General features: G+C 36.9%; 2 protein-coding genes across 2 annotated transcripts; both read left to right on the top strand.

Moving 5' to 3' along the window:
• Positions 1 to 7,558: 7,558 nt before the first annotated feature.
• Positions 7,559 to 10,803, top strand: LOC128644391 (zona pellucida sperm-binding protein 3-like). Its single transcript, XM_053697019.1, has 8 exons — positions 7,559 to 7,741; positions 7,828 to 7,946; positions 9,223 to 9,326; positions 9,394 to 9,571; positions 9,642 to 9,762; positions 9,846 to 9,937; positions 10,337 to 10,470; positions 10,577 to 10,803. Exons 1-8 carry the CDS (start codon positions 7,583 to 7,585, stop codon positions 10,801 to 10,803), a joined length of 1,134 nt encoding a protein of 377 aa, XP_053552994.1. The 5' UTR covers positions 7,559 to 7,582.
• A 33,731-nt stretch (positions 10,804 to 44,534) lies between these two features.
• Positions 44,535 to 48,184, top strand: LOC128644390 (zona pellucida sperm-binding protein 3-like). The gene is made up of 8 exons (XM_053697017.1): positions 44,535 to 44,711; positions 45,230 to 45,348; positions 45,472 to 45,575; positions 45,645 to 45,822; positions 45,894 to 46,014; positions 46,956 to 47,043; positions 47,239 to 47,376; positions 47,880 to 48,184. Exons 1-8 carry the CDS (start codon positions 44,556 to 44,558, stop codon positions 48,182 to 48,184), a joined length of 1,209 nt encoding a protein of 402 aa, XP_053552992.1. The 5' UTR covers positions 44,535 to 44,555.
• The last annotated feature ends 12,764 nt before the right edge of the window (positions 48,185 to 60,948 follow it).

The raw sequence follows: 60,948 nt of genomic DNA, 5'->3' as shown, positions 1-60,948 counted from the left end.
CCCAGGAGTGCATTGCGGCAAATTGTTAAGTAGTTTAAAATTGTATGTTCTATATGAATCTTGAAAACTAAAAAGTTTGTGTTTCATGTCTCTTTAAAAAGCAAATGTGTACTGAAGCATAGGAGAAAAGAAAGCTGGGGGTGTACTGCTTGTGTGTACAATTACACAAGTCCATCACTGTATGTTGCCAGGCAAAGTGTTGCACTTGAAAGAACTAAAGCAATGGTTTACTTCTAGATTATATAAATATATGTTTTTTGTAATTATACTTTTTTACTCCGGTTTGGCCCTTTATGTATAATGTTAAAGGGATAGTAAACACAAATTTGTTCTTTAATAATTCAGATAGAGCATGCAATTTTAAGCAACTTTCTAATTTACACCTATTATCATTTTATCTTCATTCTCTTGCTATATTTATTTTAAAGCAGGAATGTAACGCTTAGGAGCCGGACCATTTTCGGGTTCAGAACCTGGGTTACGCTTTCTTATTGGTGGCTAAATGTAGCCACCAATAAACAAGCTCTATCCAGGATGCTGAACCTAAAATGGGCCGGCTCCTAAGCTTTACATTCCTGCTTTAAAATAAATATAGCAAGAGAATGAAGATAAAATGATAATAGGAGTAAATTAGAAAGTTGCTTAAAATTGCATGCTCTATCTGAATCATTAAAGAACAAATTTGGGTTTAGTGTCCCTTTAAGGGATGTACCAAACATCACTGGTGTTACTAGCGGATCTACAAGGAACTGTTGTCCCTTGCTGTTACCAATTAATCCCAAATAATGCATTAAATTGACATAAAAATAACTTTGATATTGTAATAATATCATTTAATGATGCACAGTAAAGCCATTCTCCTCTTCTAAGAATTAAGAAACCTTATCCTGCCACATATCTGTCCTTGACTGGCCTTAATTGTATACCCCAGTAACAAGTCTGGATTGGCTCCTCCAAATAAGGCAAGTGTTGAGGAGAAATTGTCTACTAAAAAAATAAATTGCAGAAAGCAAGGTGTTAATACATTCAAACTTCACTCATCTAGTATGTTAATTGATCGCAAGCCTGAGGAAAAATCTTGTTATTACTGTGTTTACTATTCTTTTAAGACAGTTACATTTCCAAAGGCCTCATAAATGTCCCCCTCCCTCCCAGAGGGACCTTTGTAGTTAGTTTCAAATTGAATACTTTAAAGGACCACTTAATGCAGTAGAATTACATAATTCCAATTACATAATAAAAATACAATACTATAGCACTTACTCTGAATAAGATTATTTTTTTTGACAATTTTATTTTTTCTCCCATATTTCAGAACCCTGTATCATATGACAGACATCAACCAATCAGAGTCTAGCATACATATACTCTGTGAGCTTGTGCACATGCTCAGAAGGATCTTGTTTCCTAAAAAGTGTAAATATAAAAAAAAAATGATAATGGAAGTCAATTGGAAAGTGTCTTAAAACTGCTTGCTCTTTCTGAATTATAAATGTTTATTTTGACTTGAGTGTCTATTTAATACCATGTGCAAGTGACATGTGGCATTCATTTATTCCCTTATCCTTTTATACTCAAATCATTTTTTTAATAATTGATATGTTGCAAACAAGAGTGTAGTCATTGATCTTCCAACAATCTGGTATGTTACTATACCATTAGCAATCACTAATAGGCAGAATGTTTTCTACAGGCCTACTCATATTTATAGGTTAAAGGGATAGTCTAGTCAAAATTAAACTTTCATGATTCAGGTAGAGCATGCAATTTTAAGCAACTTTCTAATTTACTCTTATCATCAATGTTTCTTTGTTCTCTTGGTATCTTTATTTGAAAAAACAAGAATGTAAGCTGAGGAGCCAGCCCATTTTTGGTTCAGCACCTGGGTAGCGATTGCTGATTGATGGCTACATCCAGTAGTGCAATGCTGATCATTCCGCAAAGGATAACAAGGGAATAAAGCAAATTTGACAATAGAAGAAAATTAGAAAGTTGTTTAAAATTGTATGTTCTATGCAAAACATGTAATAAAGTTTTGGGGTCTCCTGTCCCTTTAAACATTAATGTTTTATTAACACATCAATCAAAAAACAAATTTGTCACACTGTGTACAAGCATGGGCATTCTTACCTTCTGTTGCTTTTGGTCAGTACCACAATTTTTTTATTTATGTTTTAGCAATTTCACTGTCTTGTCATTTTAAAGGAACATTTTTTTTTCTGTTCTTATGCTGCATCTAAAAGAGGCATTAAACACTTTGAGATAGTACTATGACATGATAAATCACACACACACATATATATATATATATATATATATATATATATATATATATATATATATATATATATATATATATATATATATATATATATATATAAACTCTGGTATACTTTTATTATTTATTTTGTCACCTTTTCCTGTAATTCTATTCTGAAATTGTGAGATTTTTAGTTGATGTTATAAGAGGAAGTTCGGAACACTGTTACATTCTACAAAGCCATTGGCTGAACACTTTAGAGAACTATATATAACTGTCCCTAATTGGCCATAGCAGAGAAGGTAACCTAAGTTTTATAGACACTAAAACCTTACACTTCTTTGTCCCTATTTAAACATCTAGGGGTCGATCCGATAAAAATCGTCGCCCGCAAAAGCCGGCGACGCCAATATTTGCGCGGGTTTGGTATCCTATATACGGCGTGACCTAGAAGATACGTGCGTATATTTCTGCCGTCGCCCGTAGTTTTTTGGGCTATAGGCAGGTATACCAAACCCGCGCAGTTTGGTATCCAATATGCAGCGTAAGGACTTACGTGGCGAAAATGGAGAAAACTTACTCCATTTTCACCTCGCCACTAAAAGCAGCCGTAAGAAGCCTTACGCTGACTATTGGAGCCCCGTAACTCCCTAAAACACCTTTAGCTCGCATTCCGATCAGCCAATAGAATGCGAGCTCAATCTGATTGGCTGATTGGATCAGCCAATCGGATTGAACTTGAATCTGATTGGCTGATTCAATCAGCCAATCAGATTTTTTTAACTTAATTCCGATTGGCTGATAGAATCCTATCAGCCAATCGGAATTCGGCGGACGCCATCTTGGATGACGTCATTTAAAGGTACCTCATTCCAAGTTCAGTAGTCGGCCGGGATGGATGCTCCGCAGCGGCGGAGCGAAGAAAGAAGATTGAAGATGCCGCCGGAAGAATGAAGACTTTGCTGCCGCTTGGAGGAAGACATCGCCGGAGGAAGAATTCTTCTTTGCCGCTTGGAGGAAGACATCGCCGGAGGAAGAATTCTTCTCTGCCGCTTGGAGGAAGACATCGCCCGGATCGGATCAGGAGTTCGGCCCGGTGTGGTGAAGACAAGGTAGGGAGATCTTCAGGGGGGTAGTGTTAGGCTTTTTTAAGGGGGGTTTGGGTGGTTTTAGAATAGGGGTATGTGGGTGGTGGGTTGTAATGGGGGGGGGTATTGTATTTGTATGCAAAAGAGCTGAATTCTTTGGGGCATGCCCCACAAAATGCCCTTTTAAGGGCTGGTAAGGTAAAGAGCTTTGAAATTTGTTTAATTTAGAATAGGGCAGGGAATTTTTTTTATTTTGGGGGTTTATTATTTTATTAGGGGGCTTAGAATAGGTGTAATTAGCTTAAAAATCTTGTAATCTTTTTTTATTTTTTGTAATTTAGTGTTTGTTTTTTTTTGTAATTTAGTTTAGTTAATTTAATTGTATTTTTAGATAGATGTTTGTAGTTTATTTAATTTATTGATAGTGTAGGTGTATTTGTAACTTAGGTTAGGATTTATTTTACAGGTAATTGGGTAATTATTTTAACTAGGTAGATATTAAATAGTTAATAACTATTTAATAGCTATTATACCTAGTTAAAATAATTAACAATTTACCTGTAAAATAAATATTAACCCTAACATAGCTACAATGTAATTATTAATTATATTGTAGCTATCTTAGGGTTTATTTTATAGGTAAGTATTTAGATTTAAATAGGAATATTTTAGTTTATAAATGAATTAGATTAATTTAATATAAATTTAGTTAGGGGTGTTAGGGTTAGATAGAGTTAATATAGTTAATATAAATACTATAGTAACTATATTAACTATATTAACCCTAATATAATTAGGGTTAATATAGTTAATATATATAATGTAATACCTATATTAACTATAATATACTTAGGGTTAACATAGATAATATAGCTGGCGGCGGGGTAGGTAGATTAAATTAGGGGTTAATAATTTTAATAGAGATGGCGGCGGTGTAAGGGGCTTACATTGGGGGTTAATAATTTTAATATAGATGGCGGCGGTGTTAGGGGCTCACTTTAGGGGGTTATAGATATAATATAGCTGGCGGCGGGGTACGGGAGCGGCGGTTTAGGGGTTAATAACTTTATTAGGTTGCGGCGGGGAACGGGAGCGGTGGTTTAGGGGTTAATAACTTTATTAGGTTGCGGCGGGGTACGGGAGCGGTGGTTTAGGGGTTAATAGCTTTTTTATTGTTAGGATAGTGAGGGGGGATAGCGGATAGAGGGTTAGACGTGTCGGGCTTTGTTAGGGAGGCGTGTTAGACTTGTCGGGCTATGTTAGGGAGGCGTGTTAGACAGTGCGGGTGTTTTAGACTTTAGTCAGGTTTTATAGGCGCCGGCAGTTTCTAACGTGCCGCAAGTCACTGGCGACGCCAGAAATTTGTACTTACGCAGATTTCTGGACGTCGCTGGTTTGTCAGACTTACGGCACGTTAGCATCTGACGGCGACTTATATGGGATAGCTCGAGTTGCGAGCTGAAACTGCGGGCGACGCCGGTTCCCTCGCTTGCGCCGCAAACTGCGATCTATATCGGATCGCGCCCTTAATTAAACTTTTAAAAGTACATCTTCATGTTATTCTCAGACTAATCTTTTCGTTGAATGCCTCATTCTATCTAGTGTTTACTTATTCTATCTAGTGTTTACTTAGTCTTAGCTTAAAGGGACACTGAACCCCAATTTTTTTTCTTTTGTGATTCAGATAGAGCATGCTATTTTAAGCAACTTTCTAATTTACTCCTATTATCAAATTGTTTTCATTCTCTTGGTATCTTTATTTCAAATGCAAGAATGTAAGTTTAGATGCCGGTCCATTTTTAGTGAGCAACCTAGGTTGTTCTTGCTGATTGGTGGATAAATTCACCCACCAATAAACAAGTGCTGTCCAGTATCTTCTGAGCCAAAAAAATAGCTTAGATGCCTTCTTTTTCAACTAAAAATCGCAAGAGAATGAAGAAAAATTGAAAATACGAGTATATTAGAAGTTGCTTAAGATTGCATTCTCTATCTTAATCACGAAAGAAAAAAATTGGTTTCAGTGTCTCTTTAAAGTATAAGGCAGGGTTTTTTGTGTGTGCTTTTATCACATAGATGTTCCTTGTGAGGTATATCACTCTCGGCCAATAGAGCTGTAGGAACCCAGCTTATCAGATAGTAAGCTTCTATCTCAGGCACAAGTATTGTACATACATGTACTTTCTGTTAGTTTGATAAGCAAAAATGAACAACACTTTTTTCATGTAAAATAATAATACATTTTATATATATATATATATATATATATATATATATTTATATATATATATATATATATATACAGGTAGCCCTCAGTTTACGCCGGGGTTAGGTTCCAGAAGGAATGGTTGTAAATCGAAACCGTTGTAAATTGAAATCCAGTTTATAATGTAAGTCAATGGGAAGTGAGGGAGTTAGGTTCCAGGCCCCTCTCAAAATTGTCATAAGTAACACCTAATACATTATTTTTAAAGCTTTGAAATGAAGACTTTAAATGCTAAACAACATTATAAACCTAATAAAATAATCACACAACACAGAAAATATAATTAAACTAAGTTAAATGAACAAAAACATTTGTTAAACAGCATTATAAACCTAATAAAATAATCACACAACACAGACTTCACTTTTTCGGCAAACAGTTCTTTCTATGCATTCCAATCTGGACTGGTTTATAGACAGGAAGATCTTGTTCCTTTGAAATCTGCTCGATAGCTCAGGTCTGGTTAAACTGATTAATTTCAGCTTGCTTGGCTTTGCTGCAACACAAGCGGACAGCTCCACCTACTGGCTATTTTAATAAATGCACTGCTTCTCAATGCTTTTCAATAGCAGTCAGATGACTGGAAAAAAAGGTTGTTATTCTGAAACGGTGTAAATTGAACCGTTGTAAAACGAGGGCCACCTGTATATATATATATATATATATATATATATACACAGTATATATATATATATATATATATATATATATATATATCCTCCGTGTGTGTCTGCACTCCCAATGCTGTGTAGTCATCAACCAGGGTGCAAAGTCAAACAAGTATACAGTCTATATCCAATAAAGGACTGCACTCACTGGATTTAGTTTCAGAAACCTTCAAATCTTTATTGTGGTAACGTTTCGGGGTTCGCAGACCCCTTCCTCAGACCAGACAAAGGGGTCTGAGGAAGGGGTCTGCGAACCCCGAAACGTTACCACAATAAAGATTTGAAGGTTTCTGAAACTAAATCCAGTGAGTGCAGTCCTTTATTGGATATAGACTATATATATATATATATATATATATATATATATATATATATATATATATATATATATATATATAAATATAGCCTTGCATTTGCATTTTTTAACATGTAATGTTTTCATGATGTGATATAGTAGTTTATAAACAATAAATACAAACCATAATAATATGATATGGTGAGGTTACCATTCCAAAGCATGCAACATAGAATACATATAAGCAATACATCATTCAAGACAATCCTGGACACATCATAAGTGTTTTTCTTTTTTTTTGTTTCATTCATTAACCTTTTAAAGCCGTTATGCCGTTCCATTCCGTCATAATTAGACTGGGCTTTAAAGCCGTTATGACGGAATGGAACGTCATAACTAACGGCTGTCCTGAAGCCTTCTGTGCTTCAGGGATTTAATCGCGGTCTGGAGGGCGTTCCTAGGATTGTAGGGACGCCCCCCAGATGCGATCCAATAATTGAAATCTCGCGATCGTATGCACGATCGCGTAGTTTCAATTTGTCTACATCGGAACAGTTGTTCCGATGTAGGCACTTTAACCCTGTCACGAAAGGGTTAACATTGCAAGTTTTATGTGTTAAATACAAGTTTAGATTGACTATAATGCAAAATCATTATATCATGTGAGAGATATGTGCAGGTGTGTGTGATTATCTGCTCCAGCTGAAATGTATCTACAGGTGGTGGGATGGTATAAATGTCTATTTGTCTGCAGTTTCTGATAGTGCTTTCTCTGCAGTGGTCAGAATGTTTTTTTTGGGGAAACTGAGCTGGCTGTGCCTGTTGTTTTTGGTAGCTGGTGTAACTTGCCAGAGGCCTGTTCCTGCAAACAATTGGTGGCGCAACTATCCTTCTCAGCCTGTTATTGGAGTTTCTCATGGATTTAACAGGCGGTATGAAGTGTTAGGTCAATCCAGGCAGCTCTCTGAACAGCTTTCACCTATCAGTGTGCAATGTCAAGAAGACAACATGGTGGTCACTGTACAAAGAGATCTGTATGGAAAAGGAAAGCTAGTGAAGGCCTCAGACCTAACTCTAGGAACCCAGCGTTGCCAACCAAGCCCCCAGAGTACAAATACTCTTGTGATTTTCCAGAATAGGCTTCAAGAATGTGGTAGTGAATTACAGGTAAGTAACAAAATGTTGGCTAAGAATGTATAACCACTGTAATCCCCATTCTACACCAAAGACTTAATTTTATTTTTCTCCCCTAGATGACCCCAGAATTCCTGATCTATAGAACCAGTTTGACCTACAACCCAACTCATGTTAATAATGCTCCAATTATCAGGACCAACAGTGCTGTGGTGCAAATAGAGTGTTATTATCCAAGGTGAGTACCCAGCAAGACCTAGATTCATGCAATCTCAGTAGCATGAACAGTCCAATGTTGAACACTCTAAAATTAAAGGATCATTAGATCCTAATATTCCCTTAAATGCTAGCTGAAAATTGAGGCTGTAGTGCCAAACCATACACCTTACACACATTCTGTGCTCACTTATGTATGTCTCTAATTAGCACACAAAGGTGATAAGTCTTTTTAAAGGGCTCTTGAGTATTGTGGTACACTTTTTCTGAATAAGTAAAGTTTGCTAGCAAAACACTTAATTATGATACATAATTGCAATCCATATTTAAGTTGATTATCTTTCAGAGAGAAATAAACCTTTAAATGTAATCTGGTTTTAAAGGGCCATACAACTCCAAGTTTGTCTTTTTAAATCTAATTTGGTCTTTTCTCATGGTATCCTTTTGTTAAAATGCATAATCGGGTATGTTCAGGAGCAGCAATGCACTACTGGAAGCTAGCGATTGGTGGCTGCAGTTATGCCTCTTGTCCCTGGCTCCCATGTGTTCAGCTAACTCACAGAAGTGCATTGCTGCGCCTTCAACAAAGGATTCTAAAAGAATGAAGCAAATTTAATGGCAATAATTGGACATTTATTTAAAATTGCATTCTCCCTCTGAATCATGAAAGCAATGTAGGTATTATGTCCTATAAACAGCTTCTCTGCTTCCTTTATAAATACTCTTTAGCTCTTTATTTAGCAGTGGACTTGTTAAAGCCCCAGCCTGGCATTTTGAGGTCAGCTACATACTCATGCCACTCCAGATCTGCTTTGTCTAACCAGTGGTTTACTTTATTTGCCCACAACCAGGAGAAACATAATAGCATAATATATAGCGTTACAAAATAAGGGTGTTAAAACGGTCACTGATTTGAATGTCTTTTGAGTCCTGTATTTAAAGGGACACAAGTGCTGTAACAAATATTTCCTAGTTGCAATATTGCTTGCACAGAACTGGTTAAACTCCATTAAAGGGACATAGTGGGGAAAGTCATACTGTAATTTTAAAACTATCCCCGGCAAAGGATTAAACACCTAGCATTGAGTTGCTAAAGGGCCACTTGAGTGCTGCAGAGCATTGAAGGGTTGCTAGTGGTAAAATGCATGACTTTCCCCAATAGGTTCCTTTAATATCCGGTATGCACATGCCTCTTGTCATGGTCTGACTTAATTTCCAATAATGAGAACTGTTTATAGAATTTAATTCTGCTCTACAGAAAAGACAAAGATCTTAAACATTTTCTGAACGTCTTCTAGACATGACAATGTGAGCAGCAATGCCATCAGACCAACATGGAACCCCTTTAGCTCAACAGTGTCTGTACAAGAGAAGCTGGACTTTTCCTTGCAGCTCATGAATGGTAAGTATGCTTGCATTTCTGGGAGCCTGGTATCTGGCATTCTCAATCTGACTTGTTGTTCTTGCAGATGACTGGAGTGCTCCAAGAGTCTCTACAGTTTTCCAATTGGGTGACGTTTTCAACATACAAGCCTCTTGTGCCACTGATAACCATGTGCCCATGATGTTGTTTGTTGACAGCTGTGTAGCTACATCATCTCCAGATCTCAGCTCCACTCCTCGCTATGATATAATTGCTCTGAATGGGTAAATTACACTTTAATGGTAACTAATTTAATGAAAACAAAAACTTGGTTAACTATTTATTGACTTGTAGATGCTTGATGGATGGGAGGCAGGAGGATTCCTCTTCAGCATTCAGGTCCCCAAGGCCCAGATCTGATATCCTTCAGTTTACAGTTGATGCTTTCAGATTTTCTGTGGTGGCTACATCTACAGTAAGTGTTTATATCCTTATTGAACAGCTCTCAAGTCTGTGGCATTCAAACTTTGAATCCTGACCAATATCTTTATCTTCTAGATCTACATTACCTGCAATTTAAGGGCTGCTGCAGCAAGCCAGACACCTAATCCAGAGAATAAGGCTTGCTCTTTTAACAAAGCTAGTAACATGTGAGTCCATTGTCTGATATGGATAGCACTAGAACGTGGTTTGTTTTATATACCTAGGTAGTATTAAACAGACTTAACCTATTAAACATTGGTTTAGCTCTATGACAGCAGTGTTTGCAGTTGTTGTACATGGTGCTCAACACAAGTACACACTCCTTAGGCTTACCTGTATGATAGAAAAAAAATCTTGGCATATCTAGTTATGATTAAATATAATTATATATTTTCCCCTTATCAGTTCTAATGTTCAACTACACTATGAACTGTAGCCATATTCCGTACCTGGTTGAAGGTTGTCACTTCTACTTTTTTAAACCTAAATTTACTTTCCCCATGATGTTTTTACACACCCTTTCCTGTTCAATATGCAAAATTTGTGTTGTATGTTCCCTTCTACAGCTGGTCTCCTGTTGAAGGTACAAGGGATATCTGTAGGTGTTGTGATTCTGGAAATTGTGTGTCTCCTCAAAGCAGGAGACTTGGCCGAATCTATCCAGGACCCAGAAATATTGGAAAGCGAGAAACTAGAATAGGTGAGTGTCTAGTTATATAGGGCACTAAATGTTGATTTTAACTTACTGTATTTGACAGTATGGTTACATACTCCCTAAATGACTGATTTGTAAATTTAATATACAGGTGCCAAATCAGAGGAAGAACATGGCTTGGCCACTCTGGGACCTCTGATGGTAACTGGCGCAGACCATGGCAAAGCACTGGCAGTGACCCAGGATTCTAATTCCAAGCCTCTGGATCTCTGGTTGTTCATAACAATAGGTTCTCTAAGTTTTTCTGTTGTGGCTGCTGTTGCTTTAATTGGTGTATGTCTAATTAAGAAACCAGTCTTGCAGCCTGGAAGAAAATAAAGAATAAAAATAAACATTGAGTACTGTCTAATAGCTTTAAAAAAAAAAAAATATATATATATTTTTTAAAACCTTTATTGTGCTCTGGACATTGAGTATGTCAAAGATGCTGCTCTGCAAATTCAGGGCAATTGGCACCTTAAAGTAAGTCACATAGCCATGCCACTTCCAGTTAAGGATATGGCTGATCTGAAACAGATATTATCAGGTATTTGTAGAGCGCCAACAGATTCCGCAGCGCTGTAAACATAGTCGGTGTACAGGATAGCTTTTGTAGGGGTCAAGTGGGTAGAGGGCCCTGCCGAGAGTTTCACTGTTGTAGTCGGCTCTTCAGAAGCGATCTGTAAGCAGCTGGGCCCATAGGCTTACATTCTAAAGGGTTCAAGGGGAAAGCAATGGAGTTAGGAAGGTTAGTGTTGGTTGTATGCATCCCTGAATAGTAGAGTTTTTTTTTTTTTGTTTTGTTTTTTTAGGGAGTGTTTGAAGCTGTTAAAACTAGTGGAGAGTCTTATGGAGCGAGGCATGGAATTCCACAAGATGGGAGCCAGTCTGGAGAAGTCCTGTAAATGGGAATGTGAGGAAGTAACAAGAGAGGAGGAGATCCTGAGCTGATCGAAGGGGACCGGAGAGTATCTAGGGACAAGTTCTGAGATGTAGGGGGGAGCAGTGCAGTTGAGAGCTTTATGTCAGGGTGAGGATTTTATGTTTAATCCTAGAGGCAAGAGGAAGCCAGTGAAGGGATTGGCAGAGAGGTGCAGCAGATGAAAATCGACGAGTAAGGAAGATGAGCCTGGCAGAGGCATTCATAATGGATTGTAAATTAGCTATGCGGCAGCTAGGTAGACCAGAGAGGACGGAGTTGCAGTAGGCGAGGTGGGAAAGGATGAGAGAGTGGATTAAAATCTTGGTTGTATCTTGTGTAAGGAAATGTCTAATTTTAGCAATGTTTTTAAGTTGGAAGCGGCAGGCTTTAGCCAAGGACTGAATGTGAGGAGTGAAGGAAAGATCTGAGTCAAGTGTGACCCCCAAGACATCGGGCGTGCGGGGTAGGGGTAATGATGGAATTATCAACAGTTATAGAAATTTTGGGGGGTGGAAACAATGGAAGAAGGGGAAAAAAAAAATAAGGAGTACATTTTTGGAGACATTTAACTTATGGTAGTGAGAGGACATCCAAGATGAGATGTGAGAGACAGTTAGTGACACGGGTTAGGAAGGAGGTAGGTCTGGTGCAGAGAGGTAGATTTGGGTGTCATTAGCATACAAATGGTATTGAAACCCATGGGACTTTATTAAGGAACCTAGTGACGACGTGTAGATTGAAAAGAGAAGGGGACCAAGGACAGAGCCTTGAGGTACCCCAACAGAAAGTGGTAACAGGGTAGAGGATGCTCCGGAGAAGGCTACACTAAATGTATGGTTAGTCAGATAGGAAGAGAACCACGAGAGCTGTGTCACAGATGCCGAAGGTTTGGAGCAGAAGAGGGTGGGCAACAGTGTCAAAGGCTGCAGACAGTTCAAGGAGGATAAGCAGAGAGAAGTGGCCTTTGGATTTTGCTGTAAGTAGGTCATCGGTAACCTTGACAATTGTGTTGAGTGATGGGAATGAAATCTAGATTGCAGTGGGTCAAAAATATAGTTTAGTGTAAGGAAATGGGATAGATGTGTGTAAACTAGCTTTTCGAGGAGCTTTGAGGCAAGAGGGAGTAGGGAAATAGGGTGGTAGTTGGAAGGCGAGGTTGGATCGAGGGAAGGTTTTTTTGAGGATAGGTGTGACCAGTGCATGTTTTAGAGATGAGGGAAATATTCCAGTGCTGAGGGAGAGCTTGAAAATGTGTATGGGGGTGAGGGTAGAAGAGAGGGAAGGGAGTAGCTGTGAGGGGATGGGGTCAGGGGAACAGGTAGTGTGGTGGGAGGATAGTATAAGGGCAGAAACTTCATCCTCATTAACAGGGGCAAAAGAGCTGCATTTTTGGGTGATCGTTAGCTTTTGAGGGGGTGGGAGATTGGAAGTATGTTGAGAGCTGATTTCACTTCTGATGGAGTAAATTTTGTTGTTGAAGTGGCTGGCAAAATCTTGAGCTTAGAGAGAGGTTGTGTTAGGAGGTGGGGGTGGGCAGAGAAGAGTGTTGAACGTGGAGAACAGACATTTAGGGTTAGAGGAAAGAGTAGAGATGAGATTAGAAAAATATTGTTGCTTATAAAGATAAAGGGCAGAATAGTAGGAGTTCAGGATGAACTTGTAGTGAAGAAAGTCAGCCGAACTCCAAGATATACATATGTATGCTCTGATCCTCGTCTCATCTTGAGCTAGATAAACACACTGGCATTATAGGTACATAACTTTCTAACTAAGCGTACTGCTTCTGCAGTAAAGTGAAGGTGTTCAAAATAAACAATGCATGAATTGACCATTTATTAGAATGTCACTCTAAGGGATTTAATTAAGCTGAGGATTAAGAAGCTTTTCACTAAGATCATGATCTCAGCCTGTAGGGCAAAAAACAAATGTCTGTTTTTCAGATTTTAATGGCATGTTAACCCGGATATATATCTGTCCCTAATAAGCCTGAGGCTAGGTAACAAACTGGCAAGTTTTTCCTGTTCCAGTAATTATCATTTTCAGCAAGTTCAAGTGTCTGGCTACTAAAAACAGATTTGTAGCCAACAGGGTATAGGCCATGGGTTTTGTTTTCTCCTGACATTTTCTGCCCTATAAGCCCACTTGTGCTTTTCACAGAAGATAACTTCCCACAGCAGCCTGATTCAATTTAAAAGGACAATCCAGTGCTTAAATACAATACCAGGCAACGCTCTCTTTAATAAAGGATTTGTATAGCTGTAGGGTAGAATGTGTGTATATAAAAAAATGTTTTATTTTTATTGAGCTTATAAAACATACAAGGAAAATGTTATACAGTATACAGGCCATACATTTTGGAGGAGTCGTTAAAAATGTAACCAATACAATAACATTTCAGAAAGTATTAACATATTCTTAACCTTCAACAGCTTAATTGGTAAACCATTCCAACAAAAAATATTTTGTGTATTATTATAGCATAGGTATAAATTACAACACTTTTGAGCCTAAGGACATCTGACTAAATATAACCAACATAAGTATAAGCTATTTTTTTTTTATATTTTTTTTTTTATTTTTACAATTGGATATTTCCCATTGTTGCAGGCAGTAATTGGGATTAGTAGAGTTTTTTTTTTTTTTTTTTTTGGGGGGGGGGGGATAAATATACAGATGGAAGCAACTTCCTAAGCACTGGTAATAGTGGTGTAGTTTTAACGAGATGCCATTGGTATATTTCCAGTAGTTTGCACTAATCTCCTCTAGTGTAAGGGATGGTGCATGAAACAAAGTCATAGCAACTGTTTGTTACCCTATAAAGTAATATTCCGGAATTGAGTATCAGTGGTGATATGACTATGTATAGGAATTATAATTATTAAGATCTGAGGAACAATATATAAATATTTATTGGTGAAGAACATCTATAGGATATATTTTCTTGTTAAAGTAAACTGGGGGGGGGGGCAGAGTGGGATGGGCAATAGGATAAAAGGATTGTAAGATTTCCATTAATACTAGATCTAAATTAACCTTGCATTATTTCTACTGGTCAGGAGTGGCATATAGGAAACCTATTCAGGGATTCTAATACACTGTCAGATGTCTACTAATGGATTCAAGTCATAAGGGAGAAAAATGTATTATATATTTAAACTCTGTTATCTATCCTAACTAGATTGATATATACTTATCTTTGCTGAAACCTGGTGGGGGAGAGGTATAATAGACATAGCTATAGATTACGATTCTCTTTACATTTATAGAGTATACTGGTATCAAATATACTAGTCATAGTTGCTATCATGTACTGTTGTAAGATATATAGAGAACTGGTCTGCCACATCCGCATGGGCCCTATACCCCATGGCAGAGGATGTAAAGTTCCAGTACTCTGTTAATTACAGTGTACGACCAAACTACAAGAACATCTATTATCCTAATCTTAATTTTCTTCCCCTAGTCTCAAGTAGAAACCTCATGTCAAGTCAGGTACTATCTGTAGGAGTTGGGAATATAAGTTTTTTTCCCCATCAGTATTAACCCAGTTGCTATGCTATCTTACTAACCCATAATGTCGTTAAACAGAGCCCTTCAGGTAGACAATATAAAATTTAACACTTGGACTCATTATAACTGCTGTAGCTAAGGCTGAAGACGAAAACGTTATCCTTAAATGCTATAACAAAATGAAAAGGCAGTGCAATACATATTTGGACAACATGTGATAAGTTATAAGCTCAAGATAAGTTTCTCTCTTTATTATGGATCACAGAATGTATTAAAGGGACATGAAACCCCAAAAAAATTATTTCAGTAATTAGGTAGAACATACAATTTTAAAATAACTTTCTAATTTACTTCTATTATCTAATTTGTTTCATTGTCTTGGTATCATTTGTTGAAGGAGCAGCAATGCACTACTGGTTTTAACTGAACATATGGGTGAGCCAATGACGATCAGTATATATATATATATATATATATATATATATGCAGCCACCAATCAGCAGCTAGAGCCTAGGTTATTTTCTGCTCCTGAGCTTGCCAATATAAACCTTTCAGCAAAGGATAACAAGAGAAGGAAGCAAATTAAATAGACATACATTAGAAAGTTGTTTAAAATTGTATTCTCTACCTGAATCATGATAAAACAATTTTGGGTTTTATGTCCCTTTAAGGAGCAAGTCCTGACTTAACTAAAACTATTGTGAACTAAAAGCAAATGTAACTTGATTATTAAAGAAGTCAATTAGAGCACTTGAAGTAAATGAGCATCATCTTGCTAGTTTCGGGCTATAAGAGACCCCCCCCTTTTTTTTTTGTAACATTGTTATATAAAAATTAAAATGTTAACGAAATATTAGTAGTATACTAGCAAGTAAATGGGAAAGGACTGCCTGTAACAAAAACCATTACCAGCTACACTGGGACTGCCAAAAGCATAATCAAGTTCGGGTTGTATGAGTCAGCTTTGATCCATCAACGGTTATTGAGCAGGGCCAGACTGGGAAATCAGACCGGCCCTGGAAATTTTATAGACCCCCTCCAGCATACAATATTATTATTAATGTCCTGTACACTTTATGGGAAAGGTGCAATATTATTATTAATACTAAACACAATTGCAACAATTTATAATAGGTAAAAACTAACATGCTTTAATTGCATAGTAACACGAACCTGCTCAACGGAGCGCTCCTGGGGTCTTTAGGTAGCGAGTTATGTAGGCACAGATAGAGAGAGGGTATGGGGACCGTGTCCCTAGTAAATGTATCTTCCCAGTTGATACTCACAGGCGGCAACTGCTCTTCCCAGTGCGTCTGCAAACGCACCCATAACATATATTGTAACCAAAAAGTGGGAAAAGAAAATAGCGCTCCAAGCCCAGATGTATAAAATGCAAAATTTATTCCAAGGTATTTAAAAGCATACAAAGGTAAAAAGCGGTCAGCACAAAAAAATGCAAAAAACAGGTACGAGAACAGGTGCAAACAGCAAACGTTTCGTGCTCTTGCGCACTTGATCACTGCTCAGAGCAGTGATCAAGTGCGCAAGAGCACGAAACGTTTGCTGTCTGAAGCTGGCCCATTTTTGGTTCAGAACCTGAGTTGCACTTGCTGATTGGTGGCTACATGTTGCCACCGAATAGCAAGCACTATCCAGGGTGCTGAACTAAAAATGGGCTGGCTCCTTAGCATAGATTCCTGCATTTTCGAACAAAGCGAGCAAGAGAACAAAGACAAATTGATAATAGGAGTAAATTAGAAAGTTGCTTTAAATTGCATGCTCTATATGAATCATGAGAGGAAAAAAATTTGGGTTTACTATCACTTTAATTTTTCTTTAGTGTCCCTTTTAGTTTACATTTAGAAGGGACTATAAGCCTGCTTTATGGGCATTCAGGCTGTCAAAACATGTATAAGTCACAATATAAAGCTTTACAGAAGTTTTTACAATTCTAACATTAGCAGTTTGAGAAAAAAAAACCCACATTTTCGAAATGTTTGCCTTTTTCAAGATGGCTGCCCCACCATATGACCAATACTTTCATCACGATCAGATGTAACTCTAGGTCACAAGATTTTGTTTTACAGCAAATTTCACAGCTTTAACATAAGCGGTTGGAAAGAAAACACGTTTTTGAAATTTTCGTGTAAACCAATATGGCTGCCACAGCTTGTGACCAATTCCTTCAACATGAACAACTGTGACTCTAGGTCCCAATATAAGGTTATACAGCAAGTTTCACAGTTCTAACGTAAGCAGTTGCAGAGAAAATAGATTTTCAAATAATCACATAAAACAAAATGGCTGCCAGATCATATGATATACAGCCTCCATATTATGCATAATAATTGTCACCATAGATTGTCAATAAACATGGCAAAAATAAAGCATTTTTGTAAAACGGTTTTTGTTTTATTATTAATTTAAATATATCGTTAAGCAATTTTGAACAATTCAAAATGGCTGCCAAACCACATGATGTATCAACTTCTCTTGAACAAATCTGAATGTTACTCATAAGATAACTCTATAAACAAAATTTCAAGTCTGTCCCATAAGCGGTGTCGGAGAAGAAGATTTTTATAGTTTTTAAAAATGGCGCATACAAAACAAAATGGCCGCCAAGCTGTGCAATGTATGGCTTTCAAATTGCACATACTAATGCTCACTATAGACCTCTACAATTTGCAGAAGTTTCATGAAAATTTGCAAATGTCTTATTTCACGAAGGCGACTTTGCAATGCGAATTTTAACTGCAATATTGTCTTTAAGGGTTATGACTATATGTAATCATGTGTCTATTACACTGTAATATTGTTAAATATTGTAAAACTAATGTATAAAGTTCAAAATTACGCAATTAAATGGCGATAAAAAGGTTAATTTCTCACAGCAGCCATGTTGATTATGGAAAAATCGCAATTTTAACAAACTTGGTAGAGGACCTTGCAAGGAGCATATGTGCAAAATTGCGCTTTATTGCATTAAGCAGTTTAAGAGAAGAAAATGTTTAAAGATTTTTGCAAAATGCAAGATGGCTGCTACATCATGTGACCAAGGCACTTCTGTTGAGCAAGGCAAATCTAATTCATAGCAGCACTGAGCACAGCAAGTTTCAAATTTGTAACACAAGCAGTTCCAGAGATAAAGATTATTAAGCGTTTCTCGAAATTTGTCGCAAAAAGCAATATGACTGCGTAACCTTATAACCTATGAGTTCAATATTGCATGAGATGTAGCAGAGCAATAGGCTGTACCAGCATACCTGATTTCAAGAGCTTTGCTTTAGCAGTTCAAAAGTTATGGGCAATAGAAAAAGTGGCGGAATAATAAAAATAATAATCCTGACAATAACAATAGGTTGTCCTGCAACTTCGTTGCATGGTCACCTAATAAATATAACAATACCCTTTAAACAATAAAAATTACAAAACCATGACCATGGTAGGGGGAATTAAGCAGCAGTCTTAATATGTTAAACAAAACTGTCATAAAAATACACATCCTTAAAAGGCACTCAGGGGTATATACAGAACATAATCCCCATAAAGCACAATATACCTGATATGCATAAGAGCGCTATGTGCAAATACAGTTGGTAATGACAGAATAATATAGCAATAATAATAATACGGATGAGGACAGTCCAGCAATGTATTTCATAAAAAGGTGATGCAGTGCAAGATGCTAAATTGATGTAACCAGAAACAAGCTGGTAATTTGCAACTGTAAGCCGTATATGCAAACAACTTAGTATAAGATTCAAGCACACGTTGAATTAAAGGCAGTTCAGCAATTATCCACAATGAGGGTTGATTCTCAGCACAGCGAAGTAACACAGATGATAATCACAGTGCAGATTATGTGGGGTTAATAATTTGCAGCTGCAAAACAGTTCATGCATGAAGTTAGTAAGCATAAGCAATAGCCAACATTTTGCCAAACATAGATCCTTATTCTTTAAAGCATACACCAGAGGAGGCAGAAAATATAGCACACAGTGGTGCCCGTGGACCAATAACTTAAGGGAACTCCTACAGAGAGCTGTACTCTCATCTAAGGGGCCCTTCGTTAGTCTCACCACTCCCTGGTAACTGGAAGAATTCTCTGATGGATGTAATCGTTGTAGCCAATAGACTGTCACAGTCCTCCGTTACTTGTGCTGCAATGTAGGTAAACATTTTTCCCGCTACGCCATGTATGTAGCAACAACTTGTCTTTCACTCGGGTGGCCCTTCCCGAGACATGTTAGAACATGCAACACGTGTTTCGCCGCTAGGAACTTCCGGTGCGGCTTCTTCACTTCATATCCGTGCTACTTGCATTCTCTTACTCCCGGAAATGTTATACCCTAATTGTGGAGGCTCAGGTTTTGTTTTAACCTCTTAAGGACATATGACGGAATTTTTCCATCATAAAACAATTGAGCAAACTGAAAGCTGTGTCCTTAAAGGGTTAAATCCTCCAAGTAATCTATTTGTTGCTATAATACAATGTTTATTGGGATATACAAAGACTTCTTATATTTGTGAGAATAATCCAATATTCTATTTGTAAATTTAAAACATAGTCATAATTACATGTGAATCGCTTACTATATACAAATAAAGTGCATTCTACACATATAGATGTAAATTATTCTAACATAAATTTAGAGAAGGGTGTTTTATCATAGCTTGCATTTGATTGAAATTCACTACATCAGGTACGACGCCAATGTCAATAATATCTATTTATTCATATGGAATATGGATTCAGTGGAAAATAGATCAAGGTCCAAGCTAGTACCTAGAGATTAATTTGGGGATATTTACAGAATATCACTGTGATACATCGCCAAGGACTGTCAAGTTAAAGAAAGGGAGCATAATTAATCTCCTCATTCAAACCATTGAGATTCATAGTGTCCATGTTATATATCCATTTACACTCCGCTTGTAATAACTGCTTATCCAAATCTCCTCCTCTGCCTTGGAGATTTATCAATTCTAAGCCCCTCGCTTTTAAAGAAGTTGCCAAGCTATTATGATGAGTGTAAAAATGTCTGGCTACACTACTGTCCTTAAGATTTTTGTTCTTAATGTCCCTTTTATGTTCTTTCACTCTATCACAGAGTTCTCTATAGGTTTTACCTATATAGGACATGGGGCATGAACATGTGATCATATATATAATATATATATAACGTGATGAAACCCTATATTACACTAACCAGGAGAGTAGTGGAAATAAAGAGGGTATCAGATTTATAACAGCAAATGGCAGAACATCAGGGCTATCTTTAATAAGCATTGGGAAGTCTTACATACAGACCCATTTGTCAGGGAAATAGTGAGGGACAGACCCTTGATGACCCCAAGAAGGGCTCCAAACCTAAGGGATAATTTGGTACATAGTCACTTCAAAAAAGCCAAACCAAAGGGTACATGGCTTTCTGCTCACAAAGAAAAAGATGGTAACTTCATCTGTTGCAAATGCATTATATCTAAAAATATACAGAAAGGTGACACAGTACTAGATAGACACAACAATAAACATAAAATTAAAGGACACATTACATGTCGTAGCGAAGGGGTTATATATATGATCACATATTCATGCCCATGTCCTATATAGGTAAAATCTATAGAGAACTCCGTGATAGAGTGAAAGAACATAACAGGGACATTAAGAACAAAAATCTTAAGGACAGTAGTGTAGCCAGACATTTTTACACTCATCATAATAGCTTGGCAACTTCTTTAAAAGCGAGGGGCTTAGAATTGATAAATCTCCAAGGCAGAGGAGGAGATTTGGATAAGCAGTTATTACAAGCGGAGTGTAAATGGATATATAACATGGACACTATGAATCCCAATGGTTTGAATGAAGAGATTAATTATGCTCCCTTTCTTTAACTTGACAGTCCTTGTCGATGTATCACACTGATATTCTGTAAATATCCCCAAATTAATCTCTAGGTACTAGCTTGGACCTTGATCTATTTTCCACTGAATCCATATTCCATATGAATAAATAGATATTATTGACATTGGCGTCGTACCTGATGTAGTGAATTTCAATCAAATGCAAGCTTTTATGATAAAACACCATTCTCTAAATTTATGTTAGAATAATTTACATCTATATGTGTAGAATGCACTTTATTTGTATATAGTAAGCGATTCACATGTAATTATGACTATGTTTTAAATTTACAAATAGAATATTGGATTATTCTCACAAATATAACAAGTCTTTGTATATCCCAAGAAACATTGTATTATAGCAACAAATAGATTACTTTGGAGGATTTAAAACAAACCCTGAGCCTCCACAATTAGGGTATAAATTTCCGGGAGGAAGAGAATGCAAGTAGTACTGATACGCTGTGAAGAAGCCGCACCGGAAGTTCCTAGCGGCGAAACACTTGTTGCGTGTTCTAACATGTCTCAGGAAGGGCCACCCGAGTGAAAGACGAGTTGTTGCTACATACATGGCGTAGCAGGAAAAAAGTTTACTTACATTGCAGCACAAGTAACGGAGGACTGTGACAGTCTATTGGCTACAACGATTACATCCATCAGAGAATTCTTCCAGTTACCGGGGAGTGGTGAGACTAACGAAGGGCCCCTTAGATGAGAGTACAGCTCTCTGTAGGAGTTCCCTTAAGTTATTGGTCCACGGGCACCACTGTGTGCTATATTTTCTGCCTCCTCTGGTGTATGCTTTAAAGAATAAGGATCTATGTTTGGCAAAATGTTGGCTATTGCTTATGCTTACTAACTTCATGCATGAACTGTTTTGCGGCTGCAAATTATTAACCCCGCATAATCTGCACTGTGATTATCATCTGTGTTACTTCGCTGTGCTGAGAATTAACCCTCATTGTGGATAATTGCTGAACTGCCTTAAAGGGATATTCCAGCCAAAATTGGAATCCACATGGATGCATTTCGGTATTGAACAGAAGCAATTTTGTAATATAAATAGATTAGCAAAAATGCTTCTAATAAAAGCTATAGCTGTTTCAAAAGTGTATTTAAGTATGCACCGTGCACCAGCATTTTAAACACAGCATTTGCTCAGAGAGCCTAAGGTGTTTGTATCATCTGGTAATGACTCAATTTGTTAATTGCTGACATAATACAAGCCCCACTGAATATCTGAGCAGCTGAATAATTTAAAATATGGGTGCAGTGAAAATATTTAGCTATACTTTACATGCACGTGCAGAGAAAAATGTTAACTCTAAAACAGTGATAACTTTTATGAGAAGCATTTTTGCCAATACATGTATATTGCAAATAAGTTTCTATTCAAAGATTTAATAAATCTATGTGCATGTAAATTTTGACTGGTATGTTCCTTTAAATTCAACGTGTGCTTGAATCTTATACTAACTAAGTTGTTTGCATATACGGCTTACAGTTGCAAATTACTTGTTTCTGGTTACATCAATTTAGAATCTTGCACTGCATCACCTTTTTATGAAATACATTGCTGGACTGTCCTCATCCGTATTATTATTATTGCTATATTATTCTGTCATTACCAACTGTATTTGCACATAGCGCTCTTATGCATATCAGGTATATTGTGCTTTATGGGGATTATGTTCTGTATATACCCCTGAGTGCCTTTTAAGGATGTGTATTTTTATGACAGTTTTGTTTAACATATTAAGACTGCTGCTTATTTCCCCTACCATGGCCATGGTTTTGTAATTTTTAATGTTTAAAGGGTATTGTTATATTTCAATCTTATTTTTAGATAGTCAATAAATGAAACACGTTTCTGTATCTATTTTGTGCATTCTGATTCTTTGCCTGTTAGTGTGCTTTATCTTGGATCATTGGACACCTATTTTTCTGATATAATTGTATGGTATTTATATGAGAAGTGCTGGCTAAGGAATCCTTTTTCTTTTCTTTACCTTTATTTCTTATTTCTATCATTTCATTTTTCTGTATTTGATTTAATACCAGTACACGATTCTTCCTGTGCACCCTTTGGCACTTTATATTAGTCGTCTTAGGTTTCTCTATTACACCACTAATCCAGGTTGTTTCTTTGAGCTGATTTGACCAAAATAGTTTTAATATATATATATATATATATATATATATATATATATATATATATATATATATATATATATATATATATAGTACAGAAAGAGTAAATATTGCTGTAATGCCCAATATCCTACCTCCAGAATGCTGTCCAAATACACTTACTGATACTCAATGCCGGTTTTGCACACGGCTCATTTTCCTTTGCACATGGCACATTTTGATTGGTAGGACACTATGGGGAGTGGTTTAGGGGCCTTTAAATGTTTGCTTTTTTCACCTGTTGTTTGTCAGAAGAAGGGACGCTGTTGGTCCCGAAACGTCACAATAAAGGATATTTTATTTGATACTGCTGTCCATAGTCCAGTGAGTGCTTTCATCTCCTCATTTTCTATATATATATATATATATATATATATATATATATATATATATATATATATATATATATATATATATATATATATATATATATATAGTACAGAAAGAGTAAATGTGAGTAAGTTGCTGTAATGCCCAATATCCTACCTCCAGAATGCTGTCCAAATACACTTACTGATACTCCTTAATGCGTCATAACCAAGTATAAAACAAATGAAAAGGAAAGCAGGTAGTGTAAAGGCGCAAACTAATAAAAAGGTGAATCAAATAGTAAACATCCTGTCTAATCCCTGAACAAATACCAAACCTTCTACTAACCCAGTTACTGGTCAAGTGTAATGAAATACCACATTAGATCATGTAGATGGTAACATACAGGGGACTACAGTAAGAAAAATCTTTAAAATAGTCCTGCAACAAAAGTATCAATGATGACTATGACACAATATCAACAAAGTTCATGCTTATAGCGATATCTGAAGATGAAGCGGGTCCCAGTTGGGTATCTACTTACACTTCAAAACCTCAATCGATATGAGGTAAGGGCCATGCAGTGTAGGAAGATTCTGTTTGAGACACCAGGTGTTAGGAATTATTGTTAGCATGACTAGCGCCATCTTGTTCTTCGCCGCCATTTTGTCTTAGGCATCCATCTTGGGTAATGAATCTTTTATTATAGTGGTTTATTATGTAGTAAGAAATTTGCTGATGTTAGGGAGACTTGCATAGATATAATAGCCCTGAGAATGACCTTGACAATGTGCTTGGATGCATTGTTATCTCTACAAGATGTCAAACGGCTGTGATTTGTGCTGGGCTAGGAGGCCCAGTTACTGTTTATCTGTAGTTAGGTATTTCTGTAGAAATGACTCCCTAACACTCCTTTTCTTCCAATTATATTTTAAATGAGTTTCTTTGTTCTTATAGAAATACTATGTGAAATGATGTAATTATGAATACGTCACTTGTTAAACCTATATGCTGTAACTCTTGGCTATAAAACAGTGCCTTTCAACTTGCAATAAACAGAATAGCTTTTGGAATCATAGCTGAGTGGTCTGAAATCTAGTCTCCTGGACGTCCTGAACAGATAAATACTGATTTCCAGCTGGTATGGTGTGCCCGATGCCCAGTCCTGAACTGACACCCCCCTCCTGAAACCAATACGTAACAGTTTCTGGTGTCAGAATTGGGATTTACACTGGGTGAGTGGATCAGTGTTTATTTACTCTGCTTTCCCTCTGTGAATCTGAACCTAAATTTAGTTGGTTTTATTTTTTTGTAATAGGTGTTGGTAATATATGATAAAGGGTTAAAAGGGATTCCTGCATTAAAGAAAGAAGCAGGGTTTGTGCGAAGGTTTGAGTCCTGTCTCGGCACTTGTGATAAATCCTTCTAGACAGGTATTGTAGTCCTGTGCTAGTTTATGACAGGTATTGTAGTCCTGTCTGGTAAGCGCGCAAGTTAAGTTAGCATGCAATTTGACGGAAGATTTTTAAGTTAAGTTCCCCGGGCAAATTGGCATCGCTGTGTTGAAGTTGTCCCTATACATTCCTATAGTAGATTTTTGTTACCTATCACTGGAAATTGGATACTAATTTGTTTGCTTGCTTGCTTTTTATTGCTATATAATTGCTGTGCTGTTTTGTGCTTAAAATATATATTAAGTGACTGTGCATTTTATTACTGCTGCTCTTTTTGTGTTAAAGAAAAGTGGGGTCTGCTCATAGTCAAATATTGTTAATAATGCACAGAGAAGAGGAAATGTTAATGCATTTGTAATGTCTACAAAACGGTTAACAAACTGTAAAAAAAAAAAAAGCAGAAATATTTCAGGCAGAAAGGCACCCACTCTAGAAAGGGAGGGGGGGATCACAAAAAAATCTGTCAGTGAGCAGCTGTGTAGAGTCAGTGAAGAGAAATTTAAAAAAAAAACTGTTACAGCAGCTCCGTTAAGTATACATTTTTTCTTTCTTTTGTTTGTAGTAATGAAAAGGAAATTTTGTATATTTGGATGTGTCATGTGTTATGTGTCTAGTATTATGTGTCAAAGAGTTGCTTAGATCAACAGAATAACAAAATAAAAAAATAAAAAAATTAAAAAAAAAGGAACGGAGGATGTTTTTTATCCTGTTTTGAAATGTTTCTCAAATCGTGGGGAGATGGCCATTCCTTACGATTTCGGGGACTTTTCAAATACATTGTAAATTTGGTGGAAAGTTGATCTTATTGTGTTTTATGTGTCTTTGGTATGTTATTTTGAATATTTGTTTTCCGGAGGAAATGAAAAAGGGGGAGTTAATTGCTGGTATGCGAGATGATCTGAGCTTGTGTGTATCGCTGTAAAAATGACGTTGTAATGAGGTATTTTGAAGTCTTATTGTTATAACTTTAAAGTCATAAGCATGTTTTAAAAATGTGTGTTATTAATAAGCAGTTTTAGTTTTAAGTGATATTTGTTGTATGCAAATAAAAAAAATAAAAACTGTCCACCTGATGCAGCATATAAATATATTGTTTTTGCAAGGAAACTAATTAAAGGATTTGTTACATGATAAATGGTTAGTCCTTAAAGGGACAGTGTACTGTAAAATTGTTTTATATTAATGTATTTGTAATGGCTTGTTATACAAGCTGAAAAGTTTAAAATGTAAGAGAAGTTGCATTTGCAAGTTTGTGTATATATGAAGTAAATTGTAATGGGTTGAATTGTTTGTCTGTAAAATCAGAGCTCAGTGCGTAGACAGAGCACTAGAAAATTGTCATTTTATTATTTAAAGGACCAGTTCACTCATGTGAAAGGAGTTCAGGAGCAGCAATAACACTGTATTAGTAGTTTGCAAAATATATTTTTTTTGGGACCTTTCTTTGTATTCTTTTTAAATCTGCCATTTAGTTAGCAGATATTTCTTTTGCAGTCTAACTGAATTCTCTCTGTAAAGCAAACTCAATTGATAAGTTGTCGACAATCTTAGTGTTACGATCTGTCAGACTAGCGAAGACAAAAAAAAGACAAACAGAGGAGTGAAAATATTTAAAGGGATACAGGCAAACTGATATAAAATCTGAGATTTTAAGGAAATATTTACAGAGAAGACAATGAGGTTTACTGTAAGCCTAACACTAGTATATTTAACTGTGTCAGCAGTTTCAATTAAAGATCATTTTTAATTTGAGTAAAATGTCCCTTTAACTAGCCTACATCCCACTGTGAGTGTGTTTTTATGCTGGTTATGCTTGCTTAGGTTATTTAATGAATGTCAGTATACATTTTTATTATAAGTAAGGCCAATGACTCATTGGGAATAATTTAAAGGGGACATTTTATTATTATTTTTTTGTAGAAATCTTATTTTTTTTTTTTTGTTATATACATTTGTTACATTTGGCTAGAGAGCTGCAGAATGGTGAATAGCAAATTATAAACAAAGTTAAATCAAATAAGTGTGTTATTAAAATTTTGGTTATGTAAAAGTATAGACTGGATTCTAGCAGCTTTTCACAAATTATTTGTGCCACACCTGATTGACTTAAAGGGACAGTCTACCATATAATTGTTATTGTTTTAAAGATAGATAATCCCTTTATCACCCATTCCCCAGTGTTGCATGGCCAACACAGTTGTATTGGTATGCTTTTTGCCTCTGTAGTTGCCTTGTGTCTAGTGGCATTCTTCCAGCTCCCTGGTCACATGACTGTGACTGTTTATGGTCTATTGTCTTAAATTTAGCATTGTTTTGTGCTGGATCTTGGATGACCCCCGGTGCCTGAACACAGTGTTATCTATATGGCCCACGTGTATTTTGTCTCTCTGTGTTGGAAAGAGATTTTTAAAAGCCTGTGATAAGAGTCAGCCCTCAAAGGCTTAGAAAATAGCATATGAGCCTACCTATGTTTAGTTTAAACTAAGAATACCAAGAGAAAAAATTTGATGATAAAAGTAAATTGGAAAGTTGATTAAAATTAAAAGTACTATCTGAATAATGAAAGTTTAATTTATACTAAAATGTCCCTTTAACAGTGGATTTGCATGGTGCATGCGAGCAGGAGCTATATAGAACAGTGGCTGTATCATTATTATCTAATTATTCCCAAAATTGGATACTTAGGTGTTTGTGTGTTCTTTTGTAAATTTATGGTTAGGGATTTTATGTGTAAATATGCAACTGGAGTTTATTGAGCATCTGCGGTGATTGCATCATTAGTATGATATCATAGAATTGTACATGGTAGAATTTGCAGAACCAGGGTATAGATGGTTGTTTTAGGATTTTAATTATTTTGTAGTGTTTTGCGAGTGCTGTGTTTCAGTGAATGTAAATATATGTGTTGAATTTCAGGTTAATTCTGTTTGTTAAAAGTTTGTGTCGGCTGTTCATGTTTTGTTTTGTAAAATGGACAATTGGTTTAAGTGTTTTCTAAGAGAATGTTGTGTTTTTATTTTTTGTGAATGCGTGTGGTAAGGTGCTGTATGAATGGAATATTGCATGTGGAGGTGTATTTGATTTTGCTTGCTATTGAAAATTGTATTCTGCATGCATGAGTGGAGTGCATAATTTGTCTTTTAGTTTCTTATGTTGTGTTTGCGTGCCACATGGGATGTTTCACGCAAACAAGGGGGAAGTATTGATGAGTATTGATGAGTATCTTTATGTGATGGGGTGATTGTTTTTAGGTAAGAAGGTGAACCTAAAACGTTTTGAATCTCCTCTTACAATGTTATTGCCTAACCACCAGCTGTGCCCTAAATTTCCCTGTCTTATCCCTATGCAGGATGCACTACGTCCCTAGGATTGTCTAGAACTTTCCTTCATTGGGAATCTGGCCATGGAAATCATCTACCTTGATGGCCACCCCGGTCATAGCCTGTATACTCATACCCCACTCCTTTTTCCCTCCCTGGTGGCTTCTATCTCTTCATTGTCTTTCTGTGTTTTGTTTTGCTCTCATATTTCAGATGCCTAAAATGTTTTATTTTTCTATTTGGTTCTTAACACTATATTTGTATTTGCAGGATGAGATCATGCAGCTGTATCCAGAAATTAAAGACACTAACGGAATTATTTTTGAGTTTTTTTCCATATTTAGGTAAAATCTGTACAGATAAAATTCCATAAGTGCACTCTTCAAAAGATTAAAGATTGAATGCAAGTAAACCTTTAAAGAAAGAAAAGATGAAGATAAAAGACCTTTTGTGAAGCTTGTTTTAACCACCATACTGCAGTAAAAGTTGCTGAACTATCTTTGGATCCATTCTTTGCTTTGCATGCTGGTACCAGCCCCAGAACTGGACTCTGGGTAATCCATGAATGTCTCCTCTGATGTGTGTCGTCAGAACATAAAGACTATCCTTCTCTGGACTGTGCCTTGCCGGTGGATATGGAGGACCTGTTATGCTGTTACAGGGTCAACCAATTAAATTAGGGGAGTATTGTTTTAACTTGTGTACTTATATTTCTTGTTTTGTACGCTATTGTATTGGTGTTATTTTTTGTTGATCACATTAGTTATAGTCATATAGTTTTGTCTGCAGAAAAGTGTAACCCTTTAGAGAAGTGTAAGTCTAAACTTTGCAGTATTGTAACCTATTGAATGGCCCACTGAGTATAGAAAATATGTTTGCACCTTTATAATTTAAAGAAAATGCTGAAATATATCACAATATTTTAGACCCTCCACCCTGTGGAACATAATGAGGACATGTCTCAGCTAGAAGTTTATATTAATTAGACAGAGAAATATTTGTTTAGGGAGTAGCATAAATATAGTGATATTGATAGTATATTTTCTACATGCCATGGCTCTTATTGGAGCTATGTTATGAAAGCAAATGTATTTTGTTTCCCTTTTATTAATTGGTATGGTACTTGCAATTTGAATTTGGTAATTCCAGATGTTTATCAAAGAAAGGATTTATCTTACCATACAGAAGTGTTTACCTTTAAGAGATTTTGTAGTTTTAAATGATGTTATGATTGTATTCTTTCCTCATACAGGAGTGTGGGAGAATTTAGGTTGCATAAAAAAATTAGTAAACTATTAAATGTTTATATCAGATGAGATTGTTGACTATTAAGATCATAGTTGGAGAATTATAAACATTATAGATAGTAGCTGTGCAGAATAAATCAACACTAGGTTCTTTTACTTTTAGTAGTTCAAAGTAACCGTGTAAAGAAACTCATTTGAGAGAAAATGTTTTTATTGACTGTTTTATTTTTCATTTTTGCTACAGGGCAGGCCTTAGCATAAGTTTTAGTATAACCATGCAGCCTCTTGATGAAGTTTAGCCGTTTTCATTTGCTTAATATTCATGAAGTATCATTTAAATTGTATAGAGAAGCTGTGAATTATTCTCTGTAAAGTATCAATGTATTTAGTTTGTATTATATATCCTTAATGTTTACATAGGATGAGTTAAGCTAAAGGAATTGTGATGCTTACAAAAAAAGATGAAAGAAGTTTTATTTGGACATAATTGTGATTGTATTGGGGTGTGTACTCATCTTGTGCTGTTTCTGTTTCCTTCATAGACTCCCTGTGACTTGAGTGTCTGCTTGCCATGGGGATCCACTGGCTGCCTTGTCTACCCCATGAACAAACCATCAGATTTCCAGCATCTCCCTGCGGAAGAACACTGGATAAGCACCCCTACTGCAAATGAACTGTTGGAGAACTATATTATAGCAAAGTGTCTGAGGAAGGTGAAGAGGACAAAAGCTGTTCTTAAAATGATCAGAGGCCACCTAGAGACAGTTGTGCTGTTACCATGTCATGCTTTACTGTGGAGAAAGGAACTGTTGGAAATATTGGGGGTTGCTAGCAATGCAGGTGGAGAAATAAGAGATGCAGCATTGTTTGGGGGTAGATGGGGGGCTGGTTGGGTCTTTGTACAGATAGACCGGTAGTTTGGGGATGCTGGGAGGTGAACGGAGAGTATTGGAGGGACCGCACCTATGTGCAGTGACAAATTGTGCCCTATTTGCCTATAAAATTATACCATTACATATGAATATTTTGCTGTATATTATTCTCACATAGAGTCCTGTTACCATAGTATTAAGCTTATACTGTTGTTAAAGGCTTTACTAATTTTCTGCGCCTGTCTATATTTGTGTTATTCTGTTAGAATAAAAGAGTGGTATGTTAGGAATTATTGTTAGCATGACTAGCGCCATCTTGTTCTTCGCCGCCATTTTGTCTTAGGCATCCATCTTGGGTATTGGATCTTTTATTATAGTGGTTTATTATGTAGTAAGAAATATGCTGATGTTAGGGAGACTTGCATAGATATAATAGCCCTGAGAATGACCCTGACAATGTGCTTGGATGCATTGTTATCTCTACAAGATGTCAAATGGCTGTGATTTGTGCTGGGCTAGGAGGCCCAGTTACTGTTTATCTGTAGTTAGGTATTTCTGTAGAAATGACTCCCTAACACTCCTTTTCTTCCAATTATATTTTAAATGAGTTTCTTTGTTCTTATAGAAATACTATGTGAAATGAAGTAATTATGAATACGTCACTTGTTAAACCTATATGCTGTAACTCTTGGTTATAAAACAGTGCCTTTCAACTTGCAATAAACAGAATAGCTTTTGGAATCATAGCTGCGTGGTCTGCAATCTATTCTCCTGGATGTCCTGAACAGATAAGTACTGATTTCCAGCTGGTATGGTGTGCCCGATGCCCAGTCCTGAACTGACACCCCCCTCCTGAAACCAACACGTAACACCAGGATCATCCACTTAAAGGGACATTAAACCCAAAAATTTTCTTTCATGAGTAAGACAGAGAATACAATTTTGAACAACATCCCAATTTACTTCTATTATCTAATTTGCTTCATTCTTTAGATATCTTTTGTTAAAGAAATAGCAATGCACATCGGTGAGCCAATCACATGAGGCAAATACGTGCAGCCACCAATCAGAAGCTACTGAGCATATCTAGATATGCTTTTCAAGAAAGAATATCAAGAGAATGAAGCAAATTAGATTATATAAGTAAATTAGAAAGTTGTTTAAAATGGTATTCTCTAACTAAATCATGAAAGAAAAAATTTGGGTTTAATGTCCCTTTAATTTGCTTGTAGTGAGTCAGACTTGTGTTCCGGATCTCAGGCGTAGTGCATATAAAGAGACAATAGGGGGAAAAAAATAGTGCAATACTGTAGTTTTATTTAATTAAAAACACACACTAGCTGTCAGAAATCAATGCTCAAACTTTTCAACCTCAATAGCATATGAGGTAATTAAAACACATAAGGTGAAACACAGTGAAGTTCTCCTGTAAGACTCCAGAGAGCAGAAAGAACACAAAAGTCCTGTAACAACAGCGTATCAACGTTATATAAACCATATATATCATCAAAGCATATATATCCTCTGATGAAGAAGGCTGAGATCGTGAGTGCCTTCAAAATGTGTCAGTATAACGTTGATACGCTGTTGTTACAGGACTTTTGCTCTCTGTAATCTTACAGGAGAACTTCAATGTGTTTCACCTTATGTGTTTTATGTTGTGTGGTATTTCATTATGCTTGACCAGTGATCAGTAACTGGGTTAGTAGAAGGTTTGGTATTTGTTCAGGGATTAGACAGGATGTTTACTACTATTTGATTCACCTTTTTATTAGTTTACGCATATACACTACCTGCTTTCCTTTATATATATATATATATATATATATATATATATATATATATATATATATATATACACACTCTCAATATGTGCACCTCTGTAATTCTACATTCATAATTTTATATTAACACCAAAAAACTTCAAAGTCCTCCCTCTGCAAAACATTACAAGCAGAATAGTATATAGTTAATGGTTTTGCATATAGATTTGTCAAGAACATATTTTTTTAGCACAAACTTTTTTTGAATTAAGAATGGCCTCATGGTCAATAACAACATTATTCCAATTGTTTTGGCAACAGTACAGTTCGGGTGAGTCTTCAGTTGTGAGCTGTAGTGTATATTTTTATATGAGCCAACATGAAACATTTTGGAAAAGTTTTTCAGCAACAATATCTTAGTTGGAATAGTACACTCTACCTTTTATTGCTACACGATACACCGAATGGTGGGAGGTCTATATGGCCTGCATGATTAGCCGCACCCAACCCAAAAAAAAGCCTAGCGGTCTTGGACTAAGACCCATGGCTTACTCGGTTGTTTAAAGTAGTACTATTCTTATCACTTTCATCCCTGTTACTTCAAGGACTCTCGGGGGTGGTCTACAATCATGAAAGAAATAATCTGTGTTTAAGCAAACATACTATTAATTCTTAGTTACATATTATCATGTAATATAGAAATGTTTTTAAAGTGTAATTCACAGAATTGGTCAGTAGAGGGCAGCAGATCCACCTAATGTAGTGGTTGGCGCCAAACTGAGGGTTTTAAATTGTTGCAAGATGATACATTGTAACTAGCATGAGTAAGAGTGGCAACACTCGAAACGTCGCTGTTTTTATGTCTGTAATTTGCAGAAAATAAAGCATTTTTGAATGACACAGTGCTGTGGACATATTTGTATCTACCATCTTTTATTGCTACAAGAACACAGAATTTATGGGATCACCACATTGAATTTAAAGGGATATGAAACCCCAAAAACTTTTCAAATTTACCGCTTATCAAATTTTCTTTATTCCTATGATATTCTGTGTTGAAGAGATACCTAGGTAGGCATCTGGAGCATTACACAGCAAGAAATAGTGCTGCCATCTAGTGCTCTTGAAAATAAATACCATTCTTGCAAAACTGCTGCCGTATAGTGCTCCAGAAATGGGCCGGCTCCTAAGCATACGTTCCTCTTTTTTAACAAAAGATACCAAAAGAACAAAGAAAATTGATAATAGAAGTAAATTAGAAAGTTGTTTAAAGAGGCATGCTATATCTGAAACATGAAAGAAACAAACAATAGGTTTCATATCCCTTTAGCACTGCAAACCACATATGTCATGAAAGAAAAAGGGATCAACGATACAGGGGAAGGGTTAATGTAGGGATAACCTAGGTACTGCCTGGAATTAAAGGAACTCAACCAAAATATATTTTAAGGGACTTTTATAGGATTCGCTCCTTGGATACAAAGCAATCTGTTCTACTAGATACTCAATACTCCCCTTTTAATTTACAAATAATAGAAGAGCACTGCTGTGCTAATTAACGCAAAAAATTAGCCACACGTCCAACTAAAGTTAGAAGCACATTGCCCAGCAATTGAATTACAGTTGCAAATGATGAAGCAATGGGGTTAATTGTTGTTTTGTGTGTTTATAAATGATAAACAGAAAATATTAGCAATTATACCAAAGTCCAGGTTGAGTTCCCACAGGGCCGTTTCTAGGGGCTGGCAGTGGCCCGGGTCGCATTAGGGAGCAGTGGGGAGCACTTTTAAAAAAAAAAAAAATGTATTGTGTTAAAGTGGCAGTGCTTGTTTGATAAACTTCTGGTATAGCAAATGTTAAAATACAGAGATCACAAGCATATACATTAATATATATATATTTGAAAGGAAGGTGTTAATGTTAATTGGCTGTATTGGATGTCAATCATACTAATGGAGCAATAAGATCACAAAGGGGGTGTGTTAAGACCGGATAACTACTTAGAGCTAAAACTGAAAGCAAAAAGGCGAGGAATCACCCTGAGGAAAGCAGTCTCCTATCTCACTGATCTGTGTCACTAAAGAGGTGATGTTTTATGCATATGACAAATTATACGTGGTCTTTACATAATTATATGTACATATTTTTTTTTTTACCAAGCTAATTAAAAAAGGTGCTTTATAAAACTTGGGTTTCCACATACTAAGGAACATGTTTTCTATGGACTGTTGAATAAAAAAAAAATCTTTTTGACATTATGCTTTTTTTTTTTATTTATTTACTTATTGTTTAACCCCTTAATGACCGAGGACGTGCAGGGTACGTCCTCAAAAAAAAGGCAGTTAACGCCTGAGGACGTACCCTGCACGTCCTCGGTGTGGAAAGCAGCTGGAAGCGATCCTGCTCGCTTCCAGCTGCTTTCCGGTTATTGCAGTGATGCCTCGATATGGAGGCATCCTGCAATAACCATACATGGCCATCCGATGCAGAGAGAGCCACTCTGTGGCCCTCTCTGCACCGGACATCGATGGCCGGTATCGTTGGTGGGTGGGAGCCGAATTGGGAGGCGGGTGGGCGGCCATCGGTGTTGCGCGTGACGTCACGGGGGGCGGGATCGGGATCGGGACCGTCGGGGGCGCGCACGGGCGCGCGCGCGCGTGCACGGGGGGTGGCGGGCGGGCGCGTGCACGGGGCGGGAGCGGGTGGGAACCGCTACACTACAGAAAAGTAAAAAAGTAAAAGTAAAAAAAAAATGAAATAAACTTTTACTTTTACCATCTAAGGGATCTGGAAGGGGTGGGGGGTTGGTCTTGGGGGGGGGGGGAAAGCTACACTACAGAAAAGGGACATATTTTATTTTAAAAAAAGCATTTTTTTTCTCTAAACTGGGTACTGGCAGACAGCTGCCAGTACCCAAGATGGCGCACATTAAGTCAGAGGGGGAGGGTTAGAGAGCTGTTTAGTGGGGGATCAGTGAGGTTGGGGGCTAAGGGGGATCCCTACACAGAAGCATATGTAAATATGCTAACAAAAAATTCACAAAAAAGCCCAAATATACCTTTTATTTTAGTACTGGCAGAGTTTCTGCCAGTACTTAAGATGGCGGGGACATTTGTGGGGTAGGGGAGGGAAGAGAGATGTTTGGGAGGGATCAGGGGGTCTGATGTTTCAGGTGGGAGGCTGATCTTTACACTAAAGCTAAAATTAACCCTGCAAGCTCCCTACAAGCTACCTAATTAACCCCTTCACTGCTAGCCATAATACACGTGTGATGCGCAGCGCCATTTAGCAGCATTCTAATTACCAAAAAGCAACTCCAAAGTCATATATGTCTGCTATTTCTGAACAAAGGGGATCCCAGAGAAGCATTTACAACCATTTGTGCCATAATTGCACAAGCTGTTTGTAAATTATTTCAGTGAGAAACCTAAAATTGTGAAAAATTTTACGTTTTTTTTAATTTGATCGCATTTGGCGGTGAAATGGTGGCATGAAATATACCAAAATGGGCCTAGATCAATACTTGGGGTTGTCTACTACACTACACTAAAGCTAAAATTACCCCAAAAAGCTCCTTACATGCTCCCTAATTAACCCCTTCACTGCTGGGCATAATACACGTGTGGTGCGCAGTGGCATTTAGCGGCCTTCTAATTACCAAAAAGCAATGCCAAAGCCATATATGTCTGCTATTTCTGAACAAAGGGGATCCCAGAGAAGAATTTACAACCATTTATGCCATAATTGCACAAGCAGTATGTAAATAATTTCAGTGAGAAACTGAAAGTTTGTGAAAAAATTTGTGAAAAAGTGAACAATTTTTTGTATTTGATCGCATTTGGCGGTGAAATGGTGGCATGAAATATACCAAAATGGGCCTAGATCAATAATTTGGGATGTCTTCTAAAAAAAAATATATACATGTCAATGGATATTCAGGGATTCCTGAAAGATATTAGTGTTCTAATGTAACTAGCGTTAATTTTGAAAAAAAATGGTTTGAAAATAGCAAAGTGCTATTTGTATTTATGGCCCTATAAGTTACAAAAAAAGCAAAGAACATGTAAACATTGGGTATTTCTAAACTCAGGACAAAATTTAGAAACAATTTAGCATGGGTGTTTTTTGGTGGTTGTAGATATGTAACAGATTTTGGGGTTCAAAGTTAGAAAAAGTGTGTTTTTTTCCAATTTTCCTCATATTTTATAATTTTTTTTATAGTAAATGATAAGATATGATGAAAATAATGGTATTTTTAGAAAGTCCATTTAATGGCGAGAAAAACGGTATATAATATGTGTGGGTACAGTAAATGAGTAAGAGGAAAATTTCAGCTAAACACAAACACCGCAGAAATGTAAAAATAGCCTTGGTCCCAAACGGACAGAAAATGGAAAAGTGCTCTGGTCATTAAGGGGTTAATAAAGGTTAAAGGGACAGTATACACTCATTTTCATATAACTGCATGTAATAGACACTACTAATATCATAAAGAATAGGATGCACAGATACTGATATAAAAATCTAGTATAAAACTGTTTAAAAACTTACTTAGAAGCTCTCAGTTTAGCTCTGTTGAAAAGGTAGCTGGAAAGCCCACTGCAAGTGGGAAATAAGACACTTCCCTCCCCCTTTTTTTTTGCATATGAAAGACCCTTAACACAAACAGGTGCAAGCTGAAGTAGGTCTGAAATTCAGAGCATTGTTATTTAAAAATAAGCAAAACTATACATTTAAAAAAAACAACTTTATGAGCTATATAAGTAGATCATTTACAAAACATTTATGCAAAGAAAAAATGAGTGTATAATGTCCCTTTAATAGTGATGGTGTGTGTGTGTGTCATTTACTCCATAATGACAATGGCAAGTTTTTACAAACTCACATGTGAGTGCTTGTGTCTGCTATTATTGCCTGAGTGTGTGTGTGCCTATCTATCCTTGCCTGTGTGTGTGTGTCTGCTATTACTGCATGAGTGTGTGTATGCCTATCTATCCATGCCTGTGTGTGTGGATCTGCCTATTACTGCCTGTGTGTGTGTATGCCTATCTATCCCTACCTGTGTGTGCATTTCTCTGTCTATTACTGCCTGTGTGTTCATGCCTCTGTCTATTACTGACTGTGTGTGAATGTCTTTGTCTATTACTGTCTGTGTGTGCATGTCTCTGTCTGTTACTGCCTGTGTTTGCATGTCTCTGTCTATTACTGCCTGTGTGTGAATGTCTGTGTATTACTGCCTGTGTGCGAATGTCTCAGTCTATTACTGCCTGTGAGTGCATGTCTCAGTCTATTACTGCCTGTGAGTGCATGTCTCTGTCTATTACCGTCTGTGAGTGCTTGTCTCTGTCTATTATTGTCTGTGTGTGCACGTGTCTGTCTATTACTGCCTGTGAGTGCATATTTCTGTCTATTACTGACTGTGTGTGCATGTCTCTGTCTATTACTGTCTGTGAGTGCATGTCTTTGTCTATTACTGTCTGTGAGAGCATGTCTCTGTCTATTACTGTATGTGAGTGCATGTCTCTGTCTATTACTGCCTGTGAGTGCATGTCTCTGTCTATTACTGTCTGTGAGTGCATATCTCTGTCTATTACTGATTGTGTGTGCATGTCTCTGTCTATTACTGCTTGTGAGTGCATGTCTCTGTCTATTACTGTCTGTGAGTGCATATCTCTGTCTATTACTGTCTGTGAGTGCATGTCTCTGTCTATTACTGTCTGTGAGTGCATGTCTCTGTCTATTACTGTCTGTAAGTGCATGTCTCTGTCTATTACTGTCTGTGAGTGCATATCTCTGTCTATTACTGTCTGTGAGTGCATGTCTCTGTCTATTACTGCCTGTGAGTGCATGTCTCTGTCTATTACTGCCTGTGTGTATAGTATATTGGAAAAATAAAAAGCTATTTCAGTTCTTTATCAAATTATTTATGTGCAAAAATCTCAAAGACTTTAATAGTGAATTGTGTAAAAATAAAAACAAATTATAACTTTTCTAAATAATTGTAATAGACCCCTAAATATGTTACAAATACACCCAGTGACATATTGCAATCCTTTAGAAAATCTTACCCAATGACTTTTTTGCAAAGTTCAACTTTAAAGTCTATTGGAAGTTTTGTAGATACATTTTGGATAAGAATTTAAAGGGATTGCTATGCATTAAACAAATAAATATGCATAGCTATAAGAAAAGTATAAATATAATGGCAATTAGTAAAAGATATAAAGATATTTTAGATAATAGCAATATATTTGGAAAAAACATTGTAGTAGAAAAAGGACATATTTAAAGGGATAGGAAAGTCAAAATTAAACTTTCATATTTCAGGATACAGCAAAAAATTTTAAGACAATTCTATTATTCTTGATCTCTTGGTATGCATTGTTGAAAAGCATATGTACATATCCTTAGCAGCAGCAATGCACTACTAGTAGCTAACTGGTGGTTGACCGCAACACACATTTGTCTCTTATCATTTGTTCACCAGATGTGTTCAGCTAGGTCCCAGTAGTGCACTGCTGCTTTGGAGCTGACCTCTAAATGACAGAGTGACATGCAAGGTCTAGGAGGGGGACTTTAGAATCTGTGAGGGGTGTGGAATTTTGCCCTGGGAGCCAGATTCTCTAGAAATGGCCCTGAGTTCCCATAGAGATCTGAGATATAATTGTAACCTTAAAGGGACATGAAACCCAAACATTTTCATGAATCAGATATAGAATACAATTTTAAACAACTTTCCAATTTATCTTTATCTAGGCAAGCTCAGAAGCAGTTGATTGGTAGCTGCATATATATATATATATATATATATATATATATATATATATATATATATATATATACAGTATGTATATATATATATATTAATATATTTATTGTGATTGGCTCACCCATGTGTTCAGTTAGAAACTGTGATGAGAGCAGGACGTGACGTCACTAGATTGGGGGCGGGGCTTAGATCCGTTTGTCTGTGTCGCAGTTAGTTAGTGAGATCAACCATACCAGATGTATAATTCCATGCTCTGTAATAAAATAGAGTTGTACCATCTTTGCTGTGTCCTGTATATGTCCTGCATCTCATGACATGGTGTCAGAAGTTCTTGCCTACGCTTCTGTTTCCTGATCGATGACGATGTCAAAGTTTTCCCCACCTGAGCCTTTTGACTTCTCTCAGCCTGCAGCTTGGCCCACATGGTGTCAGCGGTTTCAGCGCATCAGGATTTCTTCCAAGCTGGACAAGGAGAGTGGTGAAGTACAAGTTAATTCTCTTTTATACTCTATGGGGAAAGATGGGGAGCCAGTGTTCAATGCTTTTACTTTCCAAGAAGGGGAAGAATTTAACTTTTAAATAGTTATGGAGAAACTCAGTGCCCACTTTGTGCCCAAAAGATATGTGATTCATGAAAGAGCTTGTTTTCACAAACCTGATCAGCGCGTGGGAGAATCTGTGGAGTCATTTGTGCGTAGCCTGTATGAACTAGCTGAATTCTGTGAGTTTGGTGTTGCTAAAGAAGCACGTTTCAAAAGTAATCAGGAGCACAAGCCAGGAGTAAGATAAATTAAAAGTCCAATTTTATTATTAATAAAGCTAAAATAATAAAGCCTGTAACACAGACCATCATCATTATGCACAACAAGTCAGCAATTGAAGCACAAGCTGACGCGTTTCGGCTGTTGCCATAGTTGTAGTTGCTAAAGAAGAGCAAATCAGAGACAGAATAGTTATTGGAATTGCAGATGCTGAAGTCTCACTGAAGTTACAGTTAGAGCCTGATTTAACATTAGATGGGGTTATTAGGATGGCCCGCCAGAGTGAAATGGTGAAAAAGCAAAGTGCTTATCTGAGGTCTGAGAGTATTGTGGATGAAGTGCAGCAGTTCAGGAGAGCTGCTAGTGAAAGGCACAGTGTGAGCAGTAGACCTAAGATAACAGATAGACCTAGAAGTGGATGGGCGCAGCATGCCCGATGCACACAGTGCAACCGTGCCCATGATCAGAGTGTCATATGCCCTGCCAAAGACAAAAGATGCAGAAAATGTAACAGGATGGGCCATTTTGAAGTGGTGTGTAAAACTGAATACATTAAGGAGATGCAGGTGGATAGTGACCAGGAGGGTCAGGAAGTGTCCTTTGTAGGGTCTGTTGTTGAACGGCCGGGTTCAGAAGAACATTGGAAGGTTACTTTTACTGTAATGGGAGCCAAAGTTGCCTTTAAGATTGTCACAGGAGCAGATATCACTGTAATGTCCCTTGCAGCATTCATAAAACTGCCCGCCAGCCCCAGCTGGCAAAGGTTATTACAAAAGTCCATAGTCCTGGTGGCCGTATTGATTGTGCAGGGAAATTTCTTGCCAGCTGCGACTACAAGCAAAGGAAATTCACCATGTGGGTGCATGTGATTCGAGGTCAATGAGTTAACAATTTATTGAGCGGAAAAGCAGCCTGTGGTTTGGGCCTAGTAGCCAGAGTGAATGAGATTTCTGAAGATATGTTTGGTGAATTGGGCCTACTGAATTGCAAGCCAGTCCGTATATCACTTAAAGGTGACGCAGTCCCATACAGCATTACTACTCCCCGTAGAATTCCGTTCCTGTTAATGCTTCAAGTGGAGAAGGAGCTTATGCGCATCAAGAATATGAGGGTTATTGAAGAGGTTGTTGAAGCAACTGACTGGTGTGCCCCATTGTACCTGTTGCAAAGAAAAGCGGGAAGGTGCACATCTGTGTAGACTTGAAAAGGTTGAATGAGGCAGTGAAGAGAGAGAGATTTGTGCTGCCGACACTGGAAGACATAGCTCCGAAATTGGCTGGGGCAAAGTTCTTCTCCACATTAGATGCTTCTAGCGGCTTCTGGCAGATTCCTCTAGATCCAAAGTGCCACAAACTGACTACCATTATTACACCGTTAGGTCGGTTTTGCTTCTGCAGACTCCCCTTCGGGATATCCTCTGCTCCTGAAATCTTTCAAAGGGAAATGAGTTCTCTCCTAAGAGACCACGTGGGCACGGCAGTCGTCATGGACGACATCTTAGTGTATGGGTCTACTTTGGAGGAACACGATCAGCGATTGGGCTGTGTGTTGCAGACTATCAGAGAGTCTGGGCTGAAGCTAAATAAAGAAAAATGCCATTTTAGAAAAGCTGAATTATGTTACTTTGGGCATATCATCAATGGGGATGGCATTAAACCAGACCCCGAGAACATTTGTGCTATTGAACAGATGAAAAGTCCTTCCGATGTACATGAGCTGAGACAAATTTTGGGCCTTGTAAATTATGTGGGCAGGTTCCTTCCGAATTTATCCACAGTACTACACCCTATCACAGAGTTGCTAAAGAAAGATGTTGCCTGGGTCTGGGGACCTTCACAGGAAGAATTTTTTATGAAGGCCAAGTCCCTGCTGGGGTCTGCCCCAGTGCTGGGGTTTAAAATTGTATTCTCTTTCTGAATCATGAAAGAAAATTGGGTTTCATGTTCCTTTAACTAGTCTCTCACAAGAGGGAATAATCGTTGGCGAATGTGTTAAACGTGTGGATGAATATATGCCTGATTTTTTTTGTTAATTAGTGGCCTGGAAGATGTATAATCTTTACCAGAGAGAGGATTTTTTGAGACCTAGCTGAAAATAATTTTTGCAGTCCCAACAGACAACTTAGATTTTGACTGAGTTCTGGCTGTGATGATAAGTCCAATGAGATAATGAAATACTAGGTACCCAGTGAGACATCTGAGATGTAATACTCATAGCAGAGCATTAGGCATATCTAGGCCTCTTTGCAATAGAGCTTAGCCAGATAGGTCTACAGTGTGGGAGATCCTATGCCAGTTATGGGCAGCAAATATTTAAAGGGGTATGCAAGTTGCTCCACATCCTTAAAAGGCAGAACTATACATTTTACTTTTATATTGCAAAGAAAAGGAATTTAGAAAGGCAGATTTTCTGTGCGGTAAAATGTGTGGCTTGTTTTCTGAATTTGATAATACGATATGCTTTTCTATTACAAAGGATGATAGAAGCTACAGGGGAACCCATCTGAGGGCTGCTTATATCCTCTTACCTCAGTTGGTCACCATCTGCCCTTAGTAAACCTGAATACCAAGTGTTTGATGGAAGAAAAATAAAGATTTAACTGAACATTTTTTTTCTTTACTATATATTGCCAATTTTTTAAGGTGAAATTAATTTCTACATATTTCATGCAGATTTTAGTGAAGCATACAGACGTATGCTCTTTTTGTTTGCCAGCCCATGTGCAATAGATCAAACACCGTACCTCATTGGTGCCAGCCATCATAAGCTCCAGTGCACAAGTTGTAAACCCTGCACAATTGCATGTATTTTTATGTAAGGGCCAAAATGAGCCCTTTAAAGGGTCAATAAAGTCAAAATTAAACTTTTATGATTCACTTTTAACCAACTTCCAGTTTAGCTCGGTTGTCCAATTTGTATCATTCTTTTGTTATCCTAAGAAGGCTCAAGAGCAGAAATGCACTACTGGGAACTAGCTGCTGATTGGTGAATGCACATATATGCCTCTTGCTATTGACTCACTAGATGTGTTCAGCTAGCTCCCACTAATGCATTGCTGCTCCTTTAACAAAGGATTCCAAATGAACAAATTCTATTTGATAAAACAAGAACATTGAAATTTAAAAAAATGTATATATCTTCTTTCTGAATCATCAAAGAAAATAATATTGTGTTTCAAAGAAACAGACCAGGCTCCAGAACTGACCAATGAGACTTTATATGCCTGCCATCATGTTTAAATACGGTAGGCCAGAATCCCAACCAGACACATGCCCTATGCATATTCTGAAGCCAGATACACATCATCTGCATGGCTATGCACCCCCAGGCCGCATGTCTGTATGAGATTTCAGATCAAAAGTACCAAACTCATGCAGTGCCTAATAGCGCTATTAATTACCTTGCAGCTCTTGATGGCAGCCATTGGTCTTACCCATAGGTTGCCACCGCAGCCATGCTTTCCTGGAGACTTATAAATTATACATGCGGCAGGGTGTGCAGGTAGAAACATGAATTTCAACCCTGGACAGCACACAAATAGTAACACTGAACAGGTATTATTCATGTTCCTCTCTGCAAACCCTGCAACATGTATTACTCATAAGTGGCCAGGAAAACATGGCCAAGGTGGCAACCCTATATACACATGAGATCAGAAACATGATCCTGCCGTTATCTATCTGGCATAGCAAATTAGATGCATTTCCATGTAGCACATATCTGTGAGCTCTATGCGTGACCACTCACATTAAATGCATTGTCGTGAGCTCTATGCGTGACAACTCACATTAAATGCATTGCCCTTCACATTACTAATGCCACCCACATACCTGAACTTTAAATCAGGGTGAATTGCCCTGCAATCCTCTTATGCCAGCTATAAGGCTGATATCTCACATTTTATGTCTGTCTATATTCCCCCTTATGCTATTTCTATACCTGATACCTCAAATTAGAAGCATTGCCCTGAACCATTGTGTCAGACCTATATAAATTAATTATATCTATCTTACTTCATAAGACATAAGACAGACACAAGCAACCACCCCACAACAGGTTTATGATTATTTTGGGATTTAGACAGCACATACAATTAAAAAAAATCCCAATTTACTTCTGTTGTCAAATTGGTTTCAATCCCATGATATTCTTTGTTGAATTGTTAACTAAGTATCTAGGTATCTACCATTTAGTGCTCTTGCTAATGTATAACATTCTTGCAAAACTGCTGCCGTATAGTGCTCAAGATACATGCATGCCCCTGAGGTAAGGTCCCTGCTTTTCAATAGAGGATATCAAGAAAACAAGAAAATGTGATAATATAAGTAAATTAGAAAGTTGTTTAAAATTGTATGCTTTGTTTGAATCATGAAAGATAAAATGGGGTTAATGTCCCTTTAGTATGCAGATTGTATTACATTTATCTTACAATATTTTACCAGTTCTATGGTTTTTGTTTTTTTTAATATATGGCTTTTGTATGCAATTAATTTGCAATGTGATGCATTCTAGATCATGCTAAAGATTTATATATTATAATATATCAATAAGAATGTAACAAAGATGATATATAATGCACTGCAATTTTATAATCATTTAGAATACATTTAGAATAAATGTGGCATACAGTTCAGAGCACTTAAAAACATATTTATTGTATTATTGCTGAAGGATAGGAGTCTGTTTACTTCCTAATATTGTAACTAAGATTTTTTGATAAATTAGGTGTGATGAGTATACAGGTATAAGTGATTATCTGCTCCAGGTGAGAAGGATCTACAAGTGGGGGGAGGGTATAAATGCTTTTTCTGTGCAGTCTCCCATGGTGATTTTCTTGCTGTAGTCAGAATGGGTTTGTGGTGGAAACTGAGCTGGCTGTGCCTGGTGTTTGTGGTAGCTAAAATAACATGCCAGATGAATGTCCCTGCTCGGAACTGGAGACAAGGGGAGTCTTCATGGCGCAGCAATTTTGCTCAGAGTTTTGACAGGGGATATTCTCAGATGACTGGTCAATCTAGACAGCTGCCCCAGCATCAGGCTATCAGTGTGCAGTGTCAGGAGGACAACATGGTGGTCACTGTACTGAAGGATCTGTATGGGAATGGAAAGCAGGTGAAGGCCTCAGACCTCACTTTAGGATCCCAGCTCTGTGGGCCCAGTTTCCAGAGGGAAGACAGTGTTGTATTCCAGAATGGGCTGCAGGAGTGTGGAATCCAGTTACAGGTAAATGAGGCTATACATGTATTTCAATCTAGATATTTAATTCCTAGGCACAGGCTTATTTTTATCCCTTGCTGTGGCCAATTACAAATGTGTTTTTTTTTTTTTTTTTTTTTTTTTTTTTTTTTTTTTTTTTTTTTCTAAAGGCACATGATACTCAAATTCTTTCTAAAACCATATGTTTAACAGTGTGTGTAGGGGTGTTTCCTGATTACACTAATATGAAAAAAAGGAATATTCACAACATAAGCAGCAGTGTTCCAGGACTGTTGTAAATCATACACTTCCTGTCTCTTCAAATGTAAACATCTTTCAGATGGGGGAAAAATATGTATGCATCCATCCCTTTTCTTCTGCATTATCTCCACACAAAAACTTGGTTCTTGGGTGTGTGCGTGGTTTTTTTTTTGGGTTTTTTTTTCCCTGCAATTTTTCTCTGAAGTGGCTGGTGAACCGAATGCTACTTTCATGCAAAATCTTGGTATTTTTTTTTACAGTTGTCTCTTCCCATGTCATTGCAGATGTCCCCAGACTTTGTAACTTACAGCACAGAAATTACCTACAAACCAACGCCATTAGGTAATGCTCCAATCGTCCGGACCAATGATGCTGTCACTTTAATCAAGTGCTATTATCCAAGGTAAATGATACAAGTAGAACTTAATATTCAATTGTACATTCTTACTATTATTGAAACCATTCAGTTGCTTTTTATTTAAACTCTTATCTTTAACTAGGATACTGTGCTTTTTCTCAATTTTAGACATGGTAATGTAAGCAGTGATGCCATTAAACCAACATGGGTACCCTTCATCACCACTATATCTGTGGAAGAAAAGCTAATCTTCTCTTTACAACTCATGAACGGTAAATTTCTATCAACCCACCTAAAGTAAAAAGTCTGATCTCTGTATAATATTTCTATGCTCTCTTCAGATGACTGGAGTGCTCCAAGAACATCTATGGCCTTCCAGCTGGGGGATGTCTTCCATATTGAAGCCTCTGTGGATATTGCCAACCATGTGCCTATGATGGTGTTTGTTGATAGATGTGTGGCCACATTATCTCCAGATGCCAACTCTAATCCGCGTTATGACATCATTGACTTGAATGGGTATGTTTAATCTGCAATAAATGGGCTAATAACTGGAGCTAGCTAGAGACTGATCACATTCTCATTGACAGATGTCTGCTGGATGGAAAGCAAGAAGATTCCTCCTCGGCATTCAGACCTCAAAGACCCCAGCCAAACAAGATCCAGTTTACAGTTGATGCTTTCAGGTTTAGTGGGATGGAGGTCTCCACAGTAAGTATACAGTAGCTATACAAAAAACATCAATTATCAGGGGTTAATGTACATTTAACAAATGTATACAACTTCATTATACATTGTTTTGCTTGCCTCTCCTGTAAGGCACACTCTGATTACTGCATGTTTTACTTCCCCTTAAGAAACTGGAGCTAGGTCACCTGAAGTACACAACTTGGGCATTTATCTCTTCAGTCTCATGAAAAGAGCACCCTTAAATAAAATATATATATACCTTTTTTTTTTTTTTTTGACTCATTTTATTTATCCAGGAAGGATACATTGAGATTTCTCTCAGTTTCAAGTATGTCCTGGGTCCACAAAACATTGCATTGATACAATAGCGTACAATAAAATTCAAAAACTATACACAATAGGTGCAAACATTTTATATAGAACAGGTAAGTAATATATAATCAACCATGACAGGTGCATTCTGTTTAGAGATATGTAGAGAGGGATCTCTTAAAGGATATTTGGCTTGGGGAAGGTTTGAAAGTGTGTGGGAGGTCATTCCATAACTGTGGCGCTCGGTAGGAAAAGGAGGATCGAGCTGCTTTCTTTTAGTATTGAGACAAGCTAAATGTGCTGGTACTGGATCCGAGGTTATAGGAGGTGGGAATAGCCAGGGAGAGCATTCTGCTCAGGTAGGGTGGAAGCTTCCCAGAAAGGCACTAAAACACAAGGCAGGAAAGATGGAGGGTGTGTCTGGATTCCAGCGTCGGCCAGTTTCGTTCAGAACGAGTTATACAATGTATTAAGTCTATTAAGGTGAGATATACATGTTTAAAACCACTGAATTGGTGCTAAAATAACTCTTACATACTATCCATGCACAAAATTGTGTTAATCGCCTTATTAATGATCAAAGTTGTGATTGGTTGGAAAGAATGCTTTTTGTTCTAGGAAACAAGTAAACTAATAATGTCCCCTCTCAGATCTACATAACCTGTAATCTAAGAGCTGTTCCAGTCACCCAGACACCAGATCATATGAATAAGGCCTGCTCCTTTAGCAAAATCGCCAACACATGAGTAAATGGGAGGGGGGGTACAGTTAACAATTATATCTTTATGTGGGGAGGGTGGTTTTTCTATAATTCTTATTTTAAATCCTGTAGATGTCTACATGTTGGACATCTGTTAGAATACTAATTTAAGGAGTTAATATAATTTGCTGTTCAGGAACTTCTAATTGGTTTAATCTGGAAACTTTTTACCTATAGTTGGTCCCCTCTGGAAGGCACCAGCAACATCTGTATATGTTGTAACACTGGAAACTGTGCAGTCCCTGATGGACAGAGCAGAAGGATGGGGTCATACACTGGTAGAAGACATTGGAAGAGAAGAGCTGGACTTGGTGAGTCAGTTAACAAAGAAAATGGTGCAAGATAAACTGTAACTTAATGTTTGGGTAACAGATCTAGCTAATGACTTAAAGTATCCTTTTTGAATCTGAAAACATTAGTATTAAACATTGTAAATACTTTATCCAGGATATTTTCCCCTGCTTCCCCAAACAAAATTGTTGAAAGGAACAGTCTCATTTTAAGCTTTCATGAATACAATAATTCCAACTTTCATTATAAAATTGTGCACACTTTCTGAAGTAACAGTTCCTAAGCTTGTGCTAGAGTTCCCCTTAAACACAGTATTGTAATGATACAGGAGACTGGTAACCACAAGGTAACTTTAAAAATTCAAATGCGTGTTTTTTTTTTTTTCTTAAATCAGGTTGCTTTAGTACATTTTCGTTAGCTTAAATTCCTGGTTGCCAACAAGTGTATTTGAGCCTCTAATATTTAGAATTTTAGTATAGTACTTGGTATCTAGTGTGTAAATGGTTTTTATGCTTCATTTCAGATCACACTACTGAGCAAGGCTTGGTTGTTGGACCCAGTAACCATAAAGAGGATCACTCTGAGCAAGGCTTGGTTGCTCTTGGACCACTAGTGGTGGTTGGACCCAGTAACCATAAAGAGGCTGAAAACAAAGCAGCAGAGGTGGTTGAACCCAGTAACTATAACGAGGATGAAACCAAAGCAACTGCAATGAGGCAGGAGCCCATACACTTTGAAGTCTGGGTTTTAATAACAATGACTTGTCTAAGTCTTGCTGTTCTGGTGGCTTGTGCTGCTGTGATTGTAAAATATGTATTTAAGAAATAGCTCATGTTTATAGAAAAAATAAAACAAATGCTTTGTTATCCTGTATTGTGGTCTTTAACTTCTCAAACCCCCCCCCCCCCTTAACACTATCTTTTTTTTTTTTTTTCTTCACTTTTCATATCAAATTTCTCTCTGCCCCTGTTTACCCTCTCAGAAGTAACAGTTTAAGCACTAATGGGGTCCCGATAGCCTTAGAAGACTAACAAATGCTTGCCCTTTCATGGATATTTAATTTCTTTTTAGATAATATTTGTAGATATTCACTCACTAAAATTCACTCGCCACTGTTAAATTGCCAATGGCTAGTGGAAAGTGTGTAAACATGACCATCCTAGCAGAGGCGGCCATGAGAAATGAAAGGGCAACCAGAGCATAAGTTGTAAACAACTTTTAATTTTACTTTTATCTTGGTATCCTTTTGTTGAAGGTGCAGCAGTGCACTACTTGAAAGGAGCTAGATGAAATTAAGCCAATAAGAGGCATCTGTGCAGTCACCAATCTGCTAGCTCCCTTCCTCCTTCTAAACCTCAGCATACCTGTATTCAACAAAAGAATAGCAAGAAAAAGCAAGTTACATAAAATATGTGAACTGGCAAGTTGCATGCTCTGTCTGAATTGTAAATGAGAACATTTTCGTGTCCCATTTTCTGAATAAACACTTTCAGTATAGGAAGTATGCTAGTTATTGTACCTTAAAGGGACAGTTAACCCAAAACAATTGTTACACGATTCAGCTAGAGAATACAATTTTAAACAACATTCTTATTTACTTCCATTTAATTTGCTTCATTCTTTAGATATCATTTGTTGAAAAGAAATATCATTTCACATGGGTGAGCCAATCACCCAAGGCCTCTATGTGCAGCTACTGAACCTATCTCAATGTGCTTTTAAGCAAAGGATATCAAGAGAATGAAGCAAATTAGTTAACGTAAGTAAATTAGAAAGTGGTTTAAAATTGCACGCTCTTTCTAAATCGTGAAACATTTGGGTTTCATGTCCTTAAGTAAACTTAGTTTTTGAAGATGCAGTGCGCAAATTAGATGTATACATTTTAAAGGGATAGGAAAGACAAAATTAAACTTGCAAGGATCAGAGCATGGACCTTTTTAAAACTTAAAATCTCTATTTTCAAATGTGCTTTGTTCTATTGGTATTCATTTTTGAAAATGAACTTGTTGCTAATTGGTGCCTGCATACATTATCTCTTGTGATTGACTAAGCTACTAGTTAGAGCAATGTTCCTTCAGCAAAGGCTAATGAGAAGCATATTTGATAAATATAAATTTGAAAGTTAACATTGTATGCAAAATCCAAATCCTGAATGACCTTTTTGGGGTTTCCTGTCCCTTTTAAGAATTACATATGACTAAATTAAAGCTAATATAGCGGCTTACTGCTTCAGATAAAGAATTGGCAATCTGCACTGTAGTTTAAAAATGAAAATTTGAAACTAATGGGACCAATAAAATAAAACAATTTTTTAAACTTGCAGAAAAGAAAATGTAGTCAATTGGGGACATCCTAAAACATTTAATGTGAAAATGGCTTAATGTGGCTTAATGAGTAAAAAAGTGGCCAAATGTTAATCAATTGCTGCATAATTTTGCACAACCTAAGATTTCCACTATCCAAGCCTATCCTAGAAGTTTCATGGATTTTGGAATTCCACAAGGCAAATGAGTGACATTAAGCTTGTTTTTTGGGGAGCTTAATGTGGCTTAACGTACAAAATTGAACTTAGATGTTAACCAATTTCCCCCAAACTTACCACGATACATTAATCTATCGATTCAAACATATCCTGAAAATTTCAGGACATTTGCTAAAACATACCAAAAGTTATTCACATTTAACTATTTTTTTACAATCCTAAAACATTTAATGTGAGCAGCTTAATGTAAAAAGAGCTTAATGTACCAAAATTCACCTAAACATCGATCAATTGCCTTGAAACTTGGCACAAACTAAGTTTGTCCCTTTCCAAACCTATCCTAGAAGTTTCATGGTATTTGGTTTCCCACAAGGCAAATGAGTGACATTAAGCTTGTTTTTTGGGGAGCTTAATGTGGCTTAATGTACAAAATTGAACTTAGATTAATGTATTGTAAGAAGTTTGGGGGAAATTGGTTAAGATCTAAGTTCAATTTTGTACATTAAGCCACATTAAGCTCCCCAAAAAACAAGCTTAATGTCACTCATTTGCCTTGTGGGAAACCAAATACCATGAAACTTCTAGGATAGGTTTGGAAAGGGACAAACTTAGTTTGTGCCAAGTTTCAAGGCAATTGATCGATGTTTAGGTGAATTTTGGTACATTAAGCTCTTTTTACATTAAGCTGCTCACATTAAATGTTTTAGGATTGTAAAACAATTGTTAAATGCGAATAACTTTTGGTATGTTTTATCAAATGTCCTGAAATTTTCAGAATATGTTTAAATAGATAGATTAATGTATTGTAAGAAGTTTGGGGGAAATTGGTTAAGATCTATCTATTTAAACATATTCTGAAAATTTCAGGAAATTTGATAAAACATACCAAAAGTTATTCGCATTTAACAATTTTTGTACAATCCTAAAACATTTAATGTGAACAGCTTAATGTAAAAAGAGCTTAATGTACCAAAATTCACCAAAACTTCAATCAATTGCCTTGAAACTTGGCACAAACTCAGTTTTTAACTTTCCAAACATATCCTAGAAGTTTCATGGATGTTGGTGTCCCACAAGGCAAATGAGTGACATTAAGCTTGTTTTTTGGGGAGCTTAATGTGGCTTAATGAGTAAAAAAGTGGCCAAATGTTAATCAATTGCTGCATAATTTTGCACAACTTAAGATTTCCACTATCCAAGCCTATCCTAGAAGTTTCATGGATTTTGGTTTTCCACAAGGCAAATGAGTGACATTAAGCTTGTTTTTTGGGGAGCTTAATGTGGCTTAACGTACAAAATTGAACTTAGATGTTAGCCAATTTCCCCCAAACTTAACACAATACATTAATCTATCTATTCAAACATATTCTGAAAATTTCAGGACATTTGAGAAAACATACCAAAAGTTATTTGCATTTAACTATTTTTTTACAATCCTAAAACATTTAATGTGAGCAGCTTAATGTAAAAAGAGCTTAATGTACCAAAATTCACCTAAACATCTATCAATTGCCTTGAAACTTGGCACAAACTAAGTTTGTCACTTTCCAAACCTATCCTAGAAGTTTCATGGTATTTGGTTTCCCACAAGGCAAATGAGTGACATTAAGCTTGTTTTTTGGGGAGCTTAACGTACAAAATTGAACTTAGATCTTAACCAATTTCCCCCAAACTTATTACAATACATTAATCTATCTATTCAAACATATTCTGAAAATTTCAGGACATTTGATAAAACATACCAAAAGGTATTCGCATTTAACTATTTTTTTACAATCCTAAAACATTTACGGCTAGATTTAGAGTTTTGTCGGTAACGACCCGAAAAGCTAACGCTGGCTTTTATCTGGCCGCACCATAAAAATAACTCTGGTATTGAGAGTCCACATAAAGGCTGCGTTAGGCTCCAAAAAAGGAGCGTAGAGCATATTTAACGCAGCTTCAACTCTCGATACCAGAGTTGCTTACGCAAGCGGCCAGCCTCAAAAACGTGCTCGTGCACGATTCCCCCATAGAAAACAATGGGGCTGTTTGAGCTGAAAAAAAACTAACACCTGCAAAAAAGCCGCGTTGTTTGCTATGCGGAAACACTTCCTATGTCTGCACCTAACACCCTAACATGTACCCTGACCTTACACTTATTAACCCCTAATCTGCCGCTATCGCTGACCCCTGCATATTATTATTAACCCCTAATCTGCCGCTCCGTAAACCGCCGCTACTTACATTATCCCTATGTACCCCTAATCTGCTGCCCTAACACCGCCGACCCCTATATTATATTTATTAACCCCTAATCTGCCCCCCACAACGTTGCCTCCACCTGCCTACACTTATTAACCCCTAATCTGCCGAGCGGACCTGAGCGCTACTATAATAAAGTTATTAACCCCTAATGCGCCTCACTAACCCTATAATAAATAGTATTAACCCCTAATCTGCCCTCCCTAACATCGCCGACACCTAACTTCAATTATTAACCCCTAATCTGCCGACTGGAGCTCACCGCTATTCTAATAAATGTATTAACCCCTAAAGCTAAGTCTAACACTAACACCCCCCTAAGTTAAATATAATTTACATTTAATGAAATTAATTATCTCTTATTAAATAAATTATTCCTTTTTAAAGCTAAATACTTACCTGTAAAATAAATCCTAATATAGCTACACTATAAATTATAATTATATTATAGCTATTTTAGGATTAATATTTATTTTACAGGTAACTTTGTATTTATTTTAACCAGGTACAATAGCTATTAAATAGTTAAGAACTATTTAATAGTTACCTAGTTAAAATAATAACAAAATTACCTGTAAAATAAATCCTAACCTAAGTTACAATTAAACCTAACACTACACTATCAATACATTAATTAAATACAATATCTACAAATAACTACAATGAAATAAACTAACTAAAGTACAAAAAATAAAAAAGAACTAAGTTACAAAAAATAAAAAAATATTTACAAACATAAGGAAAATCTTACAACAATTTTAAACTAATTATACCTACTCTAAGCCCCCTAATAAAATAACAACGCCCCCCAAAATAAAAAATGCCCTACCCTATTCTAAATTACTAAAGTTCAAAGCTCTTTTACCTTACCAGCCCTGAACAGGGCCCTTTGCCGGGCATGCCCCAAGAAGTTCAGCTCTTTTGCCTGTAAAAAAAAACATACAATACCCCCCCCAACATTACAACCCACCACCCACATACCCCTAATCTAACCCAAACCCCCCTTAAATAAACCTAACACTAAGCCCCTGAAGATCATCCTACCTTGTCTTCACCTCACCGGGTATCACACCGATCCGTCCTGGCTCCGATATCTTCATCCAACCCAAGCGGGGGCTAGACATCCACTGAAGAAGTCCAGAAGAGGGTCCAAAGTCTTCATCCTATCCGGGAAGAAGAGTAGATCCGGACCGGCAACCATCATCTTCCAAGCGGCATCTTCTATCTTCATCCGATGAGGACCGGCTCCATCCTGAAGACCTCCACCGCGGACCCATCTTCATCCGGCGACGTCCAACTGAAGAATGACGGTTCCTTTAAGGGACGTCATCCAAGATGGCGTCCCTCGAATTCCGATTGGCTGATAGAATTCTATCAGCCAATCGGAATTAAGGTAGGAATATTCTGATTGGCTGATGGAATCAGCCAATCAGAATCAAGTTCAATCCGATTGGCTGATCCAATCAGCCAATCAGATTGAGCTCGCATTCTATTGGCTGTTCCGATCAGCCAATAGAATGCAAGCTCAATCTGATTGGCTGATTGGATCAGCCAATCGGATTGATCTTGATTCTGATTGGCTGATTCCATCAGCCAATCAGAATATTCCTACCTTAATTCCGATTGGCTGATAGAATCCTATCAGCCAATCGGAATTCGAGGGACGCCATCTTGGATGACGTCCCTTAAAGGAACCGTCATTCTTCAGTTGGACGTCGCCGGATGAAGATGGGTCCGCGGTGGAGGTCTTCAGGATGGAGCCGGTCCTCATCGGATGAAGATAGAAGATGCCGCTTGGAAGATGATGGTTGCCGGTCCAGATCTACTCTTCTTCCCGGATAGGATGAAGACTTTGGACCCTCTTCTGGACTTCTTCAGTGGATGTCTAGCCCCCGCTTGGGTTGGATGAAGATATCGGAGCCAGGACGGATCGGTGTGATACCCGGTGAGGTGAAGACAAGGTAGGATGATCTTCAGGGGCTTAGTGTTAGGTTTATTTAAGGGGGGGTTTGGGTTAGATTAGGGGTATGTGGGTGGTGGGTTGTAATGTTGGGGGGGGGGTATTGTATGTTTTTTTTTACAGGCAAAAGAGCTGAACTTCTTGGGGAATGCCCCGCAAAGGGCCCTGTTCAGGGCTGGTAAGGTAAAAGAGCTTTGAACTTTAGTAATTTAGAATAGGGTAGGGCATTTTTTATTTTGGGGGGCTTTGTTATTTTATTAGGGGGCTTAGAGTAGGTGTAATTAGTTTAAAATTGTTGTAAGATTTTCCTTATGTTTGTAAATATTTTTTTATTTTTTGTAACTTAGTTCTTTTTTATTTTTTGTACTTTAGTTAGTTTATTTCATTGTAGTTATTTGTAGATATTGTATTTAATTAATGTATTGATAGTGTAGTGTTAGGTTTAATTGTAGGTAATTGTAGATATTTTATTTAATTAATTTAATGATAGTGTAGAGTTAGGTTTAATTGTAACTTAGGTTAGGATTTATTTTACAGGTAATTTTGTTATTATTTTAACTAGGTAACTATTAAATAGTTCTTAACTATTTAATAGCTATTGTACCTGGTTAAAATAAATACAAAGTTACCTGTAAAATAAATATTAATCCTAAAATAGCTATAATATAATTATAATTTATGTTGTAGCTATATTAGGATTTATTTTACAGGTAAGTATTTAGCTTTAAATAGGAATAATTTATTTAATAAGAGTTAATTAATTTCGTTAGATTAAAATTATATTTAATTTAGGGGCTGTTAGTGTTAGGGTTAGACTTAGCTTTAGGGGTTAATACATTTATTAGAATAGCGGTGAGCTCCAGTCGGCAGATTAGGGGTTAATGTTTGAAATTAGGTGTCGGCGATGTTAGGGAGGGCAGATTAGGGGTTAATACTATTTATTATAGGGTTAGTGAGGCGGATTAGGGGTTAATAACTTTATAATAATAGCGGTGCGGTCCGCTCGGCAGATTAGGGGTTAATAAGTGTAGGCAGGTGGAGGCGATGTTGAGGGGGGCAGATTAGGGGTTAATAAATATAATATAGGGGTCGGCGGTGTTAGGGGCAGCAGATTAGGGGTACATAAGTATAACGTAGGTGGCGGCGCTTTGCGGTCAGCAGATTAGGGGTTAATTATTGTAGGTAGCTGGCTGCGACGTTGTGGGGGGCAGGTTAGGGGTTAATAAATATAATATAGGGGTCGGCGGTGTTAGGGGCAGCAGATTAGGGGTACATAAGTATAACGTAGGTGGCGGCGCTTTGCGGTCGGCATATTAGGGGTTAATTATTGTAGGTAGCTGGCTGCGACGTTGTGGGGGGCAGGTTAGGGGTTAATAAATATAATATAGGGGTCGGCGGTGTTAGGGGCAGCAGATTAGGGGTACATAAGTATAACGTAGGTGGCGGTCGGCAGATTAGGGGTTAAAAAAATTTAATCGAGTGGCGGCGATGTGGGGGGGCCTCGGTTTAGGGGTACATAGGTAGTTTATGGGTGTTAGTGTACTTTAGAGTACAGTAGTTAAGAGCTTTATGAACCGGCGTTAGCCCAGAAAGCTCTTAACTACTGACTTTTTTCTGCGGCTGGAGTTTTGTCGTTAGAATTCTAACGCTCACTTCAGACACGACTCTAAATACCGGAGTTAGAAAAATCCCATTGAAAAGATAGGATACGCAATTGACGTAAGGGGATCTGCAGTATGGAAAAGTCGCGGCTGAAAAGTGAGCGTTAGACCCTATTTTGAGTGACTCCAAATACCGGAGGTAGCCTAAAACCAGCATTAGGAGCCTCTAACGCTGGTTTTCACGGCTACCGCCAAACTCCAAATCTAGGCCTTAATGTGAACAGCTTAATGTAAAAAGAGCTTAATGTACCAAAATTCACCAAAACTTCAATAAATTGCCTTGAAACTTGGCACAAACTCAGTTTTTCACTTTCCAAACCTATCCTAGAAGTTTCATGGATGTTGGTGTCCCACAAGGCAAATGAGTGACATTAAGCTTGTTTTTTGGGGAGCTTAATGTGGCTTAATGAGTAAAAAAGTGGCCAAATGTTAATCAATTGCTGCATAATTTTGCACAACCCAAGATTTCCACTATCCAAGCATATTCTAGAAGTTTCATGGATTTTTGAATTCCACAAGGCAAATGAGTAACATTAAGCTTCTTTTTTGGAGAGCTTAATGTGGCTTAACGTACAAAATTGAACTTAGATGTTAGCCAATTTCCCCCAAACGTACCACAATACATTAATCTATCTATTCAAACATATTCTGAAAATTTCAGGACATTTGATAAAACATACCAAAAGTTATTCGCATTTAACTATTTTTTTACAATCCTAAAACATTTAATGTGAGCAGCTTAATGTAAAAAGAGCTTAATGTACCAAAATTCACCTAAACATCTATCAATTGCCTTGAAACTTGGCACAAACTAAGTTTGTCACTTTCCAAACCTATCCTAGAAGTTTCATGGTATTTGGTTTCCCACAAGGCAAATGAGTGACATAAAGCTTGTTTTTTGGGGAGCTTAATGTGGCTTAACGTACAAAATTGAACTTAGATGTTAACCAATTTCCCCCAAACTTATTACAATACATTAATCTATCTATTCAAACATATTCTGAAAATTTCAGGACATTTGATAAAACATACCAAAAGGTATTCGCATTTAACTATTTTTTTTCAATCCTAAAACATTTAATGTGAGCAGCTTAATGTAAAAAGAGCTTAATGTAACAAATTCACCTAAACATCTATCAATTGCCTTCAAACTTGGCACAAACTCAGTTCGTCACTTTCCAAGCGTATCCTAGAAGTTTAATGGATTTTGGTTTCCCACAAGGCAAATGAGTGACATTAAGCTTGTTTTTTGGGGAGCTTAATGTGGCTTAACGTACAAAAAAGAACTTAGATGTTTACCAATTTCCACCAATCTTCACACAATGCAAGACTTCTATTCAAACATATCTGGGAATTTTCAAGACATTTGATAAAACATACTAAAAGTTATTCACATTTATCTATTTTTACAATCCCAAAACATTTAGGGTCCGATTTACTAAAGTGCGGATGGAAATTATATGATGTAGTGTATCATGTCCGCCGCACATCAATAAATGCTGACAGCATACAATGTCGTAATTTATCATTGCACAAGCAGTTCTAGTGAGTGTCAATCAGCCCGATCGTATAGGATCGGGCGGATTGAAGACCGCAGCCTCAGAGGCAGCAGACAAGTTATGGAGCAGGTGTCTTTAGACCTGAAGGCTTGCGTGGAAACATGGGCATCAAGCTACATTTGGAGCTTGATAATTCATCCCCATAATGTGAACAGCTTAAGGTAAAAAGAGCTTAATGTACTATAATGTACTATAATGTGCTTAAACTTCAATTAATTGCTTTGAAACTTTGCACTACCTAAGTTTTTCACTATCCAAGCCTACCCTAGAATTTTCATAGATTTTGGTTTCCCACAGTGCAAATGTGAGGCATTAAGCTTGTTTTTTGAGGAGCTTAATGTGGCTTAACATGTAAAAAAGAACTTGGATATTAACAAATTTCCTCCCAAACTTCACAAAATATAAGACTCTATCTATTCAAACATATTCTTAAAATTTCATATTTGATAAAACATACCAAACATTATACACTTTTAACTAATTTTTACCTATGACATTGGGAAAATGACTTCATATCCCATGTTGCATGATGTGTGGGATCATACCAGACTTCCTGGCAAATTAGAAGGGTATCCATTTTGGCCAGTTTTGGGCTGCTACTTAGTGTTGCAAATAATTGCTGAGAGAGCATGATAGTGATATGAATGCTAAATGTATTTTTGAAATGATACATTACTAATCTATAGACTTCTATGCTGCAAGTTGCCAACCAACAATTAAAGGATAACGACTCAATTTGCAACAAGATGTTTATTTTTGAAACTACATTGAAAATAAAAAATCATGTTTACCAACATTTCAAATACTTTTTTTCAAACAGTTTGTCTACATATTATCAAAGATACAATGGTAAGTATAAACTTTTTTTCACTAGGTTTTACTTCAGCGAATAAAAAAAACATTAACAAGTTATATTTCTGAGGAACAAGAAAAACACACAGCAACTGAAATGGTGAAACCCAAAACATTTAATAACACTTGACAATGCCTTAAAACGTTCTGCTTCTCATCAGATTACAATGTATAACAAACAATTTTCTAGAGGGTGGATCTAAACCAAAACATAAAAGTGATCTTAGAGGAAATTGGAAGATGTACTCTGTTAGTCACCTTCAGCCTGAGTCCGTAATCTTTTGTTAGGTCCCTATATATGCCAGAAAGCGCCACCTGGAATAAAGAACACATGGGAAATCCATTACACAGGACGAAGTGAGAGTAGTAAGCATGAACATAGTTCCAACCCATGGCATCACACAAAAGTAATCAAAACCAATATAATATCTGTTTTCCATTCTGAAAAATAATTTATTATCATTGATGATGGCACAACAATGCTATAAAACCAGAAAGTAAACACTAACACCATAAACGGCAGCCGATATAGGGAAGGTGACTTTTTGGGTCAGTACGTACCTACCCTTCAATAACCCTAGTGTCTAACAAGATACAAGAGTTAGTGGAAGAGAATTACATCCTGGTCAGCAATGCTTAATTAGACTACTAAGGGATTCGCTAGAGTTATAGTATAGAAATATCTGGCTCTATTCAACGATCAGAGTTATTTTATTTCTGGTCATTCAATGCCATAGACTCAATAGAACATTTTAGGCTTTATTCAATGATGTGTGATATCACTTTGGATTCAATTTTCTATTATAGTCCATAGTATCCAATGACCTAAGATAAAATAACTCAGGAATAGAGCCCACTTTCACTTAGAACAATAGTATAGGATGAATACATTTTCTTATTTTCAAAGAAATAAAACTAAAAGACAATTTAAGAAAGCAATTAACGTATGTTTAACATAAAGATTTCAGGCTGAAATATATTTCACACATGTATTAAAAAAACACTTTCTTATACAATTCTACACGTAATATATAAAAAATGTCAACCGTATATATCAAGAACAATTATGCAAATATACTAGCAGAGATCCATCAAATATTCTCACCAATTACACCAATAAATATTACATTGATTAATACAGAGTAAACACTCAAAAATAGAAAGTAAATCTCATCACCTTTTATGAAAATATCCTTCCTAGACAAAATCATCTTCCTAAATTTGGAGTTCACAGGCTTTGCATGTGTAATGCTTTACTGGTAATGTGCCAGAATCATCTGTAAAATTTGCACATTGCTCATGAAATCTCTGTCCACACACTTCACAGTGAACATGTTGGGTTAAGAGGTTATCAGGATCCTTTGGACATTCCAACACACTGCATGATGTCTGAATATTTTTTTCTCGATTAAGTGAAAACTTCAGCTGAATTTTTCACAATTACAGATAATTCACACTTTGACAAACGTTCTTTGTAACATAAGAGCTATCAACATACTTTTGTAGAGTTGTTTTCTGTAGTCTCGATCGTTTACCTCTTTGTGGCTCAAATTTTGATAGGATAGAGTGTATCCATGCTCTTGCTCTTGTGCTGTTTACAGTGCTAAGTGAAAAGTTGCCAACAATCGCACATCCATAAAGGATAACGTAGACACCACAATCGTGGCTGTTTTTTTGCTGAGGTACATCGTGCACTGCAATGATCTTCCACTCTTCCAAGTCAGATGCTTTTCCTGCCGTAGTGTAGATGCACTCAATGATTTTCATTAGTCCTGAAGCAGCTGTCTCTGCAGTTTCTTTACTATAAACAGAATTAAAAATGAGCAATTCTTTCTCATGCATGTCTCCTACAGCGAGAATCCAGTGATTCCCAGAACCTACAATATCTGTGTTGAAAGGTATGAGAATTACTTCATAACTAACTATGCTGTTTGCTGCACTGAATTGTAACACTGGGCAAAATGCATTGTTAGCAGCTAATTGGTAAATATAAGTTGGTACACATGTCACACTATGGGTTCTTTTATAAATGTGGATGAATGCATGTAAAGCTTGGTCTATGATCACATCTTCTAACCAAACTGTAGGAGAAAGACTTTTGTATGTTTGTGGCATTGTTGACCATTCTGGAATACACACATCAGGAGACATCCAAGGAGGAACATTTTTTATTTCACTTATTGTTGCATCAATATGTGACAGATCATCTGTCGTTTGTGCCACCTCATTATCAAATTCACTGGTTGAATCAGATGATGCAAGCTTAACATCTTGTGGGTTATTTGAAAGTTCAGTCAAAGACTGCAAAGAATCGGGGGCTGGGGTGACAGAATAATCATAATCCTTTGCTCTTGGATGTTTTCTTCCAGATTTCCTTTCTTTGCCTCTAGCCCTTTTCCTCATCTGTGAAAGGCTGTATGTTCTCTTTGTGGGAAAAGGTATATTAGTTGCCATCTCAACCACTAGAATATGGTAACATTTTCCTGTGCTAGGACAAGAACACACCGCCCCCTTGGATGTGTATTTCCCAACATACACATTTTCATTTCTTATACTTCTAACTAAAAAATTTTTTAATTGTGCATTAAAGCTAACAAGATCCATTTCTTCAGAGCTGCATGCTAAAGATTTCTGGCTCATTCGCAGGTTTGGCATTTTCTCTACAGTGCATGAATTTGAAACTGTTTCTCTTTTCACTCGTTTAATAATATCTTCAAGAGGAATGAAGGGTGCAATTGCTTTGTTGTCAACTATTTTGGGTAAGGGATGGCATTTTTTTTTATTGTAGTTACCCAATCCATAATTTGCTCTTTCAAATTCATTGACAAAGAAAG

Source organism: Bombina bombina, unplaced genomic scaffold (genome assembly GCF_027579735.1).
Source record: "Bombina bombina isolate aBomBom1 unplaced genomic scaffold, aBomBom1.pri scaffold_773, whole genome shotgun sequence".
Classification (NCBI taxonomy): Eukaryota; Metazoa; Chordata; class Amphibia; order Anura; family Bombinatoridae; genus Bombina; species Bombina bombina.
The sequence above is the reverse complement of the archived record's forward strand: the minus strand, read 5'-3'. Positions and strand labels throughout refer to the sequence as shown.

Excerpts from the sequence above, each read along its gene's own strand:
- LOC128644391 (XM_053697019.1), top strand. The coding sequence starts at position 7,583 with ATGGTGGTCACTGTACAAAGAGATCTGTATGGAAAAGGAAAGCTAGTG. Across the intron at positions 7,742-7,827 it reads AATGTGGTAGTGAATTACAG|ATGACCCCAGAATTCCTGAT; the intron begins GTAAGTAACAAA and ends TTTCTCCCCTAG. Across the intron at positions 9,938-10,336 it reads TTTAACAAAGCTAGTAACAT|CTGGTCTCCTGTTGAAGGTA; the intron begins GTGAGTCCATTG and ends TCCCTTCTACAG.
- LOC128644390 (XM_053697017.1), top strand. The coding sequence starts at position 44,556 with ATGGTGGTCACTGTACTGAAGGATCTGTATGGGAATGGAAAGCAGGTG. Across the intron at positions 45,823-45,893 it reads GACATCATTGACTTGAATGG|ATGTCTGCTGGATGGAAAGC; the intron begins GTATGTTTAATC and ends TCTCATTGACAG. Across the intron at positions 46,015-46,955 it reads GTGGGATGGAGGTCTCCACA|ATCTACATAACCTGTAATCT; the intron begins GTAAGTATACAG and ends GTCCCCTCTCAG.